The 70,664-nt window shown below is 44.0% G+C and overlaps 4 protein-coding genes across 5 annotated transcripts; 2 read left to right on the forward strand and 2 right to left on the reverse strand.

Moving 5' to 3' along the window:
* The first annotated feature begins 2,988 nt into the window (after positions 1–2,988).
* On the forward strand, positions 2,989–11,669 carry CHRNA6 (cholinergic receptor nicotinic alpha 6 subunit). Its single transcript, XM_040090141.1, has 6 exons — positions 2,989–3,106; positions 5,441–5,580; positions 6,756–6,800; positions 7,396–7,505; positions 7,646–8,630; positions 11,535–11,669. The coding sequence occupies exons 1-6, from the start codon at positions 3,028–3,030 to the stop codon at positions 11,655–11,657; spliced, it is 1,482 nt and encodes a 493-aa protein (XP_039946075.1). The 5' UTR covers positions 2,989–3,027; the 3' UTR covers positions 11,658–11,669.
* Positions 11,670–15,059: 3,390 nt separating this feature from the next.
* On the reverse strand, positions 15,060–28,194 carry CHRNB3 (cholinergic receptor nicotinic beta 3 subunit). Of its 2 annotated transcripts, none has more exons than XM_040090948.2 (6): positions 27,992–28,194; positions 24,542–24,693; positions 23,519–23,563; positions 19,011–19,120; positions 18,262–18,791; positions 15,060–16,654 (listed from the first exon to the last, which is right to left on the reverse strand). In XM_040090948.2, exons 1-6 carry the CDS (start codon positions 28,032–28,034, stop codon positions 16,407–16,409), a joined length of 1,128 nt encoding a protein of 375 aa, XP_039946882.1. In that variant the 5' UTR covers positions 28,035–28,194; the 3' UTR covers positions 15,060–16,406. The 2 variants fall into 2 exon arrangements, with proteins under 2 accessions (XP_039946882.1, XP_039946880.1); XM_040090946.1 differs by having other exon boundaries at positions 17,909–18,791.
* Positions 28,195–43,136: 14,942 nt separating this feature from the next.
* Positions 43,137–49,952, reverse strand: THAP1 (THAP domain containing 1). Its single transcript, XM_040091313.2, has 3 exons — positions 49,708–49,952; positions 49,147–49,342; positions 43,137–45,193 (listed from the first exon to the last, which is right to left on the reverse strand). The coding sequence occupies exons 1-3, from the start codon at positions 49,776–49,778 to the stop codon at positions 44,723–44,725; spliced, it is 738 nt and encodes a 245-aa protein (XP_039947247.1). The 5' UTR covers positions 49,779–49,952; the 3' UTR covers positions 43,137–44,722.
* Positions 49,953–53,178: 3,226 nt separating this feature from the next.
* Positions 53,179–56,949, forward strand: LOC120765830 (transcription factor JunD-like). The gene has a single exon (XM_040091023.2). It carries the CDS (start codon positions 53,179–53,181, stop codon positions 54,844–54,846), a length of 1,668 nt encoding a protein of 555 aa, XP_039946957.1. The 3' UTR covers positions 54,847–56,949.
* The last annotated feature ends 13,715 nt before the right edge of the window (positions 56,950–70,664 follow it).

Raw genomic sequence — 70,664 nt, forward strand, 5'->3', positions numbered from 1 at the left:
ACAAACAAAAAAAGGCTTTAATATAGGAAATCTGCCTGAAGCATGAGCATATTATTCTGCATACAGTAGCCATTGAAGTTCCATCTTCACTTATGCTTCACATCTGCTGCACACTGGAAACCATTGGTCAGTGTCTGGTGGATCAGAGAGCAAATGTTGGCATAAGAAATCCCAGAGCGTGAGGGAAGCCAAAGGCCAGGACTTACAATGGGTGAGATCCAGGCTTTGCTGCAGGGTGTGTGAATGTACTGCTCAGGGTGTGACACTTGGCAAACTGGACTGTACCAACACTGTAGCATAGGATATTGTCCTGGAAGGGCCTCTGTGACAGTTGATGACTTCCAACAAGGCAATGAAAGCTAGATTCCTAATATTCTTCTGATAAATGCTTTATTAGCCTGATTTATTGTAGTTATACCAGAAGCTGAAACAAAACAGTGGATCCCAACAGCACTCAGGCCTAACACAGATTACCAGCAATCTTTATTACCTTTATGGAACTGCAGTTGTCACATATTGGGCAGGTACAGCTACTGTCAGTATTGCTTCTATGAAGCTGTAGGAAATCCCTGGGTGATGTCAGATGGGAGAACATAGAGAGCAATGATTTTCTCTGCCTTAGTAATAGAGTACACTTGTTAGTGAAGGATAACTCTGACAACACGAAAGAATAGAATTCTGATTTTGCCTCCAGAAGCTGTAAATCTTTGTGACCTTTTTGCCCAACTACTTGTGTGAAAAATGTCTCTTGGGGAGTCCTATTTTGAGGCCAGTGCTTGCTGAGATCAAACGTTTTCCTCAGAGGGCTGTCACAGGTGGCCTCTGCCTTGCTGCGTAATGTCTGCAAAGCCCGGAATGATTGAAAAGTCTGCTTTATTTCTACAGTTTTTTATTTCTACAGTTGACTGTCTTGAAAGATCTGGAAGGTGATAGTATCCAAATGCCATGAATCAGAACAGACCATTTTAAGGTAAAAGATCAGTGTTCACATGCTGATGAATTGCCCATGCAGCACAGACATGGAAAAAGCACTAGTCCATATAAACTACATTAAGCTAAACTATTCCTTCATCACTCAGAACCTAGAGAGCTTCATGTTCCAGTCTTTAGAGAGTGTCTTTCAATTGCCTGCTTAATTTAAGTATCTCCCATTCTCAGAAATCTCTCCTCTGTGAGCTTTAGCCACTTTCCTGTTTAGCCTTATTTAGCTAATGCTCAAGATATCCAAGGCTGACTACAGAACTATCAGTCAGATGGCAGGACTTGGCTGATTGTTTCACTATTCCATTACAGTTTCCTTCGGCTGGCATCCCTTTTTACTAGCAGCAGGTGTCCCATGCCCAAGGAAGCGCTGTGTGTGAATATGCAAAGAGGACCAGCTTAGAGGCCTCATAGCCATTCTTTGTGGTCTACATTTACACTGCTGTTTTTGAGGGCAAAATTACTCCCAGACTTCCAAACACTCATGCTTTTGGTCTTTTTTCTTTCTCATCTCTCTGCAAAAGCCTTCCTCTCTCTAGTGAGCTCTGGAGTAAGGCTGGTGCCTATAATCCTTCAAGGTTTACTTTTCATCCCTCAAAACTTGTCATGGGCAACTTCGTCCACTCCAGGGATCTTCTATATGCAGACAGCTCATTCCTAAGTCTTTTTCTTCCAGACAGTCCTCTTCCTCTCTACCCATACTTTAACAATTTGTATAAACGACAAATTACTTTCTTATTCTGCACTGCAGCTTTGCTTCTGTATATTGTAGTATGAAGGGCATCCTTTTTTCATTTTCTGGCTTTTTTCTTCTTCTTCTTCTTCTTCTTCTTCTTCTTCTTCTTCTTCTTCTTCTTCTTCTTCTTCTTCTTCTTCTTCTTCTTCTTCTTCATCTCTCTACACTTACCTAATGATATAGGTGCCTGAAAATGCAGCAGCATTTCTGTTTTGATCAAATCATTCATCCAGTCACTCGGACTTGGTCATGCTGGATTGAGCACACATAAAGGAGATTCCCTATCCGAGCTGCTTTCTTGGTGGCTGGATGGCATTAAGTAACCTATGGTGCCTTCCACCCCGCTGCAGCTAAGCAGGACCCTCAGTTTCTCAGATCCTTTTCCTACAGATTTTTTTCAGGCATTCCTGTTGCAAGGCTATGTGTACCGAACACCTGAGGAGGGAACATGCATCAACCTCTAAATGATCTTGGGATCAGGTTTTTTTTAACTTGTGCAGTTAAGAGTAACACTCTGTTGCAGATAATGTAACAGCACCTGGTAGATTTTTCTTTATTCTGCTTCTACATTTCCACTCTAGCATGCTGGCACAGGAGACTGCACACACAAGGGAAAAAACAGTTAGAAGAATTGATGTTGTAAGCTGACTTGACTGTCAGGGAAGAACTCCTGTCAGATGGCAAAAATAAATCTACTTGCCTTGGATTTATTCACTGAGAATACTGTTGTGCAATTCTATCACTCGGTGTTGTGCTTATTTCAAGGTTTGTATGTCTTCTGGTAGACGCGTTAAAACCAAATAACTTCCATTCCTATCACCTGAAGAATCAGTCCTCAGCTAAGAAACTGAAGCTATTTCGCCTCTGTGTATTCTGACAGACTCACTCAGGTGGTCACCGGGCAATAGCTAAAGCTGCTGCTTTAGCACGATGAGAGTTCTTAACCCTTGGGTGAAGGGTTGAGTGAATGTTCCCCCTGCTCCACGATGGCCGTCCTGTGTCTTGCTTCCCCTTTCTCTCCTGCACTCTTACACATTCCCTGAGGCAGGGGTGCGTGTGACTGGAAATGTGAAGTCACCTGATAGGATGCTGCCTGACTCCCTTCGCTCTGCACGGCATAAGCTCTCCTCGCATAGCCGTAGTGAAAGCCGCTCTGCAAGGCTTTGCTCTGCTCAGCTGGCTGCAGATGCAAACCAGAAATCCATCCTTCTACTGCCTACTTATCATCAGGAGGGTTACATGTCTTCTTGCCTCTTGTTTCTTCCCTCAAACCTCTGTTCTCAAAAGGAAGGTCTATTCTGCTGCTAGCCATGCATCCTGAGACACGGCTATATTGGTGTTGCACTGCTTTCTGCATGTGGGCATTCGTGTTCACATCCTTGATTAAAGGTAGGCTCTCTTTGATACCAGTTTCTAGAATATTTTCTAGTTTTCTTGAATAAATTCCATGTAAAGCTTCCACCAGCTATTTCTAACCTGAAATCTGTAACATTTCAACAGCATTTGAAAAGAGCTAAAATAATACCAGTTTTCCAACATAAAATCTTCATTTTTGTTTGATAACTAATGGAAGAACTATTTCCAGAAAACAATAGAAATGGATTACGGGTCCTAGTAATTTCACTTGGTGCTTGAATTTTCAAGTGCTTAAATAATGCAGGCTGTGGATGTGCATGGTCAGTATTCACACTTTCAAAAGTGAGAACTTGATCTATTGTTGTTCACTATTGGCTTATGATCTCTGCTTTAAATATGCTGCAGTGATTTCTGTTCACAACTCTCACTGAATTTACCAGGAGTTTTTGCTTTTAGGACACATTTGTTTTGAAAGTCTTGCTTCTGCGGATGGCCAAGATGTCTATTAAATATAGTGCTTGTCTTAGCAAAGCATAAGTAACTGTCTTAAAGCAGCACCATGAGATAAAACCTAAATACTTGTCTTGTTTTGTTACTTTATTTTAAAGCATGTGTCTATTAAGAAGCCAGTGGGAAAATTTCAAATGAAACATGATTTTAGATGCATTTACTTTAGTCATGAGACTTCATGCTCCCACAGTAGTGTACATCGAATCACAGTGCTACGGGAGGTGATGATGAAATCTGAAAAGAAAATTTTTAGTTCTTTTTTGAATGGAACAATACATGATATAAAAGCATCCAAACTTTATAGACATTCATGTGTCTTCTCTGAGTGATGCTGAAAGGATGAATTAAAACATCAAGTTTTCGAATTTTGACTAGAATTTTACTTCCATTTTACTTTACATGTAAGTGACCAGTAACCAACATTTCGTCTTGCAGTTGTGATAATCCCAGGCAATTACAGGATGCTTTGTATCACCTTAGAGGTGAAATCTCTTTTTCAAGAACAGGGGAAGGACAGTCTAATCATGAGAGTGGAGCATACTGAGACCAACTGTATCCCTGTGGGACATCTGCACATCCATAGGCCCTTGTGTTTACTGAAGGATATGTAAATTGCAAATTTATGTCCTATCCTGTGCCAGAGACCATGCTGCCTGGCACAAACCCCTTCTATATTTAATATTTGCAATCATAAAGGCTTATCGTGATTGCTTGTCCAATGTGTTATAGTGTAGCCTGGGACTAATGCAAAAAAGTTATTACAATGTGTTTGAAAACAGATTTTTCCTCAGTTGTATCAGAAATATCTTTGGGATCATCATACAGTTTTGATAACATAGCTGTGCACAACATGAGAAGGAAATTCTAAACCTTGACCTCATAAAGTATTTTTATTTTAGGTGCTGATTTACAAAAATGTGTAGTAATAGCAATGTTATTCAATAAAATTGTTCTTCTGAGCTGATGTTGCCAGAACCAATAAAATTTAATATTTTCCCTTTTGAAATCAAAGTGTTTGGCCTTTAACACTATGAAAATAACTGTTTCAGGTTTGGACTGTGTAACAGGTTAGGAGCATTGTACTCTGCAGTGAGTCAGATCAGTGCCTGCCACACACCTTGCATCTTCTAAGCCATCTGGTCTGTTCTTCATTAATGAGGGTTTACAGATGTGATCTGCTTATTCCCAAAGAACAGTACTGTGTTACATAGATGCAGACTATTATATAAGAAATGTTAATATCTCCACTTTTTTCTTGTTCATATAACTTAATGAATGAACTTTCTGCAAAGAAAAATTATGCTATCTAAAGAGTGGAAATATCAGTCATGAGGATAATATGCAGTCGTAATGTTTAAGATTAGGAGGCATCATTTTAGTCACCTAATCACTTGGTAGAGATTTTGATACAGTAGTTGCAGCCTCAAGCTTTTAATTTCTAAGTAGCTATCCTTTTCATAAACACCCTGTTTTACCAGGAAGACTCACAAAGATTAAATCTGTCACATTTTGACTTCTTATATTTCACACCACCTTATTCTACTTTGGTGTGACACCAGGGAGGGCCAAATGGAGGCTAATAGGTTAAATCCTAAGTTGGATTTAACCTATTACAACCACAACCACTGAAGCCATTCCCTTCCTATTTGAGGAAACAAGGAGTAACCAACTATGCAGGAGGATGCTTGCAACTGACAGCATACTGGCACCCTCTCCTCTCTGTGCTGTGGTGGCTTTAAACATGGTCACAAGCACAAGATCCAGAAATATAGCGTAGACTAACTAGTATGTTATCCAGCACCTTCTTCCCCTTTTTCTTACCTCTGGCTTAGCTGTTCTTTATCTTTACCAATACAGATACCACAGCCTGCGAGTCAGAGGAACGGTTATTTCACAAACTCTTCTCCCAGTACAACCAGTTCATTAGGCCAGTGGAAAATGTTTCTGATCCTGTCACTGTGTATTTTGAACTGGCCATTACCCAGCTTACAAATGTGGTAAGACTCACTACAGAATACAGGCGAGCTTTGGGGTGGTTGTAAACACATGGAAATTGCTGAAGCGGGAGATGTAATTGTGATGGCTGCATGCACCCACAACTCTCCTAGCTTTCATTTCATGTATATCTAAATGCACATGCTGAGACCTTTGCTGTTCTTTTAGTTAGATGAGTTGTTCCAGTTGCTTGAACAAGTGGTTTGAATGACTCAGATTAATTTCCTTACTCTGTAGCATCAAACCCCTCTGCTTCAGGGAGCAGCCTCCAGAGCCCAGGGCAGAAGTACTGAATGTTCAAGCCCACTCTTCAGAGGTCTCTAGCCCACTCCAGAGACACCTGGTTGGTGTCTCCAGAGACACCATGTTGTGTGTAGCATGTGATCAGTTCTCCTGTGGGGCTGCTGAATTTTCCCAGTAGTCCTGAGGGGAAAAATCTTCTCCCTTTTTTGCATCCTGTTTTTTAATCTATTTTTTTCAAAATGATGTAAGGGAAAAGTGGGGCAAGTGGAAGAAAGGTATTTTAAAGCATGGAGATGGGGATGAATGTTGCATGTTTTGTAATGCAAATTGGTGTGGGGCAAACATGCTGGGCAGGACAGAGGCAATATGGAAGAACCAAAGCATCTCCTTTCTGATTCATGACTGATTGGCCATTGCAATAAGTGACTGTAGAAAGGTTTCTGTATAAGGGTTACCTAATTTAGCACTGGTAAAGTGCATCTGCTTTAGAGGTTTGCATAGAAATTCAAAACATTATGACAGAGATGCCATTTTCCTTGAACCTTGACCAGTTTTGTACTGTGTAATCAGAGCTTTTTAAACACTGAATCCAACAAAACACACAGCCACAAGAAGAATCTTATTCCTCTGGTACAGGTCAGAGCAATTCTAGGCTGTGTGCTCTCTCGATACTCAAATGCCTGGCGAAACAGTGGAGCTTTCTGTATATCTGATATATCTGTATATCTGATATTTATGAAACATGATTTTTCAGTAAAGTTTTACTAATTTTTCAGTAGGGTTGCACACAACAGTGTACAATGTGTAAACCTCTTGAAATGGACTAGAAATTATCTGCTGTCAATTAATGTGAAATACTGTTTTCCAGTTTTATGGGCTAAGTTTTTGGCCATCTCAGGTTACTATAACTGTTTATGCCTGTGTTTCTTTATAGGATGAAGTCAATCAGATTATGGAAACAAATTTGTGGCTAAGACACGTAAGTGACTGTGTTGTATTTCTCATGCATTTTGCATCGATCTGATGAAATATGTGTTACTTGTAAGTTACATCTATAGAATAAGTTTTTGTTTTGTAACAGGGGTTTTAAAAAAGAATAAGGAGAAACTCCACAATTGAAAAAGTAATTTTTTTATCCTTTTTTTCTAGAAGTTACATCTTTCTTTCCTGGGGGATATATTCTTCCCCAACTTCATTATGATTTGTTCTTCTGGAAAATCTAGCTGGATGTACTCCTTAAAGGGTGATTAAATATGCAGGTCTGCAGTCCTAGGTCATCCCCACCAAAATCTTTATTAGCAAAAGGGACATGCCTCCATTATTCTTGATAGTTTTAGTGGTTTTACATAGATAAGGAGCCTTGGAGGACCTAAACTAAAAAGAGTAGCAATCCATATCCAGTATTCACACATGTCCAGTGTTTCTCCAGATCATGGCCTCACTGTCTTTTGGACCACTGTCCCCTTCTCCACATTCTACACTTTATCATAGTCTGTCATTTTACAGGAAGATCTGAGAAACAGATATTTGTTGGTAATTTAAGGTTTTATACTCCTTGTCCATTCTTCTTCCAGATTTGGAATGACTACAAACTGCGATGGGATCCCAGACAATACGATGGCATTGAATTTGTTCGGGTACCAGCAGATAAAATTTGGAAACCAGATATTGTCTTGTATAATAAGTATGATATTCATTTTACCCAATTTATTGATTCATTTAAATCCTTCTCTCAAAAATATCCCCTTGCAGCACCCATGAAAACACCCATTACATTTTACTTTCATGATAATTTTTTTGTCTTTGCTGCATTTGTCTTTCCAGTGCTGTGGGAGATTTTCAAGTTGAAGGCAAGACCAAAGCCCTTCTTCGCTATGATGGAATGATCACCTGGACCCCACCAGCTATTTTTAAAAGCTCCTGTCCTATGGATATTACCTTCTTCCCATTTGATCATCAGAACTGTTCACTCAAATTTGGCTCATGGACCTATGACAAAGCCAAAATTGATCTTCTGATCATTGGATCGAAAGTAGATATGAATGACTTTTGGGAAAACAGTGAATGGGAAATAGTTGATGCTTCTGGGTACAAACATGATATCAAATATAACTGCTGTGAAGAGATCTACACAGACATAACATATTCTTTTTATATTCGAAGGTTGCCAATGTTCTACACCGTAAATCTGATCATTCCCTGTCTTTTCATCTCATTCCTGACTGTGTTAGTTTTTTACCTACCATCTGACTGTGGTGAGAAAGTTACTCTTTGCATCTCTGTGCTTCTTTCTTTGACTGTATTTTTACTGGTGATCACAGAAACAATCCCATCCACCTCTTTAGTAATTCCCCTAGTTGGTGAATATTTACTCTTCACAATGATATTTGTGACTCTGTCAATTGTCATCACAGTGTTTGTCCTCAATATACATTACAGGACTCCAACGACACACACAATGCCCAAATGGGTAAAAACCGTCTTTCTTGGCCTGCTCCCCAAAGTCCTGTTGATGCAGAGGCCACTAGAACAGCAGAAGAAAAACCTCTCCAGAAAAAACAAGAAAGTATCAGACAGCAAGTTGGGTAAGTCAAAGCGCAGCAAACTTAAAGACACCAAATTGCACAAGGAGCAATGGTGCAGTCACTGTGATAAGGCAGCTGAACTCTCTGCCGCCAAAAGACAGCTGAGCCATCAGTCACTGGAATGGATGGCAGAGCACATGGAGTACTCCCCAGAGGTGAAGGATGTCATTAGCAACGTCCAGTTCATCGCAGAGAACATGAGGTCTCAAAATGAAACCAAAGAGGTAAGGGAGGTAGCCATCCCATTAGGACTTGTATTGAAATTGAAATCTATGGCGGTGACAAGGTGGAATGCCTGTGTGTAAAGATCAGGGGCTACGTGTCCTGGGCACATGTCCTGGTAGGAGTCTGTTACAGACCACCTAGGCAGGATGAACAGGCAGGTGATGTATTCTACAGGAGGCTGGAAGAAGTATCATGATCACCAGCCCTTGTTTTCATGAGGGATTTCAGCTTGCCAGGAAGCTGCTAGAAGTGTAACACAGCAGAGAAGAATCAATCTAGGAAGTTCTGGAGTGTGTAAGATAATTTCCTGAAACAGGAAGCGAACCAACCAGGGGAAGTGCCCCACTGGACTCACTGTTTGTGAACAGAGAAGGACTAGTGAGAGATGTGACAATTGGAGACTGTGGGCACAGCAACCACAGAATGATAGAGTTTTCAGTTTGGGATAAAGTTATGAGAGGTGCTAGCAGAACTGTATTTCCAGCAGCTAGACTTTGGCCTGTTTAAGAAACTGATTTCCAGAGTTCCTTTGGAATGAATCCTGAAGGTCAGAGGAGTCCACAAAGGCTGGATGTGGTCTAAGAAGGAAATGCTAAAGGTACAGAAGCAGTAAAACAAGTTTCTGAGAAAGAATACCATCTAGTGGGTTTGCTTGTGTGAGGTCGTAATATTTTTCTCCTTTGGGATTACTGTAGTAGAAGATTATGGATATTGGAATTTAAAGGATTCTGGGGCCACATGCTCATGTGTAAACACAAGCAACTAAAAGAAGCTGCAAAAGGATTTTCTGACACCAAGAACTCACAAGGAGCAGAAATCCTCTGACACTTCAAGATATTTTTAGAAGGGTTTAGAACCTAATGAAACATATATCTCTGACATGACATGGAATTTTTGCTTTTGGTTTTGAAGGTTTTTAGATGCTCTATGATGGTAAAATCCATTTCAAAGTTAAATACTGCTGTATTTATATTGGAAATCACAAAATCTTTATAAGGGAAATGTTGATATGCCTATTTTCGATCAGAAGATTTTGTTGAAATTTATACAACTTCCGTGAAACCTAAAGACCACCTTTTTCCCCCCCTCTCTTTATGCCCTGCAGAAAAAGTTTCATCTGAAAGCAAAATCTATAAATTTCTGAATAAAGGAGTAGACTTAAGCTGGTGACTGAATTCATAGAGTGAGCAGGCAGTACATGCCGGTCTGGAGCAAAAGAAAGGAATCTATCGCCACAGAGGAGGATGGTGATTGAGCTCAGCCCTGCTTAGTACCTATGGCCTTAGTCCTTTGCTTAATCCAAACATTTTAATCATGCTTTCATTATCAAACCAGCTGCATAAAACATATCCATGTACTGATTCAGCTGCTTTCTCTGATGCTCTCCCAAAAAGAAGTTTTGTATGCAGTCATCCAAATAACTTGCCCTCTTGATTACACAGCTCAGAAGAAGTCCTCCTTTGACAGTTTAATTGATTTGCATTTTGCAAATCTCTTCTGCTACATGAAATTTTATTCTTAGTCCAGTGTGTTCATGAGCAGCTTTGTATCTTACCTTTCATGCTTCATGGGAAGCATGATTCTTCCTTTACAAAACCTCCCTTTTCAGGGGAAAAACAGGATTTGTTCTCAGGCAAGCACTGAGAAAAATTATTCTGGAGGCTGCTTCTGCTTCAGCCAGATATGCAAAGCAATATGGGTGGTGTTATGTACTAGTCCTATAAAAATAAAAGCTCTTTTAAAATTGTAGAAACATTTACAGCTGTTGGACTTCTTGCTGCATATTCTTTCCTGCAAAGTACAGCTTCCATTTCTGATTTTCAGAAGCCTCCAAGGTTCCTCCTTGACTACCAGCCTGTTTCTATCCATGGTCATGTCCCTATCATGGCCATCCTCTTTTTCATAACATCCCTATCACTCAACCTAACAATGATGACTATTACAGCTATCCTCTCAGTAGCCCTGGGAGGCTGGATAGGATTAAACTAAATACAAACTTGAAAAGTCTTCCCATATTTACCTGTTTTGCATCTGGGCTGAATTGCCATTATTATAGTTTACAACTTCAAACTTGCCCTACTTAAATTTTACTTACACTCCCCGATACCTGCCACTGTATTCCTCACCCTTAACACAATCAAAATCCTAAACCCAGTATTTTCTTGGAGAAAAATATAATAAAATTGGGAAAACAAGTGGAAAATCCCTCAGCAGAGAGCTCTTAACTAGTCACTAGTTTATATGCTTGAAAGTTCTACTGATGCAGTGTTTATTGTGCAGTACAAGTTTAAAGGTACAGTTTAAAGGACAACAACTTCATTGAATGTGGTTCTATGCCTCTCAGCCATACAAAATCCACTCTGTCCTGCTTAGTACGTGACACTGCAGTTTGCTCTGTTGGAATCCTTGCTTTGCCATAGCCCATGTGTCCAGTTTCTTGAAATCAGTAGGGCTTGATTGGCGAGACAGTGTTTCAGATCAGACCAGAAGAGCAAACTGTGTCTTGTGTGGGCTGTCAGCATAAATCCCTTCAACAGGGTTTAGTGATGTGCAGCTGTGGTAGCTGTGCCTGCTGTTAAACCACCCCACTCTGCACCCACTACTCGATCAGATCCTGTATCAGCATCACAGCCATGGATGGGCTTTCCTCAGACTCAAATACTGAGAACAGCTTAGCAGACTAGGACAGTGTTACATGTTCTCATACCATTAGAAAATCAGCCCCCTCTGAAGAGACTTAAAAACTGCAGCAACTATAAGCATGACAAGAAACTTTCCTGACTTGCATGTGTGTTCTTCCTCACATTCAAAAGCAAAAGGGGCATTTCTACTGCATAAGGTCAATTCACAATTGTATGTAACTTTACATGTAATTTATCCTTCTCTTTTTTATTCTTTTGCAGGTGGAAGATGATTGGAAATACGTAGCCATGGTAATAGACAGAGTATTTCTCTGGGTATTTATAATCCTTTGTGTATTTGGGACTGTAGGGCTCTTTATCCAGCCACTAATAGCAGAGACATAAGTCTATCCACTGCTGTTTATCCACTTTTACTCGTTTCATTTTTGATTCAGAAATTTACATACTATTCCTCTCCTCCAACATAACCCCTCTGCTCACCACCTCATCAGCACCGAGCCACAGAGGGTCCCAGAACACGAAAGTATGTGTTTACACTTATGTTTGAAATCAGAGAGATCTTAAGCATTTTAATCATATTTGAAGACAAATGGACTTGACACTAGAATATGGTTACCATTTGAGACATATGTTTGAAAGCCATGTGCTTCTAAAAACTTTTAAAATTAGTTTGATCTGCCACTTACCTTTCCCTGTGGCTAAAGTCCCCTTTAATTCCTGATAATGAGTTACAAGTCCCTGATGAGCTTCAGCAGGATTTCCAGGCCACATATCTCATCAGGTAAATAGTGGTCCTAGTCCACAGGTTCTTCTCTGAAAACTCTTGCTTGCTCAGGCTCAGACATAAACCCAATGGAGAAGGGTTTGTCCCTGAGTAGCTACTTGTCCTACACAGAATTGGTCTGAGGTTTTGTGTTTTTAAAACGCAAGAACAACCTAGATTATGCATATCCCAGTGGAAGAAGGCTGGATAACATGAACCCTAAGCGCAGCTGAGCACCTTGTTTCGAACAGCTGTGCAGCAGTGTTCTGTTTTCTGGCTCCTCATGGGTCTGTGCTGTGTATGCAAACCTGTGACTGTAGAGCCATGTCCTTTGGGGCTGAGGTTGCTGCTCTGTACCCAGGTCCCAACCCTAGTGTTCTTGCTCCTGAAACACTTAGCAGATACGTTCCTGATGTGGCTTCTATAAAATGTGGATGGTTTACCTTTTAAAATGTGGATGCTTTACTTTTAAGTCCCTCATTTGTTTATATTCCCGTAAGTTTTGTGCTGAAAGGTTCTTTAAAAGGTTACAATTAAACCAAATGGCTCCAAGAATACAAAGTCCTTTCCTCTTATACGAGCCTCTACATTTAACCGTACAGTGTCAATGCAGTGTTTTCAGCGTCTGCCATGCATCAGCCTCTGCTCTGAACATCACCGATCCTTGGAAAGTAAGACTCCCTGTTTCTGAAGTCACTGACTTGCCTTTTACTCCTTTTTGATGTTTCATAATAGAGAGAATAGGAATGAATTAGTGTATATGTTAGAGGTAAAGGAGGCATGACAAGACTATAACTGTCTTCATCCATCCAGTCATGACTGTAGAAGAACAAGTAGAAGAAAACTACTATTTTCTGTAATCCCCCTGAATGTTGTTCAATTATGTAGTGACTGATAGACAGATGTATGAAAAAAAACATGGTTTATTTTGTCAGCCTGTCAATTAAATGTCACTTCTGAGATACACCTTCTTGAAGAATTTGTGGTTTGGGTTTTTTTTAGATCTCCTGTTGTAAAGTGTGTTTATAGATGCTGCTAAATGACATTTACTATACTGTCTCTTTAATCAGAAGGAAGGTAAGGGAAAAGAAAGGAAATTTGAGGAACAGACCTGAATTCTGAGCCTAAAACCTTCATTTCTACAGAAAAGACACCTGACTGCCAGCATTCACTGTTACCATTCACTATGACCATCCAAACCATGAAAATATTGCGGCTGAAGTTACATTGCATTGGTGTCTTAAGCATGGCAGCTACAACCCCACAGTAAATAATCTGACTTCAGCAAAATCCCTGATTTACAAAGGCATCTTCTGTCTCTTTTTAGTGTACTATTTACCCTTCCTTTCTCCAACTCAGTAACTTTTGGAGCCATCTTTTGCGATTCTTAACTCTGTTTGGCACATTCAGTACTAGGAACCTAATGTACTGCTGCCAGCTTTGTGAAAGTGCTTGATTTATTAGAGAAAGGGAAGATGGGGGATATAGGAATCATATCAGCATGTCACCTTGAAGAAGGCTGCAGTAGGGGTTCCCCTACAAGCAGGCGTGGAACAGCCCACACAAAAATGACATTTTTCCTTGCCCCAACACTTGTTGAAGGTTAGAGGACCTTCCAAATGAAATAACAAGAAAAGTTACAACTAGAGCTGGTGCCATTCCAGATGTTGACTTGGGTCACACATCGTGCACAGCCACAGGAAAGGTCTATTCTCACCCCATCAGCTCCAAAGTCGCGGCAGCAACACTCCTTATTGATATGTCTCAGTGATGATTTTCCACTGGCAACGAGAATTCTCCTTTCCTTGGGAGTGATGGCATCTATGAATTAATTTTAAAAGCACTGAAGCAATTCAACAGCTCAACATCTCTTCACATTCTCTTCCCAAAGGAGACCATTCTTCCAGGATGCCTCCACTAAAAGGCCCGGAAGAGTTTTTCATATTTATTTTTTGGTGAGTGGGTGATATATGTGGTCTTGCCAAACAGTGCCAAAGTCTCGGCAAACCTGTGCCCAAACCAGTGCCTGAGGCAGCACAGGTTGAGATAGTATTAAGGCAGATGGTTACTGGGTTTTTTTGTTAAGATTTGTGATTTGCAATGTCATCCACAGGCAGAGGAGGTGGAACAAAGGGAAGGCCCCGCTGGAGGAGTGTTGCCCAAATGTCCTCCCTAGTTGTCTTTCTAGCAGCAGACCTTTGTGGGGAACATGTTGAATGCTTTTGTGGGCCAGCAGCAAAGAGATTTAGAGAAGCTCAGGATCAGGCAGCACAAGGGAATGAGTAGTGAGACTACAAATGTAGCTGTACCACATGCAATGCTAGGAAGGCTCGAGGCCATAAGCCATACCTGTGCAAGTTTCCTACGTCTCCAACACATGAGCACTGCTGATCTTCACCAGCATAAGCCAGAAAAAAGCAGCTTGGCATCAGACACAGAGGTGTGAGACAGAGCCATGTGTTGCCTGCGGGTGGGCAACTAAAGTGTTGCATGGTGGAGACATGACCATCTGTCAGATGGACACCTGAGGCAGTTTGCCCAGGAGAGGAGGCTGTCATCTGTCACAGTTAACAGGCAGCCGCCTGGAAGCAGTGCTCATAGGGAATACCTGTCACTACTGGAGCTCGAGAGGCTGGAAATACTGGAAAGAAGAGCTTCCTGGCTCTTTTCCTACAGACATTTCACAGTACTGTCAAGGAGAACAAAAGAACTTATGCAAGAAGAGAAGAGCAACTGATAGAATGGTCAATGTGTATGAGTTTTATGCCAGTATCTTATGCTAAGACATCTCTCTGTATATGCTAAACTAAATGGGTCTATTCCAGCAATATAATAACCACATCTGAATGCTTCTTGTTCAAACTCACATACAGAGCTAAAAAGTAAAGAGGACTTTCCAAGAACATGCCAACCCCTCTGTTCGAATAGATTTGGGACAAAAATTTAAAACAGGCTTAAAACAGTATAGCTTTGTTGACAAAAAATCAACAGCAAAGCCCAGCAAATGGACACCCCAGGAACCATTTACTGAATATATGTTTATTAATAATAATTGCACAAGTGAACAGAAGTTTCTGCCTTGATACAACATGATGGGATTACATTAACTCATGGAGGTCTGGTGTGCATGCAAATCCAAGCACAAGAACACCTCTATGTATTTTTAATACTTTCTAACCTGCATCTCTAGGGAGATGGTTCCAAGTCAAGCTAAAACCTTAATGCATATTTAGATTGTCAAAAATTGGATCTCCAAATCCATCACTAACTTTGAAAACATTTGCAAATTCTGAATGGGATTTTCTAAAGCACGCCATGTTGGAAAACACTGCCCCAGCAAAAGTGGTGAAGAGTTCAAGTGTTTCAGCTGGGTGTTTTCTGCCACATCTCACTTATATAACACTTCTAAGAGTTGTTTCTAATCATGCATAATAAATGAATCAAAGGAATTAAATTCTGAATTGCCTAGGAAACATGGACAAGCCAGCATCCAAAAATGTATCTTCCTGGTGACCAGCATACCCCATAGCTCTCAAGAGAAAACCCGCTTCTGTAACAACCACAACTTTCATCTGCCAAAAGAGATTTCTACAGTTTCCCTCCAACTGAACACTTCAGGAATATCACTGTTGCCTTATGGAGTAGCATAGCCACCTTCACTTGGGTGATCTTCCACTTGTGAACAAGCAGGTGAAGGAATGATAGTTTCTAAATGTGAAGCATGGGAAAAATCCTCACTTTGTCAGCCTTCTGGTACGTTACAGAGCAGCAAGCAAAACTGCAAATAATACTAAAAAGTGGGCAATACCTTGTAGCTTCCTGATGGCTGAGGTGAGAGACGAAGTGTCCATGCCATAAAGGCTGGTAGCAGGTGGGCAGTGGTAGGTTCTGCCCTTGTCAAGCTGATCCTGCAGCAGGGTGAAGCTAGAGAGTCAAGGTTTTGAGCATCACATCTAAGAAGAATTTATACTTCTTCTGACACACATGCTATGCAATTGCCACCTCTGACACATGCATAAAGCAACCTGTAGACACTTAATGGTTTTTACTTGGAAACACAGATAAACTGAGTAGAGATTTGTGTTCCTACTGTAACTTCTTTTATAATGTAGCCTTTTAACTGGTAGCTGTGCCTTTTAAGTATAATGACTGTGCAAGACCTTCTATTTCCAATTTTAACTAATAATCTTAGCTTTTATAGTAATACAACCAAGCTAACAATAAAGTAATTATAACCCAGTTGTGCAACCCCAGTTCACTTTAGGCTTTGGCCTAAAGTACACCAAGCTCTTCTCTGATTTCAGCAAAATCTGTAACTGGTAGAGTTATTATGAAGATTGAAAGCACTAATAAATGCCCACTGTTAACCATCAACTTCCCCCATTCTTGCTGCTGTTTTCCCTCTTGTACAGCAGAGACCAAGCTCCAAGGCACCACCGTCCCTTGGCACTGTGCTTGTTGTATGTTACTGCAGGAGTGTTTTCTACAAAGCGTTGTTCAACCACATCCGTAATGCAGGGGTAAAGATGAGAACTGAACCCGTCACTGACACCACCAGAAATAACCACAGGAAGATCCGGTCCAGGACTTGAGCTACAAATTTCCAGTCTTGTACAACCTGGGAAGGACAGAGGGAGGATAAACATAAATATAACAAGTCTGGTAGTGTGTTGATACTGCTACGTATATTTCAGCTCCCCAAATCTGGTTTTAAAATTAGATGTTTGTAGTGTGTGGTAACCTAAAACTAATAGAGATCACCTTTTCAGCACTCATAGCTGCAAATTGCTCAAACACCCAAAATAATTCCGCAGTTCTGTGCACATAGTGATGAGACTTCTTCAGCCTGTGCAAAAGCTTTTAGTTAAGTGCATATATGAAAATTTACAGACTTAGCCTTGAAGATGGCTTTACAGTGAACCGGACTTATTTTTACAGACCTGCATTTCCCTCTAAATGCCAGGATGAGGCTCCTGGATACAGCCATTGATTCCAGTACAAGTATTTTGATTTATTCGTGTTTGCTTAAGTGATTTGTTAACTCATATTGGGTACACTCAGGAGGAGAATTTTAAATTGTGAGTGCTGGCACAACTATGCGCACACAATTGTGCTATTCATCAAGGTCATTCAAGGGACCTTTTTATTAAAATTATTCCAGCTTCAAATAGGTTTCAGTCATGGACAGTATGATACGTGTTTGATTTACTGTTCTTCTTTCTGCAGTAATTCTCTAAGCACAGCTCTTGCTAGGAGGGTGCTAACAGAAGCTTTTCCAAATGCTGCCAGCTGCATTGCTCTGCTGTCCTACCCTTGCATGACATGCATTGTTTGCAAACATAGTAATTTGCCATTTTAAAAGCCACGGAGCTCATTGAGAGGTGAAGGATATTAGTTGTGAGCTAATCTAAACAGGTGTTAGTCAAAATTTTAGAAGTCCTTCACTCAAAACAGAGCAGCTATGTGCTGGGAGGCCAGGACTAGCACCTAGCAAATGCCACAGAGCTTGCCTGTAAGTGTAAAAGTTGTATTTTTTGAGCATATGACAATTTAGAGGCTTCCAGATTCATGTGTATCCCAAACTTACACAGGACAAGGTTATTCAAATAATCCCAAACAGTTAATTCCTCCAGGAGAGGCTTCTGAAGTCCTGCATCTGTGAAGAGCAGGGATTCTTACAAAAGAATACACTTCTCCTTGAAGCTATGTGTTGTCTCAAAAAACATAATATTTATCAAGCTGTGAGGAAGAGTATGTCTCAGAGGAGAGCAGGAAGAAGAGACAAAGTGAAAAACATGCAGAAAAGGAAAGAGCTTGGAAGCCATTTCTGTCAAGGAAAATGTGATTCCCTCCCTGCCCTCCCTCAACCTACCTGTCTGATGAAATGTTCCTTTTTAACATGCCTGGAAATGTACCGAATGGAGTCAGCTGCCTTTTCCAGAAAGGCAATAACCATTTTTTCTCCATCTTTTGCTTGCTTGTATTTCTGCTTCCCCAGAAACTTTGATTTTGAGGTGGCTCCCTTTTCTTCAGTCTCTGAGAACGAGTAGCGACCTACATGGCCCTTCATGCAGAGCAGACGAGGCAACTTCTGGAGAAAGAGCCTTTTAACCCAGGGAGCCATGGGATGGTAAGTTGCTGAGGATCGGTGGTGGACATTGATAACAAACACCGTCACGATGATAGAGAGGGTCACAAAAATCATGATGAAGAGCAGATACTCACCGATCAGAGGGATGACTTTGGAAGAAGAAGGGATTATTTCCTCAATCACTAAAAGAAAAACAGTGAGGGAGACTAGAACTGATGTCGACAATGAAAGCTTTTCTCCTTCATCTGAAGGTAGGTAAAACACCAGGACTGTTAGAAAAGACAATCCCAGGCAAGGGATTATTAAGAAAAGAGTGTAAAACAACGGAAGGCGCCTCAGCACAAAGGAGTAAGTGACAAATGGGTAAGAGTACAGCCCATCCTTCCTGTTGCCCTTCATACCTTTGGCATTTAAGATCTCCCATTCCCCATTATCAAAGAAGTCTTTCCTGTCTACATTTTCATCCACTAAAATCAAGTCCACCATATTGCCATCGTATGTCCACGACCCAAACTTCATGGAGCAGTTCTGCCTGTCGAAGGGGAAGAAGGTCACATCCATTGTGCAGGAGCTCTTATAACTGGCCGGTGGTGTCCAGGTCACCACTCCATTGTACTTCACTATGGCTTTGGTCATCAGGGATCCCTCAAAACGTCCGTCAGCACTGGGAGTTGGACAGGAAGAAACAGTATCAAGTTCAGGACTATGTTTGACCCAGTCCTACCCAAAGCTCTGCTTTCTATCCCTCACCCGGAGCACAGGGTGCACAACATACACACTGCCTAAAGAAGCTGCCTTCTGACAGCACACACAAGCCCCCAGCAGCTGACGTGCCTTGCCTAAGCTCTGGCCTAAGCCCAAAGTGAGGAGGCACACTACTCACTTTTCAAACAAAACAATGTCAGGAAGCCACAGAGACTCAGAGGGGACTCGGATAGCAGTGATCCCACCATATTCATCTGGATTCCAGGAGAGCTTGTGGTCAATCCATTCCTATAAGGAAACAGCAGAGTGCTCTGTCCACTCATATGCAGGAGCCTCCTTCCTCACCCCGGCATGTGCCTCAACGACTGCATGCACAGCAGAGCAGGCAGAGCCTGGCATGAAGCTGCTCAGCTGCAGAGAGGATGCTGGACGGGCATGGCTGGGAGGTGTTAATCCCCACAAGCACTGTCCCTCCAGACACAGGTGACACCCAAAAACCCATCCCTAGTCTGGCAACCTCAAGGCCAGCACTCCTGGAGAGCACTTGACTCTCACTTCACTCACCACCCTGCCCAGCCCACCTGAGTGTAGTCTAGAAGGAGTCACTTCCCTTTAGTGCAGCAGCTCTCCTTCCCTCTGAGAACCAGCCCAAGCTGGTTTTGACTGGCATGGATCCCATGGAAGACCCCATGGACCCTTGGTGGTGTGGTATTAGCACTCAAATGAACAGAGGTGGCCTTAATTCACTTTTCAGTGGAGACCTGGCTTTTTGCAGTGACTGGAATACCACACCTAATATCTGTACACCATCCTTGGGGCAGGGGGAGGGGTGTTGGGTGTGGAATCTTTAGTCAGAAAGACCTGCAGACTATTGCAGGAAAATAATATGCTATTGTAAAATATTTGGTGATGAAAGCAGGATGAGTACTCTCCATTTTCATGATGTTGAACTCTAGAATAATTTTTCTCTCCTTTTCTGGATTTACAGATAGGGAGATCATAACAAAGTGGCCCTAACAAAACGGAGATTTCCATAGAAAAGCAATGGAAATTCAGCTCTCTGATCCTTGTTCATTATTGATGAGGATATTCATTGTCCACAGAAATAGCAGCAACGTGATGCAAGAGCTGTAGACTGTAGTCAGTACCAAGAAGTGGAAGATGAACCAGTTTCCATTAAGCTGCAGCACTAAGAGATCTCTGGGGATGTGGAGGTCTCAGCCTTCACTGGGCAATTTCCTCCATGACTTAAGGATGAACCAAAAAAGCAATACTGTCTATTAATTCTCCATAGTGTTCCCTTGTTATTTCTTCAATTACACATGATTTTCACAGCTATACCTAGAGACATTTGTTGTTGTTCAGGTGTGGAAAGAGAACAGGGGCCATTGCTGCTCATAGCCTCAGCATCAGGGACAGAGAACACCACTTTTATCATTAACTTTTCTCTGAGGATGGGTATCTAACAGACGTCTCCAGCAGCCTAGGCTGTTGTGGTCACAGTCTCACCTATGTCCTGGACACTTCCTGTAACAGCTACAACAGGGCTTAGGCCGGAAACATACATCATGCAAAGGGACAGACAGGGCTGAGCAGCAACCAAAAGAGTCATCTTGTGGCCTACACTAACACAAGACATCAAGTACACCGTGAGCCACCGGGAGATAGAATCACCCCTCTGGAGTTGAACTGGAGCAGCGTTATTTGCTCCATCTGCAGTACTCCTTACTTTACCCCCATCCTGCATTGATTTCTCTCCCAGATATAGTGCTCTTTCGTGTCTGCAAGGCAAATGGTTTTGTCTTCTTACTAGAGCAGAAAATAGGTTGTGTGCAGATTTCAAAGATGAGCACTCTAAAATGGGAGTCTCCCCGTGGGCTATGCTGACACAAACTGTAGCCACAGATGCGTAAGGCTCTTTCCTCTCTTCTCCCTTTCTTCCAAGCTGCTTCAGACATTGTAATCTCTCTCCCCTTCCTGCAGTTCTGCCAGATTCTCATTTCTGTGCTGCCATTGAAGAGTTCAACCCACTGCTAGTGGAAGAAAAAACACTGGACCCAGATTCTTGACCCTTGCTAGCAGACCCCATAGCTTGCCTGGATCCAGACACTTTCTCAGCACAACTAAAGACTCCTCAGAACCTTGTGTATCAGCCTAAAAAAAAAAAAAAAAGTAAATGCTCATGTTTAAGCTTTTCTTATCCAAGAACAGTTAGACTCTTGCTGAGAAATTATGAAGATGATCAGGATAAATCAGCACAGATTCACTAAAAGTAAATCATGCTTGAAAAACCTGATTGCCTTCTACAATGAAACGATTCCCTGGATGGACAAGGGGAGAGCACTGGATACTGCCTACCTTGACTGCAGCAAGGCTTTCAACACTGTCTCTCTCACAAAAACCTCGTAGGCAAACTTGGGACATTTGGACTGGATGAGTGGACAGTGAGGTGGATTGAGACCTGGCAGAATGGTAGATCCCAAAGAGTTTGTAATCAGTGCTACACGTCTGGTTGGAAGCCTGTCACTGGTGGTGTCCCCCAAGGTTCAACACCAGGACCACTATTGTTTAACTTATGCAACTTCTTCAACTCATTGAGTGACTTGGATGAACGGCAAGTTCTCTGATGACACAAAGTTCAGAGTGGCCAATATTTCAGAGGGAATTGCAGCCCTTCAGAAGGACCTTGACAGACTGGAGGGATGGGAAAAGAAGAAACGTCTGAAATTCAACAAAGGCAGGTGCATGATCCTGCACCTGTGGAGGAACAACCCCAGGCACCAGCACAGGCTGGGGGTGACCTGCTGGAAAGCAGCTCTGTGGAGCAGGACCTGGGGGTCCTGGTGGACAACAAGCTGTCCATGAGCCAGCAGTGTCTCCTGGGGGCCAAGAAGGCCAATGGGATCCTGGGGTGCATTACGAAGAGCATTGCCTGCAGGTCGAGGGAGGTGATCCTGGCCCTCTACTCAGCCCTGGTGAGGCACACCTGGAGTGCTGTGTCCAGTTCTGGGCTGCTCAGGACAGACAAGAGAGATACTGAGATCCTGAAGTGGGTCCAGCAGAGGGTAACAAACATGATGAGGAGACCGAAGCATCACTCTTACAAGCAAAAGCTGAGGGAGCTGGGTCTACATGGACACACAACTTCCACAGCAGGACACCTGGGTCAGGCACAGGTATTTAGTGCTCAGCCTGAGCTCCTGAGGGCACTTATATGTGTGAAAATCACAGCCTGTGCCTCATTTTCCACTCCCTTTGCATTACCTTTGGCCTTGATGTTCTCAACCTATTATTGGAGCAGTATTAGGAATGGTAACAACTCCAGAGAGCTGAGCTCTGGGAAACCAGAGTCCTGAGTTTCCCTGAGGAGCTGCCCTGGCTAAAATCTGAGGATTCCAAAGGCTTCCAGAGAAATCAGTGTGTCTACAGTGCACAGGGATTGGACCTGCAGGTGAAGGTGTGTGCTACAGCCTGCAAGGAGAGTGGGTTGGAATGGGGAGAGGACAGATGAGGGCAGATGAGGGCCTTTTACAGATGGGCTCTGCTGTCTGCCCAAGTGGATACTCAAAGTAAGGGAGCCAAGATATAGCCTTGTGCACAAAAGGGGCTCGACAATTCCAGCTAAAGGTGGAGAAATTCTAATACTGCAGGTAATTTAAGGCAGGCTCCTAGCAGCTGTATTTGGATCAGAGAGAAATTTCTCCAGAAAATGAGGAAAATCCTGTCTTCCCCACAGTGCAGAGAAGACTGAGCTTTTCCCTCTTCAAGGGAGAGATCATCTTTACATATAATATCCATATTTGTTTTAGGGGTCTTGCTCCAGCCAGAATCTTACACTCACTGCAGCACTACAGGACACAGACTGAGACAAAAAATGAGTCACAATTCTCATCCAACAGCCCGGTGGCACCCAAGAACCTTTCCCCATGGCCTGATTTCAAGTACGGTTTGTTTTTTATGTCCTTTGCCTGGGATCAGCTGACATCTTTACAGATTCTAACAAGGCTGAGAGACTCAAAATAATTGTCACAAGGTCAATAAACTGGTGCAATGTAACCTAAACCAAAAACAGTGTTCTTCAAGAGTGAAGAAGAAGAAAGAAGAAAGGAGACCTAACAGTTCAACTTGCATTTGTATAAATCACTGTCAGATCCAGAAGCAATTATGATAGAGAGATCTGATTCATTTACTACAGCTTTTAATGGGAAAAGGTCTGTGGTGTGTGTGTGTAACATAATGATCTCTTCTTTCTCTTTACATATGCTGAGGAATGAAGAAATCTATCCGAGGCACCACTCTTGGATCAGGTAAGGGAAACAGTACTTGTGTGACCTCTAAGTCTGAGACAGGATAGTCCCTCAGGACACATACAACATCCCAGGCATAGCCACGGCAGTACCAGCTGTGTCACTTCCCTGAAATACAGCTGGCTTGAGCATACAGCTGGGGTGCAGGTCAGGAGTAGAGGGTACCCTACATCCTAAAGGCCTACCTGCCTGCCTTTCTACCTCTATACATTTGCTGAAGTGAGAAGAGTGAAGAAAAAACCTCAGGTTAGGTATCTGGGTGCTGGCCAACCAGCTTCATAAAATGGGATGGACGGCATGGTGGGTGACAGACTGAGATGGCTACTCAGCTCAGCAGTTCCACGTGGAGGAAAGGGAGGCCGGATGTGGTCTAATTTACCTGTTTCAGCCACACGTTGGTTGTCATCAGCTGATTCTTCTCATCCTAGAGTAATAACACAAGGGAGAGAGGATTGCAATACCAAAGCCAAGATGAGGAGCTCCCTGTGGTTCTGTTTCCCCATGGGCTTGGGCTCTTCAGTCACCACTGAGGGAAACTGACTGACTTTCTAGGTGCTGACCCTGCTATTAGTGGGAGCCCCTGAGGTTGGAAAATTGAGGTCTGGCCTTTCACAGGAGTTCAAAGGAATCATATGCCAAAGACCCAGAATGCAGCAGAGCTCAGCCAGCAAGTGGTATCAGGTCACATGTGGTTATGGGCTCACAGGACGGCTCATCTCCCCACGCTGCTCAGTCTGGAGTGAGTTTGGGAAGATACACACTGAAACATTGTCCTAAATACGTAAATAAAGCACAAAATTAGAGTGTGCCTTCCACAGCACAAGGGGACATTACCAGGGGCTGTGGGATGTAAGGAGTGCACTGTTGTGTGGGTACCTCTGGGCATTGTGCAAATTCCACTGTGCATTGCAGTGGAAAGAAAAGGGAAAATTTCCACATGGGCAGAAATACAGGATTATCTATTTTGCCTCCAGAGCGTTATCTTAGTGACCATCTGGGCTAAGACTTCAACTACCTTTGGCCTCAGTACAAGTTTCCTTGGAGTGAATAATGTCTCTTGATCCTTCCTCAGTCCTCTCGTATAGCTGTCTTGTCACTAAATTGCAACATAGATGTCCAGGACTGTCTGGCATGGGTTGTTTGATTAAAACCTTATGGAAATTAGACCTTATTCCCTGAGAACAGCAGGGGAAAAAAGACCTTCAGGTTTCCTGAAGTCCTACAGTCCATGCTGGGGACGGGGGAAGGTCTTTTCACCAGCACTATTTCATGCTGTGTTTTGCTACCCAACCATCACTGTGCATTTCTTGTGTCAGGGGGCAAATGCTAATTATACTACCAGTCCTCCTAGGTGGAGGCACAACTATCCATAAATGTGGTGTTTTACTAACACAACACTTACCACATCCACAAGTTGTGATATCTTCAACCCAAAGTGGACTTTGATGGTGTCGTTGGAGTTTTCCACAGGGCGGACCCATTTCTGATAGCCTTCAAATAAGTGCTTGAAGAGTGCATCCTCATTTTCAGCAACTGAACTGAAGGCATTCACATCTGGAAGAGAGCAACACAGAGTGGAGGCACTGCCAGAAATCAGACATCGAGAATGCCGTGACCTGAAGAAGTGAAGCAGAGCAATGATGTGAGGAAAATTCACCTCTGGGCAGGTCTTGTCTTGTACAGTAAATTCTGCGGGAATTGAGATGCACAGACTCTCAGCAGAACCAGGCAAGTGAATGGAAAGGCAAGATAGCCCAAGCACAACTCACATTAAAAAAATAAAATAAAATAAATAAATAAAATCAGACCAGAGCAGTAATGACTTGTACTAGGTTGATGTTTTCTATGGACTTTTGCCAAAGCAAAAAGAGCCTATCTGGCAACAGTAGGAGCTGGATGATGCAATCAGGGCTAGATCTGCCAGGCAAGCTGTCATGGTCTGTACCCGCACTTGTGACTCCCACAGTCACTGACACCATGCGCCTCCTTCCCCTTGCTGCCATGAAGGGGTAAGGGCAGTTCAGACCCTCCATCCTTTCCCAAACTTCAGCCCCACTCCCTGTGATGAGGTTCTGACACGGCCTCCATCTCTTCCCTTATGCACATACACAGCAACCAAGGTTGAGAAAGATTTTACCTCTCTTCAAAGCCACCATGGAGGAAAAAAGATTGGCCCCACACAGCAGGGATCACAGCCAATATTGCTGTGTCAGCAGTCAAAAGGGACATGACAGGATACTGTCCAGGGCCCAGCTTGTGCCCTGCCAGCCCCAGGGTGAGCAGAACACCTGTGCCAGGATTGCCAAGCATTAGGTGTGGGAGGAGTCTGCAGGCAGAGGGTCATAGCCCATGGATGGTGCCAGGACCTGACAGTGGGAGAGCCCCGGAGGGCACAGTCAATATGCTCACACACTGTGTGCACCAGTGATCAGAGCAAAGGCAGCCCCCAGCAGGGTCCCTGTGCCACATGGAGAGAAAAGAGAAACCCAGCAGTTCCTCCAGAGAGAAAACTGGAGGCAGATGGTCATGCTTTGCCTCTACATGGAGGAAGGGATGTGGCCACGGATCACTATCTCTGCCCATGTCCTCTCTCCTAGCAGCTGCTGCCCATCTGCTGAGCACAACAGGCTGTGCAGCCTCCTCCACCTCAGTCAGGGTCTGTCTGAGGCTGCAGACAGGACTAGACCTGGTAGCAAGCAACACAGCCGAAGAACTGCCCAAAGCAAAAACCTGCCCTCATAACAGAGCTTTCCATGGGACAAAATCATTCTTTAATGCTGTCTGGATCCTCTCTGGATAGCACAAGGTCCAAGCAACAGTGTCATTCCCTACTTCCAGCCACAGCAAGATACTGTTCCTCTTTCACACAGAATCACAGAATAATGAGGTTGGAAGAGACCTCTAAGATCATCAAGTCCAACCTATGCCTTAACACCTCAACTAGACTATAGCACTAAGTGCCATGTCCAGTCTTTTTTTAAACACATCCAGAGATGGTGACTCCACCACCTCCCTGGGAAGACAATTCCAGTGCTTTATTATTCTTTCAGTGAAAAATTTTTTCCTAATATTATAAATTATAAATATATAAAATTTTTTCCTTTGAGGAGCTATAAATTCTGAAACCTAGTGTTTGCACTCACAGGATAACAACTTTACTGTCAGATGTTCTAGAACAAGTTCTGTTTGTCCTCTGTAGCTGGAATACAGGTGTGGTGGGGTTACCAAGCCCCGGGCAGGTAGAGGCCGGCTGGTCAGAGGGAGCTTTCGCACTCATTTCCACGTGCTCCATCCCACAGCCAGGCATGGCTCATGAAGCTGTCAGCACAGTTTATAGCAGTCCAGCGGCCACACTGTCTTGTCGCTTTGTCAAAAGCCCTTGAGGTTTGCTATTGCCACAAATGCCCCTTCTGCTTGTTCCAGGATTTATTCTCATGCCAGAGCTGACCCTAGCTCCATCACAGCAAATGAAGGAGTCTGTGGTCCGTCCTGGGAAACTAGATTGGCTGCCCAAACTTGGCAGATGGGTATTGCCTCTGCAACCAAAGGAAGAGAAAGAACACATTTCTCCCCCTCACTACCCGCAACCTCAGAGTCTCTGCAGAGACTCCATTTCCTAGGTGCTTCTCTTTCCGTTTAGGAGATTCATAGGGGTGTATGGTTGTTAAAAACAGGAAAATTAACAGAAAAGCCACTGAATAGAAAAATCCGTAACCCCAACATAAGCAGGATCAAAACCAACTCTGTCTAAATGCCAGAATACATTGCCCTGTTTTCATTTGAGTATGACATCCTGCACACATATATGCAGCCACACACCCTCTGTGTCCGTGGGTGTGTAAGACCTCCCTCAAAAGAAAATGGTGCCATTTCACAGCCCACATCTCACATAAAGTTCAGGTACTTAATGCTCCAAGTGGGTATAGAAGGCGGGCAGTAAAGCTAGATTTGGGGCTGGGTATGTTGAAGCTCATCTGCTGAGGAAACCACAAAACAGTGAAAAATACTTGAGGAGTCTCACAAGGAAAAAAATCAGAAGGAAGGATTGCTGCCTCTACAAGACAGCCTCCGTACTTGTACAAAGACAGCTTAAAAGCAGAAGTTGTTAATGAGAAATGAGAAATAAGAAATATCATGTGCAGAAATAGCCTAACAGTTTCTTTGACTGAGCTCCACTTTAGGATTAAGCTACATAAAGCCATGAAGAAAACACTGAACAAAGTAGCACTGCCTTTGAAAAAAACAGAGAAGCAGCCATAGGACAGATACATCCCTGAATCTACCATATGATGCACTGACAGGCAAAAACTGGGGAGCTCCCTGGCAGGTTAACATGCATTCAAGTATTCAAGCACTGTCTGCCATCTCACCCCTTCCCCAGGTTCCTGTCTCTCTCTATGATCTGTCCAAGTTCCCCACAGGGGCAGAACAGGAGTTCTGGGGCAGAAAGTCTGCTAAACAAACATGCAAAACACCCCAATTAGTACAGACAAGACACTTAGCCTTTTATCAGTTCACCTGAAGTATTTCAGTTTTTCTCTTGGTGATAGAAATTCTCCCTTAATTCCCTTTAGCAGCCAAAAGTCAAGCTTAGGATTTTTTATTAATTACTAGCCAGCAATTTCTCCACCACGAGTTATTAAAACCTAGTTGTCAAACTGACCATGGTTACAATACAAAGGCAGCAACTGATATAACCCTCTTCTGATACTCACACAGTGTTTAAAGGACGACCAAGGGAAGCCAGCATTCACTGTATCCCAGAAAGCAGCAGCTAACCAGCCAGCAGAAAAAATAAACTTGAACACCTGCAGCGCAGCTTGGAAGAAGAAGATGAAGAAATCACACGTACCTGAGCGGCTCAGACACAGCACAAAGAGCACTAGGCAAAGCATGGGCACCACCGTGGCTTTTCCTTTAAATCTGATCTTCTATTTGCATAAGCAAATTCCTCTCATCTTTGTAGGGGACAAAAACAATCTAGTTAAAAATCAAAGCAGACAGTTGAGTCTGCAAGGCAAGGCAGCACCTTTCTAGCTTTATCTTGCCCTCATTACGATGCTTGGTAAATCACACTTCATTTATTCAGTCAGCTGTCACATCCCGTAAGCCTTTAACAGGGCTCTGGGTCCTAAACTCTGACTGATCTCCCTGTGGCAATATTTAGGTGGCTATAAGCACTGCAGTGTAGGAGTATGAGAGAGGAAAGCCTTTTAAGGAGGAAAAATATCTTTTATGATACTGCTAATTACAGCTAGGGAAAAAAAACAAACAGGCTGCAGTTCAGAGTCAAAGATAAATCAGACGCCATAAAGATTATCTGTTTGCTCCGACTATATTGGTTAGTCCAATAATAGAGGCAGGCTCCCTATAGACCTAACTTAGCTTATTCACTGTTCATGCTACACTTGCTGTTCTGGAGCTATAAAATGGATTTGGGGGCAAAAAAAACCTCCAGCAAGATCTAAGGGGGGAAACTATGCTGATTTCTAATTTTATCTCTTACACAAAACATCACAGACAGCAGCACAGAAGTGCTTGTATAGTCCTATCCACTGGCACAGCTTAACAGAGAATGTTGCCCTGAGGTCTTGTGTTTAGCAATGGGAGTGAGGATTATTTAGCCAGTTCCTCTGTAGTCAGACCTCTGTCAGTCCTCCCTAGTGACACCTCACACAAGGCTCCATTCAGAAACCACCAGAAATTGCTGATAATCAAAAGGGATGCAGGTTCCTCTTTTCCCATCCCCCAACACTCCTCTGCGGAAGGATATCAGGATCTTCTCTGTTTTCTTCTCAAATGAGAGTTATTTTGGTGTATCTCTCCAAAGAGAAGGTTTTCTTTTGAACTTCTCAAGTTCAAGGAAGAGGCATGCAAAATTCTTTTAGCTTGTCCCCAGACCCCAAACTCTTCCTGCTTTGATTATTTCTTGCTGGCTATTCAACTGCTTGCTGACTTTTATGTGGGAAGCCTGGTTTTTTTCAACACCACTGGGTACACTTCTTGCAGTGGCCCAGATTTTGGTACAGTCACAAGTTTTGTGATTCCAATTTGCCTTATCTACGGTCCTCACAGAGAATTGATAACTGGCAGCTGTAACATTACCAGATTATCAAGCTTCCTGTAATGAAAAAGTTGCCATTTAAGTGTGGTCCAAAGTCACATTGCTGCTGCAAGTAACCTTCTTGTGGTGTCCTATCAACTTTTTCATGCCTCTGTGGCCCTGCAGCCTACCTCATCCCTAGCTCTCAGGCAGCCCGCCAGCAGCAACTCAGTGAGTTTTTCTTTTTCCACTACTGTACCACAACTAAGAAATCTGCAAGGGCCCTTCCTAACTCCTCAGTTCTGCCCCTGATCACCCTGAAGCACTAGAGGAGCAGCTGCCTTCTTCTGCACCTTTCCTCATCTAAGATGCAGAAAGCCATGCAAAACCAAGAGTGCTACCACAATACCATCTTCAATGAAGTGTACTTTCAACACCCACTGCTGTAAATTCTCAGTTTCCCTATTAGATTAACACCAGGCACAAGCACACAACTTCTTGAGGTATACAGGAAAGCTCATTTTTTTATGCCGTCTTCAAGAGAACAGTGGTCATTTGGCTAGAGTGGCGGGGACAGACAGCACCACAGCCTGCCACAAAGTTGAGGGGGGATTAATACAATCATCCTGCCTGATAAACATTTTTCTGCGACAAGGTTACCCCTTTAAAATGCTCTCTGCAGATTACCACGTATTTTCCACCATGTTTTGGTCCTGTACAGGACTCAGCACCCTCAGACATCATCCATCATTTTGCTTCATGACTGCAAGCCCCGGCCTTTGCCCATTGACACCTCTGATTGTAGTTACTGCCTGAGATTGCATCCAGGCATTGCTCTGACAGTATGAGAGACACTTGTTTTTCACAGGGCTTTAACATGCTGCCTTGTGGCAATGGAGTTGATTTATTATCTGCCTATAGGAGTAGCTTTTGCTACTATATTATGGCTGCTCGGAGGGAAATATGAAGTATGGTTGCGTTACCATTGTCCCCACCCACTGCCTAGACTGCGACAAGAGATAAGGACCAGTTTGCCTGGTCATTGGCTTCCAGAGTTACCAGATAGCCAGAGGAGAGTATTGGAGAAAGAAATTCTGTTTGCCTGTTGTTTTCGGTTCACAAGTCTTTATGCAGCCCTGCACTCCAACATTTTGGAAAGAAAGGTATGCATGGATACTCCATTTTGCCAGATGGGCCATGAAGCATGAGGTGCATCCACCCTGAGATAGCAAATTAATTACTGGGCAGAACTCTGATTGTGGCAGCACTTGAGTGACTATTCTCTGTTGAGAAAATGTCTTTGCTTTTCCATGAGGCTGCAGTTCTAGGCTGCAAAGAGCCTGGGCACAAGCAACGCTGGAGCAGGGCCTCACCCTCTAGCCAGTAAAATCTCAAAAAAAAAGAAAAAATCTACCTAGAGACACAAATCCACCAGTTTGAGCCCACATACTTAATACTGGCAGCAGCTGAAAACTCAAGCTTAAGATGGACAGTCCTAAGCCATATTACCTGAAGGCATCATGCAGTCAAGCATGGAAAACACAGATTCTAGGGGAAGGTGACAGCCCTGGCTGGCAATCAGAGGGTGGGAAACCTGGGCTTAAGTGAGAAGGATGGTGAAGAGGAAGGACACAGATGGGAGAAGCTCTGAACCAGAATTGTGAGGCTTTGTTTCTAAAACCCAGAGTCGAAGCAGAGTTTGCTGCACCCCCAGGTTTGTCAGCTCCAGGAAGGAGAAAAGAGGCAAAACAGCACTATGGACCAAGAGAAACTTTTCAGGTAGACCTGTCTTTTCCCTCCCAAACCCATCTCAGGGTCCCTGTAGCTGATATGCCAGAAGCCTGGAGTGCCAGGACTTGTGATGGAGCCAGGCTCCCTGGAACTCCCAAGAGTGGATTGACTCTATTTTGTACCATTTGGCATGACACAGGAAGCCAGCAGATGACCACCTGCTCTTAAGAGGCGAGGAACAGCTTCTGGAACAAAAACGGGGTGGGAAAGGGCAACACTCCTGGAATCTCATCTTTGCCCTGACACTTCTCAGGTCCTTTCTGGTCTCAGTTCTGGCCAGCAGCACACACCTCTCCTCATTATCAACTTTACAAAACATGCATCTTCACTGGGCAAGAACAGAGCTGGTTTTAGCCAGCTCACCAGCAATTTTTGCAGCACCAGACATTTCCATGTGCCAAATGGAACAGTTTGGAGCCAACCGTCCACCTATCCATACATCTGTCCGCTCTCCTCCAGCTTCCTGTCCCACAGCCACCCTCCTTGGCTTGCTTACCGGCCCCACCAACCAAACCCCGTTCAGTCTCTCCCTGACTGCCCTTTTCCAGCCTAATCCATCCCTCCTTCTCCACACACCCTTTTCCGACAGGAGCTGCGCCACATCCCAGCACAGTGGCGGCTCTCCTGCTCTCCCCGCCGCGCCCCGCTCCGGGCCGCTCGGCAGGGCCGTGGCCGCTGTCCCAGCTCCCCGCCGTGGCAGGAGGCGGGCAGCGCAGGCCCTGCTGCCTCCAGGACTCCAGCGCTTCCGCGGGCCTGGATTCGGCTGCTGCGGCCGGCTCCTCCGGCCTATGATGCGTATTACACGCTGCGTGAGCGCTGTTTGGGACACCAGCCTGACGTGAAGCACTAGGAGCTCGCGGATGAAAATTCATGCCTTTGTCTTTGTGTCAGCCAAGGAACACGCAGCCACTCGGGACAGCGGGTTCAAAAAGGGCTGACGGGAGCCCTTGAGGAGGCTGCCTGAACTGAACTCCTTCGAGTTGCACTCACGTAGTAGTTTTCAGCAGTGATCAGGCTCTCCAAGTACAGGGACGATGTTTTGCAGAACAAGAGTCGTTTCAATCCTTGGTTTCCTTGGCAGTTTCCTACCATGCGGAAGCCCTCCCTGCCCTCCGTCTCATTTCTACCACATCCGCGGGAATGCCGACTTGGGACGGAGCTGAGTCCCTGTGCCTTCTGACAGAGCAGAGTCCACGCAACTGCCTGATGCACAATGCTCTGTTAAAACCTCCCGGTGCTTCACCGGGAGTGGGACACGGGTCTTTTGGAGGTGCAGAGCCTCTTCATCACTGCATGCGCATTAATATTTCTAATAGGTGGTGCATCGCCTTCTGCATTAGAATCATCGTTTTCCTTTTTTTCAGTTCTAACTTTACAATGAGGTCTCGTTTAGGAGTGTCTTGCAGCACTGTGATCACTTCCTGCATTTTGGTGACACTGCCTAGCTTTGAATGTGATAATTTTCAAATCCATTTGTTCTGAGTTAATAATTGTAAACAAAGGTCTGGCTCAGCTCTGCCACTTTCTCAGATTTTCTTTCCATTTCATCAAGCTCATTTCTGCTTTTATAAATGTCCCTTGCAGCTTGATTTTGTCTGCAGCATCATGGACTCACTGTTCAAATGTCAAGGCTTGGAAGATTTCGGGGGTAAGCAAACAACTAGCAAGAATCAAGACTTTGCAAGATGTGAGAGAAAAATTTGTTTTAAGGACAACTGCTTCAGGAATGACAGAGGAACCTGGTTCATGCCTAACTGCATCAGCCTCTCAGCCTCTGATTTTCAATGGTTACATCTGCTGCCTAAAAGCCTTTATCCCAAAACCTGCAGTGCTCTACAAGAAGTCTGCTTTCGCATTCCTATCTAATAAAGGCTTTTTTTATCCCCAAGGCAATCAGAAAATATAAAGGGCAATTCCTGCCATGTCCTGTGGCCTTGATAAACTGCATGACTCCTTGTGCAGTTTTGTTCATTTAATCCACTTCTCTTTGGATGTGACAGCTCCAGCATACAGCCAGAATGGTGGTAGCTGACAAACTTTCCTTTTGGAGCTGCACTATCTGGCATGGGAGGATGGGGGGGGGGGGGGAGGGGGGGGGGGGGCGCGCCCTCAAAGATTTGAGTGAAATCAAATGCTTTGTCAGAAATTGGATGAGATCTACAAGCCATGTTCCTGCCTGCATTTGAGGGCATTTCCTCTTTATGATTTTTCCTGAGTCAACAGAGGTACTTGTCCTTTGGGTCCATGCAATCCAAATAAGGGGGGTTTTTTAGCTTTAGAAATGTATCTTGACAGACATAATAACTCTGGTCTGTCTAAAAGAGGAAAACAATTATTATGTTAGAAATTAAGCCAATACGTCATGTCTTTCTTCATTATATTACTATATGCCTGTGGCCTGTCTCCCTCACGGAGCCCCGGCTCTGTTTTTGCTCCAGCTAGCTCAAGAGACAAACCACAGTTGGGAGGATTTTTCCTCAGGGTCCCAAAACCCAGGAGCATCTGAGAACCTTTCCCTTAGCAGAGAGAGAGCGAGTTCCCGTTGATGAAAAGGAAGGTCTGCACTTGATCCAAGGGTGAAACCAGGCCTTTATTCAGTCTTTCTTCTATGGTCCTGTCCCAGCCTGCGTCAGGAGCCCTGTCCCACTGCCCAAACCAAAAAGCCTGACAAGCTCTGGCTTCGGCTTATATCCAGGGAAGGGGCTAAGGGCAGGGACAAATCACTACCCAATCAGGGATAAGGTGAGAGTGGAACAGAGTTGGATTACATTCCAGTGTGGGAGAATGGGCGGGGTAACAGGGCAGGAACAAACTTCGGGATAGCACATTTTCCAGTGGAACAGGGGGGTACAGAAGAAACCATTACAAAACCCAATATAAAAATGAAATGCAATGTGAAACCAAATGATACACAGCAACACATGTTGTGGTGGTGGTGCTGTTGGAAGCTACTATTTTTACAGAAAATGCAGCAGCACTAATTGTCTCAGCCATATTAGCCTCACAAAACTCAGGGTCCTATGATCTGCATGTGTTTTACTTCAGATCATCCCTGGCTAAAAAGCAGAAACTGTTCTGGCAGCAGACCAGTCAACACACCAGACCTCACCTCTGTCAAAGTATCATAAAACCACCTTCTCCATGTGAAAACGGTGGTGAAAGATTTTGCAAGGGGTTATTCATGTAATACCACCAGCCAATTCCTACCTGCCTTTCTCTAGGGTGTCACAGCAGGGCTCAAGTCAGCCCTCTGCTGCTCTGATGACTCTTGCTTGAGGGTTTGAACTGAGATGCAAGCCTTCTATCCAGGGATGCCTGCTTGCCCTGCTAACTTACATTGTTGGGGTTATTGCCAAATAAGTCATAAAGAAAAATAGTTATTTCTTCTATAGGTTTCTAAAGATTAGATAGAAATGTTTACAGGTAGGATAGGAACCAAAGACAGTATATGCAGGACCATCATTTTGAACATCAATGACATTTTGGGCTTATATTTTCACTGATTCATAAACAAAGATAGTACACTTAAATGTAGACCTAGAAATCAACTTCCACATAACTTCCATAATTTTCTATCCAGAATGTCTTATTATATGAAGCATTATAGTCCTCTTGAATGCCTACCTATGTGCTTAAAATTCCATGTTGTATACTTCCAGGTATTTGCTTGTTATGTTAGAGTTTACAAAGCTGTGCTCATGAATATGTACAAACAAAACACTGTCAGACTTCATGCCTGAGAAGAAGAAATAGAGGCATTTGACATGCATGCATAGTAGCCTATATCCTCAAAAGAACAGTTCTGAATAATATCAACTAGCCTGGAACTATGAAAGCAATTGATGTTAAACATGACTGTAAACATAGCATAGCATATCAGATGCTTTCACATTTTCTGAATGAAGTCCGAGTATGCTTTTCATATAATTTGCAAAAATTAACCTTTGGGCAATATATAATCATAACAAAAGTTACGTGAACATAATATTAGGTGGTAGAATGTCCTGTAATTATTTGTTAATAATGGACTTGTAATTATTTGATATAATTTTGTAATTATTTGGTATAATCCATGGATATGTCTTAAAACTATGTAAGTTCATCAAACAGTTTAAAGTTATGAAACAGCAAACTGGAAGGTTTTGAGACCTAAACAGCTGTCTCTTCTGGATGAAATCTTTGATATCTGTCATTTGTCTTGCTTCTTACAAGCCAGAGAAGCTGAATACAGAACCAAATGTTTCCATCTTCACCTCACTAGAGAGCATGCTGCCTCCGCTGAGGTGTAGCGACCTGGTTCGGGAACGACACGGCAGCCACAGCCAGGCTGCTCGGACCCCCAGCTCACAGACACCAGTGTGGTGGACGGCAAATGGCGTTTATTAACTGATTACATGGAGTTATAAAACCTCTGTTTGCTACATCACATCCATCTGCTTACGTTACAAACTACGTGTTGCTTAGCTTATCAAGGACACTAAAACAACTAAGTGTTGAGGGAGGGGTTCTGTCTACCCCTACAGCACGATATCTTCCGATTGCCTGTCCCTAATCTCCCACAAGAGCATAATCGATATTACCTCTAAAACATGCAAAAACTAGTTTTACCTTTTCTACCATGTCAGAATATCCTATTTCCTCTAACTTTTAATGGCCTGTGTGTGCCTAGTCAGAAGAATTAACTTAAAGGTATCTAGGTAACTTCACCTATTAGTACACTAATGCTGGGTTAGAATAATTTCCTGAACTGGAAAGAGAGTCTGACAATTTGTACATATTAGGAGGAGGAGGAACATACAGGATAAAAGCCAAAACACTCTGCAGACTACTCCCATGGTGCAGGAAAACGGGCTGGGAAGATGTCTAGTTCTCCAACAGAGGGCTGGTTGGTAAGTGTAGGGCCAGTCCTCGGCAAGCCAAGGGATGAGGGGGCAGAGTGCCAGGACACAACTTGGCACAGCCCTGATAGAGCTTACAGAACAAATGCCACCTCCACTAAACTTCACAAAGGCCCAAAACCGCCTTTTAACTGCCTCAGGCCAAACTGGGCTGCTGTCATCCTTCTCCATATTATCATCTTTGTATCTCTGCACTGGGGCAACTCCTCACATTCATTTTCAATGCAAGGCAGCCAACAGATCTGATTTCATATGGTTTGTAATGTTCTGAGCTTCCCAGTAAGCCCAGAGAGCTTGATGCATTAGCACCGGGTGCAAACATGATAATCAGTGAAATCAAAAGGAGCAATAAAAAGACTGAAGAGTTTAATTCAGAGTTTAATTCCTCTATGAGGATTGGGGCAACTGTTTGCATAGGAATGCTATCAGGCACCTTACTCAGTCAGGTAAATAATAATTTTATCATTGCAGGGTGATTTTACCTTACCATGATATCACAGCAGCACAGCAGACTGCCACACTGCTGTGAGCTAATCTCCTGTTGTGACATCATGAGCAAGCACTTGGCAGCTGAAGCTATACACGACATCGTGACTTTGTTCCAAAAGAAAGATGCTGCTTCATCTTGTCTGAGACAAAGAGGCTGCCACAGAAACTCTCTTCTGAACAAAGCTGAGAAAAGACCATGGTGGGCTTCCTAATGATACAGTACCATTTTCAGAATATCAAAGAATAAATTATGGTTCTACGGGATTCAGCAAAGCCTTGCACAAAGTGTTCCGTTAGGCTTTTAACATTTCAGCACTAGCAGGTCTTTTACAGTTGATTTTTTTTTGGGGGGGGAGGGCAGGGAGAGCTACATGAGTGTTGCAGACATTGCTCAGAAAACTCTCCCATGCCCTGGGAATTGCTAAACTCCCTTTTATATCTCTCATGTGTAGGAATCAAGAGGCAAGCAGCATAAAAGCAAAACTCAGCTTGAAAGCACAGAGAAGTATTAAGCAAGCTACTCTTTCCTCAGGCCAAACTCATCCATTAATCTGAAGCAGTCTTCAGAGATAGGCTTTTCATTCCAATGCTGTTTCCAACAGCATTTTCCATTTTCATCTCTGTGGCACATTTTATAGTATGAAACAGCAAAAATTATCAGTCCATAATAAAAGGTTACTGCCTCACCTTCTGAATTCAATTGCCTCTTCAATTGCTGACAAGCTCTGTAACTGAGTAGGTCAGCATCTCATTACCATGTACAAAAGATCAGAAAATGTGTTTGAAAATACAGATGTTTAAATTCTGATAGTATTAGAAGAAAAAAAAAAACAGATGAATCTTTGTTAAGAGAGGAGTAATGCTGTAGAGGAGCAAGACAAGGCAGACAAGGGACACTCAGAGAAAATTATGTACTGTTCAGTATTATAGAAGATTTCTAGCAGGAGAAAATTCTTAGTTCTATACTCATATCTCATCACAGAGATGATGGATTTACTAGGCAGCAAGATTATGTGGCAATCCTCCTGTGAAAAACAAGCAAGGACAATGCCATCTGCTATATGTGTAAACTTCTGATTGCTTCTGTGACTGAAGGAGTAAAAGGTGTTGAAGGAGGCTGAGATTTTTTGGTATAGGAATCCAGGCAGCGCTGTGAACAACAGAAGAAAGCACCATTTTTAGATATTTATTTAATTTAATTACATCTTATCACTGAAGTCATATACATGTCAATTAACTGGTGGCTGTTATATGAATCAAAAAGTCCAAGTTCTAGCAACCTTAGTAGATGGACCAAGAGGTAATTAACAATATTGATGGGAAGATGGTGATACTACGAGGTTAATTATGTTATGATAAGCTTGCTTGAACATTTGAGTGCAAAATTTATTACATATGTATTTAAATTTTTTTTCAGTTATGTGAAGATTTACCATGAGAAAATCTTCAGCTTATCAGTTGATGACGGTATCAAAGAAGGTAACTCCACTGATCCTAAAACAGTGGTTTGTGGGGGCCTATATTTTAAATAGTTAATTTCCAAACAAGCTAAATTCTTTAGGCTGAAACAGCTACATGAACATCCACTTGGGGGAATAGATTATTATACACTATTAGATAATTATTTATATAATATATAGATTATTATTATACTATTATACACAACCAAGAGATTTCCATGCTGTAATATCTGTACTGTAATATCCATTCCTCACCATGCTGAACACCTAAATAAACTCTAAGCAATTTCAGTCCCTTGTTATGCAAAACCCCCCCCAAAAAACGAAAAACACACACACACACAAAAAACAAACAAACAAACAACCTAGTAAAAATATTTTCCTGTCTGAACTTAGAAAGAAGAAAATTAAGACAAGAATTGAAAGTATATACATACATAACCAGGATTTGATGTTATTGTTAAATAAATTCTTTTTCAGTCCCTGGATATAATACCACAAATATTTTTCTGACAGCAGCTCCTAGAATTCTTCAGATTAAAACCATCACCACAAAATCATTTGATATAACACTACATCAGCTCAGGATACCTATGAGATAAGCCTGCCTGATCAAGCTTAAAATAATCAGAAATTGAAATATTTATCAGTAAGGCCTACTTCTGTGGCCTGAATTCACATGACCTCCTGTGAGAGATGTAAGACTCTAGCTTGATGGTTTACAACCAGCTTGGGAATAACTCTCCTTAGATTTTCTTTACATGCAGGCAGTATTCTTGTGGACCTGACAGCATCAGCATCACTGAAGTGATGAATGAAGACTCTGATCCTATCAATACAAAATAAAGAAGAAGAAGAAAAAAAAAAACACACCAAAAAAGGGCAAGAAATTTGGATGGAGCTGTAAAAGTAGACATCCAAAGCTTCCTTCTCTCAGAGTGAGCAGCTGTGGTTATTATCACAACCCTCGTAAGTACAGGTGGAAGTCTTGGGATTTCTTAAGTGAAGAACAAGATCTCTTCCTCTTAATATAGAAAAAGTATCACACCTAAAAATCTCTTCCTTTCTGAAGACAAAAAAAATTAACTTTTTCTGCAAAATACAAGTGTGAGATTCCCAAAAAGTATAAGAATGGGTGACTGACCCCTGCAAGGGAGGAATGCCCAGAGGAGATGGGCAAGAATGATGTGCTGAAGGAAGAATGTATAGAAAAACCATAGATTTTCATAAAGAAAAATCTCAGCACAAGAGGGACTGGATAGAAAACTTTGCTTCAGGAATATAGCTGCATCATTCAGTCCTCGATCGAATAAACAGTCTTCTGTGAAACAATTAGTCAAGAGTAATGTTTTTCTAAGCTAGCCAGGCCAGCGTGGGAGGGTAGTGTGTATGTGACTCAGCCCAATATAAAGTGTAGAAAATAGTCAACTCAAAAAATCAGCTTGGAAGACAATAACTGGCTTGAGCTGGGTGCAACCTGTGCATTTCTTCCCATTAACTGTGAGGACACAGTGTCATGACAGCAAGCATATAGAGACCAGTAATGAAAATTTGAACAGTATTGTCGTAGTTTAGGGCAGATTTGGGAGGAAACTTCCAAAGGAGTCCTTCCCCTAAACCCGGACAACAGTATATTTGAATTGTGATTCCATTGATATTGCAGCTGCTGTATCATGACTGTGCTGCAATTCCAGTATATTACTGTGACATTCTGCTAAATCAAAGTCCTGGATACATCCATGAGAACTTGGTTAGAGAGTATTGGACTATGGCTGCAGTCTACTAAATAAACCCAACACAAAAGAAGGCATCATTAATGGAGGCAAGACCTCTTCCTTTTTCTGGATTACCTATCCCAGATCATTTAATTGAAGAGCTCCCAGTAGAAAGTCACACAACTTTCATAACCTCAAATACTGGAGCATCGGTTCTTTTAGAGATGACTAGCATAGCCTCAGACTCTGCATCTTTAATGGTCATATTCAATGAAACCTGAAAGGAAATGAGAAGCCTGCCTGATTTGGTCAAGTTTTCCACAAATCAAATAAAAACCAAAAACAAACAAAAAACCCCCACTAAACCAAATCTAACCAACCAACAAAACAAACAACAAAGAAAAAATCACCACTACCACCTCAACAACAAACAAAACAAATCCAAACAAACACTCTAATGACTGGTCTGATAGTATTCTTCATACTCATCCCGGGAACCAGTGGATGACCACTGGAACCAGTTAAGAGGCAGAGGACCATCACCTTTCACAAGTTCTCGAAGATGTGAGCCCAGGCTCTACAGTCTACGTGACCTTTACAATAGGAGGTGGCAGCTACAGGATTATCAATGGCTCATTTTGCACAACAAAAAGCCTGATACTCAATGCTAAATCAACTAATGGTGGTAAGACTGTAGACAGACTTGATTAATCATTTAACTATGACAATGTAACTATTCTCAAGAGAGGTACTTGTACCTTTCCTTCTCAGTAACTGATTTTAATTCTTCCTTCAATTTAGGAATTTTTAAAATTACTTGCTTTGGCAACTGTTTCAAGTGAGCCACAGTGGATTAAACAGCAACTTTGCAAGACTTTTTTTGCCCATTTTAAAATTCTTTCAGCCTATATAACAATGTAAAGACTTCTGCCAATTTTGTGCAACAAAATTCTGCAGTTCTATCAAAGACAGAAGATAAAACTTCCATTGAAAGCATTGAACAAATGCAGAGGGAAATATCTAAGAGCAGTTGCTGTGATATTTTTGAGTCATGTATCCTATTTTTCTCTGTCTCATTTATAAACAAATCATTGTGGCACAGTATGGTAAATAAACTGCTGTGCTTAAAACAGCAGGAGTTACATACCTGAACTTGCAGTCATCAGCATGCTTCAGCAGATTGTGTTTTGGTGGTTAAAATTAGACTATAGCTCACCACTTTCCACTCTGCCAAAGCCACCTGATGAAGGTGTAAGCTGTCAGGAAACAGATTAAGTCTACAGATTAAAACCTAAAACAGATCTCATGAAAGAAAGCAAGCAAAAGGGCAACTAGGAATAACTGTCTGGGTCCAGAAAAGCAAGTAACAGGAGGAGTCCTTTGGAACATATTCAGAAACTGCTGAGGTTTTAGTTTTACCCAAACAAATATTTTCCTTTCCTTCTTCCTACATTCAGAGTGGAATTTGCTTTGCATTTTCTTCAGCTGCACGAGAACTCCTTCACAATTCACACAGGACATCATGGCCTTAAATCCTAACAGAGCTGAAGGAAAATGAAATGTCAGCAAACAGAAGATTTCTTGGACATTTTGATTTCCTTAATTTGCTGCCACAGTTTTTAAGACCACACCAGAAACAACATAAACAAGATAGACGCTGAAAATACAGGAGTAAACATAGCAGTGACAAAGAACTCCCTCAGCATGACAAGAAGTAATTCTAATATTTAGCTATTATTTTTTTCCCCATAAAACATACATCTAAGTTTAAAAAGTCACAGTTAGACAGGGAAATCTAATACTTTGCAGAGATGTAAGAAGGAAAAAAGCAAACACTACACGTAAATCAGATACCCTGTCGCAACAAAAGGGGAATTGGGAGCAACAGGGAGAAGTAAGCCAAAACTTCTGTTTAGAAGTGGCTCCAACTGCTACCTGTTGAAGCATCTCCCCATTTCAAAATAAATCTTTCTATAATTTAATGATGCAACATTTTTTGCCAATTTTGCTATTTTCTAACTTGCTTGAATTACTCAGTTTATAGAACAGGCTTCAGCGAAGTGCATTTAAACAAATGTCAGCTACTTCATGTATACTTGAACAACCACATGCCATCCCACAGTTATAACTTCTGCTTTTTAACCTCCAACCACACCTTTTCAGAGATATTTATGAAATTGGTGCTTATGCAGGTACCAGTTGTGGCCAATGCAAACAGTAACTGTTGCAGACCTCTTTAACAGATGATCGCGTGGATGTAACAGATCCCAAAATGAGAGGAAATTTTAAGATATGCTAGTGAAACATATTGTGCATATTAGCTAAAATTCTTTTCCTAGCCTAGCCAGTAGCGGAGAATCTTCATCTTCTCTTTCTATGCTGCTACCAAACAAGATTGTGAAAGAGTAGTAGTGTGCAGTGCATAAAAAAAATCAATTGCTAAAAGGCAATCAGTTGTTTCTATATCAGTCTTTTCTCCCCACTTCAGAGCTCTGGAGTACTAAGAGTCCTCAAAGGTCTACTGAAGTCCACACTTAGCCCAGACATGACTACATCAGGAGTTAAAAAGACTTCTTTTGAAAGGGAAAACAAAAATAGCCAATGCAGGAGAAATTCAAGCCTGTTACCACAATAGGCTGCATCTCTTCGAAAAATACTCTCTTAAGAGGAAAGGAAGACAACTGGACAGCACTACCCTCTTCAGCATACTACTTCTGAAACTGTCCAGACAAGGAATAATCAATCCTCTCAATAGAAGAAACCTTTATTTGATTCAGCTGTTAAATCAACTTCACCAATGCAAATAGCTTAAAGACACAAGGACTCCACACACCAACCATCTATCAGCCATCTACCAGCATACCTTAAATTTAACTTGCAGACTTAGTTTTGTTTGGCTGCTTCCCTGAAAGGTTTTGAAGCTAAAGCTAAAAGGGCCCAACAAGCACAGCAGCAAGAGCACGAGATAGGGAGAAACAGAGAAGCTTGGCCCAGTTGGAAGGAAATGGTGATGAACATTCAGATTAGGAGACTACCCATGTATTTTCAGAAGAAGCTGACATAATGCTCACTGCATCTAGAGGAGAGGATTGACTTCCCCTCATGCCCCACTTTTGGCCCTGTCTTTAATTTGTATCAGGTGTGGTACTGTTTGCCCTCTGCTGCCTCTCCACTACAATCCAAAACTGCTGCTTTGGCCAGCTGAAGTGGCCCACAGAAGGGGCAACCAGCACCAGAACTGGAGGACATAAGAAGGGTGGTAATGGGAGGACACAACCAAGCGTCGGGGTGCAGAAGCGGGTGGCAGGAGGTGCAGTATTGCAGCAATCCACTGTGCCTCAGGAAGTCACACCTGAAATTCCTGCAGAGTAAGGAGAGGGTATTCTGCAGAGAAAACAGACACAATCTGCTATCTGGCACACATGCCAACAGCATAGCAACAGTTTTTTTAAATGTCTTTTCCTTGTCACTTCTGAATTTTACCAATTTTAAACACAAAGTGTAACAGCAACAAGGCTGGGGAAATCAACACCTAAACAAGTAAACTAGTAGAAAATGAAAATGCAAAATGTCAAGACAATTTTGGCAAAATCCTGGGGAAAGAGAAGAGAGAGTAATTAAAAATCTAACACATCATTTGCTTTTCAAAATTTTAATTAGGTGTAATAAATGTACACAAAAGGAAGCACTGGCATTTTTGTTCATTTTAAGTGTATGAAATGGCAGGGAAAATAGACACATGGCATGAGTGAGGTCAGAAGTATCAAGACTGGTTTGAAATATTTCAAAATGTCATGTTAACAGGATATTAAGGGAAGCTTTTAAAGCCTTCATGAACAAGGCTTTTTTAACATCAGAGCTTGAACCCACATTGCATACAAGTTCGACATCAACTGAGAAAATCAATTCTCCTCATGTCTCATATAACCAGGAATTTCAGCTGTGAAGCCTGATAGGGTTAGCCATTAGGATTAGCCATTTTCTCTCATTTTGAAAGAGTTCATTGACTAAATTAGAAAGTAAGAGCAAACTGCTGCACTACTTTCTCATGTTAAATCTTTTATTAGAAAGAGTCTTAATAAGGCTGAAGAAGAGGCAGCAGCAGCTGAGATATTATGAACCAGTCTAGCACCAAGCTACTCCAAAGTCTAGTTCCCTGTTTGCCCTTTGGTGGATGCCCCTTGGGGAGTGAAAAAATGAAAGAAATAAAACCACTGTTTACTGCAAAGCCATAAATGTCCAACTCCCTGGAAAAAGAATAAACTTACTTTATTTCCTGAAGCTACGCATGGTTGACATGCGAGTTAATTTCAAAACCAATAACACCAGTTACAGTGTTTATGGGAAGATGACCCTACAATATACTGGGACTGTATGCTACTAGTGTCCTTTTGCAAGCAGTCACTGTAAACTTGTCTTATTGACCCTGCCAACAGTGCAGTAATGTTTATGTTCAGTCCAGCTCTGCACTTAAGGACTATTCTTAAGTGCCCTCAAACCAAAAGCTGCTTCTACAGCTCTCCTTAGCTATGCTAATGAATTCTCCTCATCGCCCTCAAAACACACATGTGGTGAACAGTTTCTCCAAAAGAAGAGGTTAATTTACATACCTCACCCAAAGGGATCCAGGAATTAGACTTTTTGCAGTGTTTCAAATGCATAGCAAACTGAAGTTGGAAGTTTTCCCAGACTGAAATGTGCATCTTATCTATCTTTCTGCAGCACTTGCAGATGTTAGCTGACCTAATTCTGTTCTTTCTAAAATCAATGAAAACTACTTAGTGGGGATTACCAAAGCCAACATTAAAAGTCTTGACAAAGCACTAGGTGTACAACCACCTAAACTTCACTCTCAGCCAGATTCAGTTCCCAGCCCCTGTAAGCATAAGACTGACATTGTAAAAAAAAGTAAATTTCTATGTGTCTTCAATCTTGCATCCTTTCCTTCTGGAAGCAATTAATATTTTGTAAATTAATTGCATATTCTAATTCTGAGATGCTTGCATCTTCGATATGTTAAAAGTGTATCAAACTGAAATGACAATAAAGAAAAAATATGATCTTATTTGTATGACTGCTTAATTACTGTTTTAGAATTCTGGAAAGTCTTACATACAGAATTAAAAGAACTTAGTTTTCAAACTAAATTTCTTGGCCTACCAAAGTGAAAACTGATGTTCATGACTGCTAGGCAGGTACTTCTACCACTTCAAAATAGTCATTAGGCAGAATCACATAGCCTTTTCCTGCCAATATGTCTTTTTCTTTCTGAAACTGAACAATTTCTCTCAGTTTCTCAATCTGTCTTTCCTGACGCCGGCACCGCTGTTGTGCTGTCTTGAGCTTCTTCCGCAGTTTTTCAACCTGTTCCTCGAGCTGTTGAATTCTTTTTCGCTGATGGACTGTATCCTCTACAGTGTAGTTATGATCACAAAAAACAGCAAGATTGCTGGGGGTCTGGAGAGGAGGCATCAATAATCCAATACTTGGATCTACAAATCTGGCATCTATTTGAGACAAAGGAAGAGAAGGAGTTGATGGAGGCTGCGGTAGTACTGGAGCTGCTGCTGCTGCTGGTGGTGGTGGTGGAGGTGGTGGCGGTGGTGGCAGTGGAGGAGGTGGCAGTGGATCTTCTGGCTGCTCTGCAAATTCTTCAGACTAGAAAGAAAAAGAAAAAAGTGTACATTTTCATGCTTAACATTGTTTACAACACAACTCCCTTATTACAGCCCAGAATAACCTAAACATCCAGGATTCAAATTAATAAGATAAATTTCAAAGACATGATTTTCAAAACTGACAAGCATTTCTGAGTGTACTTTGTCTGGCTTCTCAACAGGACATATTTTTAAGCAGCTTCATTTTTAGAGCTCTTTGAAACTCAAGGCCTTGATGTCTAAATAGGCTTCTTGAAGATTAGATTGTTGAAATCTATATAATTACCTAAGAAGCAAGAACACAGACTGCAGTTCCATACAACAGAGTTCAGATTACCAAGTAACTCATTGCTGCCATCCCATTCCCCTTTGTCCCTCCTCCTTTCTGCTGCATCATACCACTACGTAGTTGAACTTACCAGCAAACTTAATCAAAAACACATCAGAAGTGGTCAATCTTCTGCTGAGTCAGAGTAAGAGTGAACTACTGAATGGGCTGAAAGGCTGGCAGAGCAGAGAGATAGACATGGTAAGGCCAGTCTTCTCAATAATTGTTACTGGTTTGCAGCTGCAGCATAACTGGTTTGGTTAAAAGAGACATCATGAACCAAAATAAACAACTCTTCAACAGCAAAGCAGCCTTCTCATCCTTGGTATTTACTCTTTGCTCAGACATAATTGCCAAAATGACAGAAAGTTACTTGATCTCCCACTACTACTCCATAAATTTTCTGTCCATTATTAAATGTCAAAGCAATGCAACAAAAGCTATGACATACACCTGCCCTGATACATGGAAAAAGTGAGAATCACAGATTTATAGAATGGTTTAGGTTTGGAGGGACCCTAAAGATCATCCAGTGTCAACACCCCTCCACCATAGGCAGGGACACCTTTCACTACACCAGGTTGCTCAGAGGCTCATCCAGCCCTGAAACACTTGTGGGGATGGAGCATTCACAGCTTCTCTGGGCAACCTGTTCCAGTACCTCACCACCCTCACAGTGGAGAATTTTTACCTAATATCTAACCTAAACCTGCCCTCCTTCAGTTAAAGGCCATACCCCCTTGGCCTGTCACTACCTGCCCTGATTAAAAAGGTCCCTTTCTAGCCTTATTGTAGACCCCCTTTAGATACTGGAAAGTTGCTCTGAGGTCTCCACACCACCTTCTCTTCTCCAGGCTGAACATCCCCCACTTTTTCAGCCTGTGTCTCTAAGAGGGGTGCTCCAGCCCTCTGGTCATCTTCCTGGCCTTCTCAGGATTCATCTAACAGGTCCATGTCCTTCTCCATGCTGGGACCCCAGAGCTGGATGCCGGGTTCCAGGTGGGATGTCACCAGAGCAGAGCAGAGGGGCAGAATCGTCTTCCTCCCCTGCTGCCCATGCTGCTTTGAATGCAGCCCAGGACATGTTTGGATTTCTGGGCTGTGAGCTCACACTGCCAGGCTGTGTTAAGAAACAGGACGGCATAGCTGGCAGAGGAATGGACAGGGGAGAAGTACAGTTCTCTATTTTGGCAGCAGCAAAATATCAGTTGGCTCAACTCCACTGCAGGGTTTTATCACATTGCTCTTGATAGGTCCCACTTGTACAGGTCAAGACAACACAGATCCCAAGACATTTGAGTATAGACTGGAGCAGAAAATCAGATTCTTTCCTCCCCAAAGGAATTCAGTATAATTCAGAAATCTTTCTGTGCACATGTTGATTGAAAAAGCATTGTTGAAACCAAAGACCTTGCACATTGACTATTAAAAAGAAAGCTTAAAACATTCTCAGTAGAAGAGGCACTGAAAAACTTTTCAGCTGCTCACCTGTTGCCAATACCCTTAGTACACAGAAAAGTGTAAGGACCAGGAAAATGTTGATTTTAAGAACAGCCAACAGTCCTCACCATCAAAATATCAAGCTCATCAGATGTGAAGGCCATATCAATAATTTCTGTGACTTAACATCCAAGCAAGATAGAAGCATGTGTGCCTACCTGTCCCTCATACAAACTGCAACACTTGGCAGATAGTAATTGAAAAGGCAGTTTGGTGATTGGTATTGAAGGAAAGTGGTGATTAAAGAGAAGTTTAATATGCAGTCAAATACAACTGATCACATGAAAGTACAAAATCAGCCAACTACCAGTCTTATTTCTCAGTTATAAAAAACTGCTGCTGTTGGCCTACCTAATTTACATATGAATATTCTAAAGAGCTTGACCCTATCAGCTGTCACTATCAAATTTTTCTACCAAAAAAAACCACCAACCCTACAAAGTGAAGGTAGAGACTGCAAAAAGAAAATCATTCTTGCTAGAAACAAAAGCAAAAGTCAGATCACTGCTGGACTGCTGAATTCAGAGACGTCTCTTCAAAGCTCTAGAACATATGCTACCTCTATATACAAATTATTGTCACAACATATTACAGAGAACAGATCTTTGGTATCTCTGTGACATCCTCAGTGACTTCTAATTACTTCTTCCAGGCAATAAATACTTCTCCTAAGACATAAGTAAAGAAAAAGAAAGTATACCAAATTACATAGTGAGAGAGATAAAAACCTGTACTTCAAAATCAGTGTGGATTCAACTCCAAAACAACCAGTGTTATTCTTTGTTATTACATTTTACTTGAAGATATGTGGCGGTTTATTCAAAAGTGCCGTGAGACGAGTTAGAAGTAAATCCTTCAGAATTAAAAGGCACTCACTCTTCTGTGTTTTTGTAGATTCAGGTATGACAGCAATATTGACAACGTGGCTCACTACTAATCCTGCTGCATCAACAGTACTTTTGAAGACTACCCTATACACCCATTCAGCTTTCAGACTGTAAAAAAATCTGCAAGTATTTTACATACAATGTAAAAAATGTGTATTGTAGAGATAAGCAAGGAAGTGTAATCAAACACAAAACACAGCCACATTTCCCTGTAAATTGTCAGCCTCCTTGCTTACATTGTTTATTTTCTCTTATCTGTTATTAGCCACTTTTCATTTTTCAACTGTGTTGCCTTTTTATTTCTGCAGCACTCCAATATTGTATAAAAAGAGAAAAATTGAACAAGAAAAATCCAAGTTTTCTTCAGTGCACTTCATCCCATTTAAGTCTTTTGCTCCCCAGACCTATTCTACCTACCACTGTCTCCTCTGCCACTTTATGGCAGAGCGATAAGAGATCAAATATTTTATATCCTTTAAAGGAGTTAAAAATCAATCTTTTCCATTCTTGTCTTAAGTAAGAAGTCAAAAGTGGCTACTATGTCATAGTAAATTGCTCCAATGGCACAGAGAAGGGAAGAATACCTCACACAGAAGACTCTACCATCAGAAGTCAGGGACCACTCTGGCTTTTGAACACAAGGTTAAGGCAAGACAGAGGTGCCCTCAGCACAGACAGATAGCAGGTGCAGGTAAGGTTCTGCCGTTCACTTTAACTTTGCAAAGCTAGAGGGCAGCACTCTCTTAAAGAGGCCAGATTAGCTTCACAGTTAACCTCCATTATGTCTTCAATGCTAGAAGTAGCCATCAGCCATGGGAAGAGAGTAATTGCAACCATTAATGAAGGCTCTCTCAGATTTCAAATGTGCAGGAAATGCTGCAGAACAGTTTAACTACAGGGCAATACCTTCTTACTTTGCTTCCATTCCATTTAATCCAGCACATGGTTGCTGAATTAAATGGACACATGAGCAGGTCTGAGAAGGTCTGAGCAGGTCAGAGCCGGCGTCTGCCTGTAAAATGCTCTGTGCCCCAAAGCCTCAGAGAGCCTCACAGAATACACGGAGGTGCTTCAGTCACCCCAGCCCTCCTGGTGACCCCAGGTACACACGCTGAGCATCCTGCCAGCCTTCATCCTTCCCAGCATGCATCCTCTCCCTGCTTGCTGCCCTGCCACGCTGCAACCAGCGGCATGCACGACACGTTCTGGCACCTGCCGCCATGGGTGCTTTGGGTTTACCTTTTCACCGGGCTCAGTGTAACAAAATATTGTGGGCACAGCATTCTCTTTTAGAAGCTTGTTATTGCATTCCCTCTTAAAGCAATCGGGGGTAAAGTGTTCTGAGCAAATGCTGCTGTACTTGGTCGGCTTGAAGTTCTTCCTCTTAACAGCAGCTTCCCACTTCTTGCAAAGATCGGGTCTTGTAAGGGGAAACCTGCAAGCAAGAGGCACTTTCAGCTTTTCTGGAAAGCTTTATAAGGCACGGGTTGACCGGAGCCAAAACCTCCCGCCCTCCAGCGAGGGTGGGTCTCAGACCGCTCTCGCTCTGGAACAGGCGGCTCAGAGAGCCCCGTCCCTCAGCCTCCCCAGGGATGCCCCAGGAAGGGCGGGCGGGGCTCCCCGCCCTCCGCGGCCGCCGACAAACACATCTGTCCGTCTGTCCGTCTGTCCATCCGCCCTCCCGCCCGTCGCTGCCCGCCCGCGCGCGCTCCCTCGCGGCTCCTCGCGGACCTCGCGCACGCGGCCCCGCGCTGGCCCCGCCCCCGGCGCGACCCCGCCCCGGCGCCCGCGCGCGCTCACTTGTGGAAGGAGATGGGCTTCTCTTTGTCGTATCGGTTCCGGCAGCGGTAGGCGGAACAGGACTGCACCATCCCGCCCAACCCCGCGCCCGCCGCGGCGCGGACTCCGTGGGGAGGGACAAGCTGGGCGCCTCAAACTCACCGCCGAGCTCCCATGCTTCCCCCGCCTCCGGCGGACCCCCCCCGCGCCCGTGGCCCTCCGGAGAGGGACGGGAATGGGACGCGCGGCCTCTCCCAACTCCAAGATGGCGGCGCCAGCTTCAACGGAACCTCTCGCGGTAGCGGCGCGCACCGCGCTCCGCCCATTGGGCGCGTCGGCGCGCAGCGTGGGGGCGGGGCCTTATTCGGCGGGCCCGCCAATCCGGCCTCCTCCTTTCCTCGCTCCGCTCCATTTTCACGGCCGTGCTCCGCCCACAGCTGCGCAGGACCGCCCGCACCCCCGCACCCTCAGCTGCGCAGGACCGCCCGCACCCCCCGCACCCACAGCTGGGCAGGACCGCCCGCACCCCCCGCACCCTCAGCTGGGCAGCGCCGCCCGCACCCCCCGCACCCTCAGCTGGGCAGGACCGCCCGCACCCCCCGCACCCTCAGCTGGGCAGCGCCGCCCGCACCTTCCGCACCCACAGCTGCGCAGGACCGCCCGCACCCTCCGCACCCACAGCTGCGCAGGACCGCCCGCGCCCCCGCACCCACAGCTGGGCAGCGCCGCCCGCGCCCCCCGCACCCTCAGCTGCGCAGGACCGTCCGCACCCCCCGCACCCTCAGCTGCGCAGGACCGCCCGCACCCCCCGCACCCTCAGCTGGGCAGCGCCGCCCGCGCCCCCCGCACCCACAGCTGGGCAGGACCGCCCGCACCCCCCGCACCCTCAGCTGGGCAGGACCGCCCGCACCCCCCGCACCCACAGCTGGGCAGCGCCGCCCGCACCTCCCGCACCCACAGCTGGGCAGCGCCGCCCGCGCCCCCCGCACCCTCAGCTGGGCAGCGCCGCCCGCACCTCCCGCACCCACAGCTGGGCAGCGCCGCCCGCGCCCCCCGCACCCACAGCTGGGCAGGGCCGCCCGCCCCCGCCGGGCACAACCCCGGGAGCGAGGGCTGCGCTGCGGCCATTCCTGCACCGAGAGGAGCCCGTCAGGGACTACTCGGATCGCGCCATGCCTGAAGTCCTGGCCGGGGATGACCACCCCAGGCAGCAGGCAGGGCTGCGGTCGGGCGCACGGGTGTGCACATCGTGGCTGTCACAGGGACAGGAAGAAGCTGCCGCTGTGAGCCCCGCGGGAGGTTCTGGCTCTCTTCGGGGGACCAAAAAAAAAAAAAGGGGGGGAGCGGGGGAAAGGCAGAAGAAAACAGCTCAAAGACCATATTGCCGTAACATACAGTTGCATTAGGGACGTGTAAAACAACTCCCGTCTCACTCGCCTAAACGTAATTTGCAGGTGCATCAGCAAACAGCAGATAGATCTCTCAATAAATCGATCTGTTGTTACAGATAAGTTTATTTTGAGCAGTTTCGACATGTTCCCATTCTGTTGGCTCACATTCAAGCTCTGTGTTTGATCAGCAAGTAAAACCATCCTATGCAAGTGACAGTTTTTGTATAGGAATGACGAAGGAACCTACCTTTAGGGTCACCCCAGTCAAGTGCAACATTAGATCTAGAAATTCACTGACAATGACCTCAGACTCAAGTGAACCTCCATGGCTTTTTCTCTGACTGCATACAGATCATAATTTTCTCCTCAGCCTACTTTCCCCCTCTACACTTGCTTTGTGAGGGAAAGAAAAGAAGGTTTATTTGGCCTTAGCTTGGAGGCTGTGGCTTCTTTCCCTATGCAGCTCTTTGCCCAGCTGATGGAAGGTACCAGTTACTGCCATTTGCTTGCCCAGGAATATGACAGAACAGCCTGTATAGCAGCTTCAGCAATACTTCCACAAAGCCACTTGCATGAGCTGTTTTCAGTACTCAGTGTTGGCTGAGGACTGCTAGCTCTGCTCCTTTTACTAGGTCAGCCAAGAGACAAGGAAACCAAAATAAGCTCTTTCTAGCACTACCTTCCTCACCAAGAAAAACATGGCTATTCCCTCCTCCCCTATCCATGTGAATGCCTCTGTCCTTGGCCTTTGCCTGATGGCTTTCTTCTCCCTCGAGTCCTTCTGCCCAGTTTTCTGGGCAGCAATTCTGCCACAGCCTCAGGGACCAGAATACCTGGGCTGTCCCGTGGCAAGTGGAGCTAGGGGTAACCAGAGCCAAAGCCCAGGCTCACCAGCCTGGACAAAGTCCTGCAGCACAAGACAGGGCAGACACTAATGGACACACCCACACAAGGTGAGGTGATGAACCAGGTACAAGGTCCACCCAGGTAATTCAGGAAGGAGCAGCAGGACATGGTGTCAGGAACAGAACTGGAAACACAGGTCCAAGGTTCACCCAGGAGATAGACCTGAAGAGAGCAACAGCTGTGATACAACCAGGCAGCTTGTATTGAAGGTGCTGTGTTGAAAAGGGGCTCTTTCCCCATAAGCAAGAGTTGGGGGCCCCAAAGTACTGGAGTCAAGGTCACCAAGGCCTTAGTCAGTGTACCTAGACTCCAGTTCTCTTATGGACCTGAAGAGGGATTCTGAGTCAAAGTCCTGGACTTGACACCACTGTCCATCTCCTCCTCCACTGCTGGTTTTTGAATGAAACTAGGCACAGAGAAGGCACAGCATACAGATCATGGGGCTAAGAGCAGAGCTCAGCAGCTTCACTAGACACTGTGACAAGAGGCACATGGTTTTGATATGCAGGAAGGAAGTGCTTCGTGAGAAAGCATGAAAGCATGAATGGGTTGCAGAAGGTGGTACCTAATGGAGGGGGTCCACTACAGATGAGAAGATCTGGTGAATGTGTAGATAAGCCACTGAGACCATAAGTCAGCAAGCTGATTTTAAAGACTTAAATGAGATATTTCAGCAGCTCTGTCAGGATCACATTGGTATCCTGAAGCAAAAGAGATTTATAAAAGACTGGGTGGAAAGAAATTTCCTCATCCCATAAGAATTTCAGAAACTCGGAGAAGGGCAGAGGCAATTTTCTTGAGTAAAGAAAACAAATAAAAGCCCCAAACTGCAAATTGTTATTCACGTTTCAGTAATTTTGAAAATGCTGGAAATGTGTCTAAGATGGGGTTTTTTTTCTGGTTGTTTGTTTGTTTGTTTTTTCCCCTCCCCCCCCCCCCCAGGAAAGAAAGGCCACATCAAATTCATGTCCATCTTCTGAGTGACTTAGTTTCACTAGTTGGCATGTTTCCTGATGGCCAAGCACTTCCCCATCAGACTCCCCAGCACTGTGTTTTCGGGAATCATTAGTCCTCGACACCTGCACAATCTTGTGCCCATCCAGCACAGACCGAACGCACCAGCACCTGCCCCAACAGCCGCCACGGTGCCCCTTGCTCGCTTTCCTCCTGCAGGACTCGTCCCCCGGCCGGAGTGATGGCCGCGAGAAACCTTCCCGTTCTCGGACGAAGGACCCGGCACTACCTTCTTTCCCACACCACAGTCGCGGAGCGAGTTTCGGAGGGGGAAGGGCAGCGCGGGCTCCCCACGGACACCCCACCGGGAAGCCGTTCCGCGCAAGCCCGGCGGGCGGGGGAAGGAGCGGGGCGGGGAGGGGGGAACCGGCGGCAGCAGCCGGGAGGAGGCGACGGTGGGGCGGGCAGCGGTCCCGGGGCGTGGCGCAGGTCCGGCGGCGCCGGGAGGCGGCTCAGTCCCCGCTGCCAGCCGAGGGCGGCCGGCCCAGCGGAGAAGCCGCCCAGCCCGGCCCGCCCCGCGCCGGAGCCGCCGCCGGCCGGCGAGGGCGGCAGCATGAGCGGCGGGCGTAGCGGGCGATCTGCCGTGAAGATGGAGGCGCCGTTTTACCCCGAGGAAGGACTGGAGCTGCTGCCCGACTTCGTGCCGTTGCCGGGTTTCGGTACCGCCGGCGGACCTGGAGCCGATGCAGCGGCGGGGCAGAAGCTGCTGCTGGGCGCCGGGAAGAAGAGGGACCTGCCGGCTGCCGCCCCCGCGCCGCTCCCCGGGCCCTTCGCCCTTCGCCCGCCTGCCGGCGCCCGCGGCAGCGCGGCGGCTCTGCGCTTGCTGCCGCCGCCGCCCGCCGCCGCCGCCGCCCCGCCGCCCACCGCGGGCTCCGCGGAGACGGGGAGCGGCGGCGGGGCGGCGGCGGCCCGCGGCGGCCCGGAGGCCGCGCTGGGATCGGCTGCGGAGCTGCCGCTGCTGAAGCTGCCGCCGGCCGCCGACCTGGAGCAGCTGCTGATCCAGGGGGGCGCGGGGCTGGGCGCAGGCAGCCCGGGGCCGGCGGCGCCCGGGGCGGGGAGCGGCGGGGCGGCGGCGGCGGCGGGGCCGTTCCTCTACCGGCAGCCGGTGACGCAGGAACAGGAGGGTTTCGCCGACGGCTTCGTCAAGGCCCTGGCCGACCTGCACAAGCAGAACCAGCTCCTGGCGGCGCCGCCGCCGCCGCTGTCCGCGCCGGGACCCTGCTGCACCGCCCGCCCGGGGCCACCGGGAGCCCCCGCCGCTGCCGCCACCGACCCTCCGGCCGTCTACACCAACTTGAGCGGCTTCAACCCCGCGGGGCCGCTGAGCCCCTCGGGCAGCGCCTACCCTTCCGCCTCCGCCCCGCCGCCGCCGGGCCTGGCCTTCGGGGCGGCGGGTCTGGGGAGCGGCCGGCTGCCGGCGGCGCGGTCCCTGGAAGAGCCGCAGACGGTGCCCGAAGTACCGCCGTCGGCGGGCGGGGAGGGCGGCAGCAGCGCGCCGACGCCGCCGTCGCTGTCGCCGCTAGACGCGGAGAGCCAGGAGCGGCTGAAGGCAGAGCGCAAGCGGCTGCGAAACCGCATCGCTGCCTCTAAGTGCCGTCGGCGGAAGCTGGAGCGCATCGCCCGGCTGGAGGAGAAGGTGAAGGCGCTCAAGGGGCAGAACGCCGAGCTGGCCGCCACCGCCAACCTCCTGCGCGCCCAGGTCACCCAGCTGCAGGGTCGCGTCCGCAGCCACCTCTCCTCTGGCTGCCACATCAGTGCCGCCGGGCATCCTCCTCCTCACGCCGCCGCCCAGCCGCGGGAGACTCCCCCCGAGGCGGCCGCCGCCGCGCCGGAGACCAGCGCCTGCTGAGGAGGGACACCCCGCCGGCCCCAGCACGCCCGGGGGCACCGCGGGGCCAAGGTGCGCGCCTGTTGCCGCCCTTCTGCTATTATTATTTTTTATTATTATTAATTATTATTAATATTATTTATTTGCGCCCGGAGAAGGTGTTTTTTTGCGGAAGCCGGGTGTTGCTAAGCGTTTCCCGAGTTCTGTCGATGTCGCATTCAGCACTGAGGGTCTCCGTGGGTGGTTCTGGGGCAGGTGGTTGTTAATTTTTCAGTGAAGTATTTGAGGTCTGTAGAGATTTCTGAAACTAAGAAAATTACTGTTTACAGAAAGATTCAACTTTATTTTCATGGGGGATATAAAACGTGTGTTTCCTAATACACCTTACTGAACTGTATAGCAATGGATAAGCTTTTCAAACTTAAAAAAAAAAAATAGCCAGAATCGTACCTTTTGAAAAGATGTGCGTGTGTATATATATATATATATATTTAAGACATAATATGGCTATGTATATTTTCTTGGTATTGATAAAGAACCTTTTTTAAAATACTGTCTTTCTCTAGAGCTTTAATTTGCCATTGAGAGTTAAGACAGCTGTGTGGGTGCTCTTGCACTTGCATGGCTTTGATTTTCAAATCGAACCCTGGAGGGAAATGATTTTTGTTGTAAATCTTAAGCAGATTGAAATGCATTGCTGACTCAGTCATAGGAAAATAGTTTTCTAAACCTGTATGCTCCATATTTCTTGTGCCAGTGCAAACTTGGGGCATTGATAGTTATTTATTGAAACTTGAACACTTTGGACATTGCCTAGACCTTATTTTTCTAGATAACACGTTACTAGAGAAAATGGTTACTTTGGCAAAAAGAGCTTTACCTTTTCTTTTTTTTTTTTTTTTTTTTTTCCCTTCACTGTGTACATTCCAATAGTGTGTGCTCTTTCCATAGTATAGTAACAATTCAGTGCTATACAGAAAAGGGCTCAGATTTGGGGTGGGTTAGCTGTAAAGGTTATGATTCCATTGTATTCTGTTTGAATAAATCACAGAAATATTATGGAGAAGTAGATTTATTTTTCAGTAGAAATCTGTATATCTTGCTTCTTGGTCTACTTTGTTCTGAAGAAACTTTCTGCAATACTCTAGAGACAGAGTCAATGCTAGAATGTGAAGTGTTTTTCTGGTTGGGAATAATTGGTGTGATTTATTTCTTTGTCGAGAATTCACTAGTAGAAGAGTATAGCAAAGGAACTATTTCTTCTGATTAGACATAATCCTCAATAAGTTTTTGAAAGCTTTAGGTCCCTTGCTCGATAGCACTGCCTTCCATGCTTCTGCTGCACCCGTGTGTTTTGAGCGTAGCCACCGCTAGCGCAGCACTGCCGAGCCCTGTGGCAATGGTGCGGTGGGAAGGGTCTGGAGAGTGACAGTCATCTCCACCAGAAAGCCCCTCCGTGCGGAGGCCGCGGGCCGGCCCTGCCGCTGGGTGAAGGCAGAGCTTCTCCTGAGCAGATCCAGCTGCAGTGTGGGGCCCTCTTCCCTCGCTGAAACTGTGCTGAAAACTCTGCTTGAACTCAGAGGCAAATCTTTCATGGGGATATGTGTCTGTGCCAGCTGGTGAAAAGGGGTAATCGTATGAGGAGCCAAGAGGGCATAGACATCTCTGTACAGCAAGTTGCTCAGATCTGTTAAAGCCACTCAGGAGCTGGTAAATGTCTCTTACCTCTTCTGAAGGCTACAGCCGATGATTTGAAATCCAGTAAGAACGGGATAGACTCACGGTTTTTCATGCTTTTACTGGGGATATGTGAGTGCTATCTGTTCAGACAGTTGAGCTGCAGCAATCAAGTGTATGAGCTTTTTCTTTTAACGTGTAGTCGTTCCTGGCACATGTATGGAGTTTTATGAGAATGTGTAGTTACACTGTTACTGTAGCTGAGACGGCTCTGAGGATATTTCTTTTCTTAATGCATATGCAAATTAGGTAGAAGCCATATTAATCATTGCATAACTGTTTGATCATGTCACCAGAGCCTTTTTTGGTGGTTGAAATGCTTGCCTGTAACAGTACATTCTACTGCTGGAAATACTAACAAGCGGATTAAAAATATTTTGATCTTAACACAGGAGATTTCTTAGGGGCATTCTGAACCATACTGCATACAATCTGTAGCACTGCCTGTTATGTAATACCTGGGTGAAAAATATGGTTTTTACTTTGGTCGTCATCACCCATCCTCAAAGATGCCTCAAGTCTGGAGAAACTGATAAAAAACTTCTTTCCCCCCCCCCACTTAACACTTTTCCCTAGTGAGAGAAGTAATGCTGCCTGGTGGATGTGAGATACTTTACTGCATGTGTAATGAGGTGGGGTTTTTTTAAGGAATCCTGGAAAAAATTGTAAGAAATTATGTGGGTGAACACCTCTACTTTGGTCCTTGTCTTTGTAAATGAGCATAGGGCTAAAAGATCTTGTGGTAGAACACAGGGCAATGATAAATGCAGCTGCGCAATACTTCTTCTTCACTTACTTTATAATTTCTGGTCATAATAATTTAGCAATATCCAGGCAACATGGGGGATCCATAAGGCACCGGAAATCACTACAGTTCCCCTTCCCAGACACAGACAAGGCTCTAGTGGGCTATAGTCTAGCAGGGTTATAATGAGCATGGTAATACATTTTTAGCACGGTAATGTTAAAGCTGAAAAACACCCCACTATTACCTCACTTGAGTTTGAACTTTCTGCAAGAGCACTCTCACACCCAGCATCTCAAAGGCCTTATGTGGTAACTTCTTTGATAGCCTGCTTTCTGTTCTAGCTGACATCTGTTCAGTGACAGAAGTGGTGACAGGCCAGCTCTCATACCCTGGTGACTGATGAGAAATTACTAGTGAGGCTGGTAGCTCTAGCTCTCTGCCAGAGGCTGCTGTTCTAGTAGTGAAGTTGTCCAAAAGAAATGTGTTTTTTGTAGAGTGATCAGTTACCTTCATAAATGCCTTTTTTAATCTGGCATTTAGGCTAAGAAACAGGATCTAACACTGACATGACCAAAGTTTGAGAATGGCGTTGGGGTGGTTGGAATTTTTTTCCCTGCTTGGACTGGTTCTGCTAGAGATTGCTGCATTTTTTGCAAATATTTGAGTGGAAGGCTTAAGAACCTAACACTTTAAACCAATATAAAAAGACTCAGGAGTACTTACCTGCTGCAGCTGTCAGGCTTATTGTTCCTGTCTTCTAAACTGTATCAATACTCTGGCTTTTAGCCCTGCAGTGTTCCAAAACCTTTAAGTACGGCTTCTCTATTTTGTCTGCTATTTTTCTTCAGTTTGCTGTTAAACGTCTGTGTTGTTTAGGCTCTGGTTTTCTGCCAAAAACTTTGGTCACTGTGAGTTGTTAAAAGATAGACACTGGGTAAAATTTTTTCAGACTGTTTATGTGATTTCCATCCATGTAGCTCCTTTTCAGTAATTCCAAGCAAGTTGGCTGTGAGTTACTGTAAGAAAAACAAAAACAACAACAACAAACAAACAACACCTCAGAAACAAAACCCCCAAAAAGCAAATGAAAATCTTAAAACCCCAAAATAAAACAGTTATATTCACTGTTAGCTCAGTGCTTTTTAGCATTTTTTTCTTCATCCTTCAAAACTACCATGCTTTCTTATACTTGTGCGCACTATTTGCTAGTCCTTGCAAAGACTCAAGGCTGCGTGACTTGATTTGCAGGCTTACACTCGTGTCCTTCCAATCTGGTTTTCATTCCAGATGCGAACCCTTGACAAATAAACATCCCTCTGTGTTTCTTTGCTCCAGGTGTAATCTGCTCTGCAGACTAAGTAGTCTTTATTGTCTGTTTTGGTTACTGAATGCTTGCTTCTGTGCACATCTTCTTTTGTGCCCAGCAATTTTTGAATGTGCTTGAACTGATATCTTGGTTTAGATGTGAAGTGCCTTCTTATTTAGGTGCTACAGCAAAAGAGTTTGATTCGTATATGGTTTTAATTTATTTGAATTGTTAACAGACCTTTTCTGTCTTGGGAAATAGGAGGGGGAAAGTTTCAGTAAGGGAAGACTTGTTCACTCCTTCCCTGGGCAGAGGGTGGAACCTCCATCAGATCTGCCCCTGCTTGATGTGAGTGCAAGGAAGCCACTCTGAAAACACTGACTGCAGTGACACCATTGCTAGGAAACTCGATTGGTTTGGTCTCCTGTGTAGTGAAGTCTGTTGAAATCACAAGGTCTCCAGACAGGTCCAGGTAGCTGGTGAGTTGTTTTTAAAACTTTGACTGTGATTCCAGGTCGAGCCCATTTGGTATGCTTAAAGAGCCTTTCCAAAAGCAAATACTTTGCATACTTTGAGAAGCATAGACATTTGGACATGATAAGTCCTGATCCTGGTAGGGAGTGATGATGGTCATGTTTTCTGTTATAAGGCTTTGATGGTCTTCCAAAAAGGTAAATAACACGTTTGGACTCTTCACTGCATGTCGGTAGTCACTGCTGAATATCATGTATTGTTTGAGATCAAGGGTTGCTCTACAACAGTTCTCTGTTATCTTGGTTTGTATTTACGTCTTTACAGAAGAAAGAGGCATGAGACATCCTTCATTCCTTTAAATATCTGATTGACTCTCTCTCACCTTCGACAAAGGAGTGACCTCCCCAGGTTAAGCCCTGAGACATTCTGCAGTTTGTGGCTGTTACAGTGGAAATTTATTTGGCAACTAATTTTTAATCATTTATATAAGGCATTGATGCTTCCCAAAAAATTGTTTGATAGTGTCTGAAGTACAGGTGCATGCCAGATCTGAATAAACTAATTGTGCCAAAAAATAGCATTTTGGCTGCCATAACTTGAGTATTAACTATTTGAATCCAGCAGCTTCTTAGAGAAAATTTTTCTATATATGAGATTCATGTACAAAGAAGAAAACCCATCTACTTGTAACATAAGTAATTCTTTGATGCATTTTATGTGTTCTGCTTCTGGAGTGCAAGTTAAAAAAGGAAAAGCGATGAGTTACATTTTCGTTTATTCATATGTGCAGCTGTAACTGCTGCTGGATAATTTTGCTCTTTCCTTATTTGAGTCTCCAAGTTTCTATGTTTAACAAGTAGACAGATTGGAGTATGACATATCTGTGTACATATTTGATTTGTAGAAAATCACTTCCATTTTTCCGGTCTTTTGTTTGAAGTTTTACTGCGAGAATGAGTGTTGAAGAGTTCTTAGCCTATTTTGACGCCTGTTGGGCACTACTTTTGATCAGTACTCTCTGTAGTGACTGCTCATCTTCCAGCAGAAGTGGACAGTAAAGTCTGTCAGGGATTCGCCTCTTTCAGTATTTGGCAAGATCTGTATCAGCAGGAAAAAATCTTGGACAGAAATCTTTCACAGTGCTTAATAATCCTGCACATGTTAACTCATCCTTCTCACACCACATCACTTGTTGTGTAGTTGCATCAGGATTTAGTGTATCGGATGAAGAATGGTAAGTGTTCCTGTTACAAAGTGCAGAATCTAAAGTCTGTAAGAAACTTGTTAATCTTGCCACACATGGTGCAATTTTACTATGAAGGTGTTGAATTAAATCTGAATATATGGTGACTTTGGCCTTTATGGTACATTATGGGAGACAAGAGGTTTTAGTAATTCATAACTATTCTTCTCCAGTGTTTCAGGGATCTGTCTCTTTTTATCCTATTTCAGAGCTGTCTCTTTTTATCCTGTGAAGCGTCTTGCAGCTGTTTGTGATGTGAAACTTCTCTCTTCAAAACGACTCAGTAGCTTGGAGGCGGGACAGACGCAATTTCTCCATGAAGTGGTCATGTGTGACAAGCTAAATGTAGGTTTCTGAGAAACGCTGCAACAGTGGGTGCACAGTAGAGAACCTGCTGGTTTTTGTGTGTTGCTAAAAGAGTCTAGAAATGTATACACATAAATCGTAACAAGAGCAGCTTTCCAAGGCACCATCCTGTTGCCTTGCAATGGGCATTGATCCTTGCTATTTGCTTTTGTCTGGGAGCACTTATTCATAGGATATTACATACCTGAAGGCTTACTTTCTGCATCAGGTTAGTCACAAACTAAACCAGATCTCTGCTTGGATCTTGAAACAGTTGGCTTAATGCGGGTCAATCAGAATGCCTTGCTGTAGTTGTCTCTGAAGGGTCCCACTGGGGTTACAGTGGTGAGGAGGAAGGAAACCGGTCTAGGATCTGTATCTTCACACCACTGCTGTGTATTGAAATGCAACTTTCGGTTGAGTAGTCTTGACAGAAATGTGTTGCTGATGTAAAAACTCCTCATCTTGATGCTGTGTCTGCAGGGGACATGGGTTCTTGTGCTGGAGTCCTGCTTGGGGGGGTATCCTCTCAAGTCAATGAGGACTAACTGTAGAAACAGCAAATCCTGCCTTTATGAACTAATTCTTCTGAAGCACAGATACCTGCAAATATGTGTTGAGGTGTTGTGCACAGAAGCCAGCATGCATAGAGAAGGGGATAGCCGAAGGAAGGAACTGTGATTTTCTTAGCGACAACAGTACAAAACAGGGTTTTTCATATGCTTTCGTTGTGGTCAAGACTAAGCTGCATTTCTGTCTGTGATCAGAAGGTGATTTTTTAGATTTACAGTCAAATTGGAGGACTGTCAAGCCTTGCAAGGCTAAATTACCACAAAAAGAGAACTTATTTTGAAGTTACATTTAGCCTTAATGTTATCTGGAGTGCTGCAGTTCACGTGTAGTAGTTTGCCATAAGATGAAATTATGACTTATCATAAATAATGTTTTAAAGGAGTCACCCTAAATAATTACCTATGTGATGTTTGCTTTTTTGTCTGCTGTCAAAAAGTCCCTATCCATAGCATAGCTAGCTGTAAATTGAGCTTTGCTCTCAATTTCTAGTACAAGTAACAAACAGGGTCTGCAATGGTTGAAGGAGTAAATATTGTGGCTAAAGAATGACCATTTCTGCAGGAATGCTTTGAAGTGATGATTGGGTTTGAAGCCTTGCTGACATGGAGATAATAGGTATGACCAGTTCACTGTGCACTAATATGCTGCTAGATTCTGGTATTTAGCACACTGCTGATAAGATTTACTACTACTGTTACTTATTGGTTAAGAACCAAGTTTGGGTGGAACTGTAAGTCACCTAAATAGGGTCCATGCAGTCTGGAGAGCTGTCTTGCTGGAGATCAGTAAGAGACTCCCATCCCATACAAGGGAGAAGAAAAAAATCTTGGGTTGTAGTCTCACTTTTGGTTTTGCAATTCCAATTACTTTTTTAGGTTGAAGTTTTACCTCAGATTTGAAAACCTTTCTAATAAGTACCTTGAAACTTGTCTTGCAGCTGTTCAATTACAATCAGTGGTTGTACAACTTCTTGTTGTATTACTTCTGTCATAGATGAAAAAAGCTCAAGCTGTTAAGAACCAGGCTTTTCACTGCATCCCTGTTCTTAAACGGTGGACTGAATAGGTGAAAAATCATGACCAGTAGCTTGAACTCTGAGGATGTGTTTGATTCCATTTTCTTGTCCTTTTCAGAGAGCTTCTCACTGCCCCAAGCGATGTGTCCCTCCTGCCTCATACGGAAAATTGACCTTTAAGAACTAACAGTTTTAAAATAACTAACTAACCAATTAACTGACTAATTAAAGATAGTCTTCTAGTACATGATGTGTAATTTTGAAAGATAACATACCAAACTTGACAATCTTTCCCATACCTCTGTTTCATGAATCTTCAGATTTTCTTGTAATGCAAGACACAAGCAATGGAGTAGTGTCAAATAAAGTTAGTGCGCTGTTTCAGAGAGTGTATTTTGGATAGGCTCCTTCTTTTTCCCTAGAGACAGCTATGGAAAGTAGAAGGTACTGATATATAACTTGCTGTTCTTCACAATTAGAGCCAGAGTTTGAGTTCTTGGATTTTTCTGACTTTTACCATTCTGTCTTTTAACATCTTTCATGAGAGGGTGACAGAAATAGTGAGGAAATATTATTAGGGAGTTAATGTTCTTGTTATCTCTAATGTCATGTAAGTTATGACTGTAAGTAGCTAGGACGCCTATTTATGGTCTGCAAGATGACATCTTCAGAATAGGGATTCCTAAAATGCTGCCAAAGTGTTTTTATCAATCCAAACAATTTTGTGCTAGTTTCTAAAATGGTATTGTAAATCCCTGTGTTTTTTGACAGTCTTTCTGTGCAGTCTATAAGTGAAATCACCGTGCAGGCTGGTATGTCCACGTGCTATGATGCCACTTTCCCAGCAGGCAAATAATGTCTAATAAAGTTTACATCTATATTCCTTTCCCCACTGGTGATAGTTAAGAGATGATAGACAAAGTTATCAGCACCAGGAAAGGGGGGGGGGGGGGGGGGGGGTGTGTGGGGAAATGGAATCCAAGGAAAAATAATATTTATCTCTGAAACAGTACTTATTGGTAATATTTGTTGTATGTTTAAGTGGCAGATATTAACACTGCTCTTCAAAATGCTTTTTAACTTACTTAGTTTTATTATTACTGCTCAAGTGTCTTATAAATGTATCTTCTTTAGAAACTGTGCCCCTCCCTGTTTGGCCTGATGACTAGTGATTTCTGATTTACCCATGTTTATTGAAAGTCATGGCAACGACCATACTGAAATGTCATCAACCAAAGCCCAGGTTTGCATGCTGACTGGTGATGCAAAGGTCTGCTCTCTAATAAAATGCAGCCCATGAAGGGTGAGTTCCAAAACGCAGCTACACCCTGCATAGCTTCAAGCATTCACTCTAATTTCAAGGCTTTGCCGTGTGGTGTTGCTCAACCTGCAGCGAAACAAGTTCTTGCGAACCCCTTGAGCATTCCTCCTCCCATAACAGATTAAAAGTTCAGGCTTCATTAACGCTCCCCCCCCCCCCGCCCCCCAAGAAAAGAAAAACAAAACCAAACTGAACCAAAATCCACAGAATCAAACCCAAACCTGAAACAAAAGGCCCAACACAAGTATATATTGGAGAATTGTTTTACTTAGTTACAAAGTGCTAGTAATTACAGAGACGCTTAGTGCAGTTCTGGCATGTGAACCGTCAATCTAAACACTCCCAGCAGTGGTTTTGCTTTGGTTGGGCTTTGCTACTTTGTACAGAACAAAGGGCAGGGAGTAAGTGTTGCAATATAGTATTGTGCAATTCCTGACTTTCAAGTAGCAAATGATAGACAAGTCTGCATAGGCCTCTTGCGCACCAAAATTTAGCCACTGATTTTTGCCACTCCCACCCTTCCTAATCAGGAATGGGTATATTGGCTTCTTAAGGTCAAAAGGAGAGAAAGGGAAGAAGGGTAGGGAGATTAAGAGATGGCAGTGCCAGGGATATTCTGCTGTGAAGGGCCCTGAGCCTCCTTGGCCTTAAAACTCAGTGTTAGATTACCTCTAGTTTATGGTATCTGAAGGTAGTTCTTAGACTCCCTATTCAGCATCTTACCAGGGAAGGCGGCTGGGTCTGTATTGCTGAATAAGTCTTTTGGTGAAGTAGCACTTCAGCTTTCTGTGTTTTTCCATCTGTGGAGTTGTAGCACATTCTCCCAGGCCAGTTTCTCTTTCCTGTAGTGGCTCGTCTAAAGTTGTTCCTGCAGTTTCTACCTACACTGAAAAATCTTTCTGGAGTTTGGGGGATCACAACTGTGCCCTTACCATGTGGGGTTTGTGATGGCTAATCTTGTATGACCCAAAGAGATCCCCTTAGAAAGGAGCAGCTCCAGTTAAGTGCAGACTGGAAGAGATTAAATTTATCATTCTTTGTGCATTATGTCTTTCTAGCAGTTTAACAGAGGAACTCCCATCAGATAAAGGAGAGCTTTTGGGCAGTAGGACCCAGCTTTGAAAACCCTTGTTGGTTTCTGGTTCTTGCTGCATTTCTGTGATGTAGAAAATACTTAATGATCTGCATTACTATAATCACAATACCTTGCAATGTCATGGGCTGGGGCTGCTGGTAGTATCACACAAGTTTTGTGGTCCTTACTGGGATTCATGCTGCATTGGTGATTAACAGAATAAGGGATTTCCTGTAAAGGGCAAGAATCCCCTCCTTGCTGTGTCACCACCAGCATCTCCAAACTCTCTTTTTGTCCAAAAGAAGTGTGAGCAAACTGCAGCTTCCTACAGTTTTTCAATCCAAACTGATTCTTCATAGGTCTTCAGGTGTGGCACTGAAACTTCCTCCTTCAGGGTAGCTTTCCAAAACGAAAGGTGGAAGCAGAGCAGTTCAAAATGGGCTTTGCTCTTCTGGCAGCTTACATGCAACTGGTTGGTGGGTGAGTGTCTGCCTACATTCTTTCTTGGGTCTTTTTTAAACCAAGACCAAACTTTGGGTTTATGTGTACCCTCCTAATCTGCCTCACTAAATTAGCTGGCACAGAGGAAACCTCTGAGAAACCTTTAAAAATCTCTGCTTCTGGTAGAATTTTATAAAATTGCAGTATGTGAATAGATTAAAAAAACCCAACAAAACAAACAAAAACAAAAACAAAGACAAACAAAAAAAAAAAAAAACCAAACCAAACAAACAAAAACACAAAAACACAAAAAACCCCAAAACAAAACAAAAAAACATGCAAAAGCAACCCAAACCAGACAACAAAACAAGTAACTCTGTATGGATATCATGGACCTTTCTAAACCTGAATAATTTTAGGAAGTCTTCAAACAGGTATGCTGGCAAGGGCATTGCACACAGATGGACATAGTAGTGAAACAAAATTTGGTAGCTACTAATTTGCTGGATTTGGTCAGGAGAGATTTTAAAGGACACTTCTGAGACCTTTTTTCTGATGTGGTGATTTTTTTTAAATGTAAACAAGCTACAGGGCTTAATAATATACAACTGAGGATTATGTCCATTGTAATTTTTTTACATTACTTTTACTAACTGTATTATATTCAAAATACTTATTTCTGAGACAAAGTGGATGATACTAGTGGGCATCTTGCACTTGATTAAATGTAAAACATTTTCTTAATTTAGTGATGTGTTTAGGAAAATACTGTAACTTACTGAATATACAACAGTGATAACTGTGTTTACAATAATTTAAAAATTCCTACTGTTCAGTGGTAGCCAACTTGTTTGAGAACTGAAAGTAAGGCATACTGCAATTGGCAATCTTGGAAAAATTAACTCAATGCTGCTACCACTAAATACTGTGGGATGGATACCATGGGTTAAATGGCAGCAGGATTGTATTCCAAGCCTCTGTTTTAAGTACTTATGACTAAAAGGCGTCTTGCCTTGTGCTCATTTATGTATCCCTGTGAGTAGTACATCAGTTAGAAATTTGTTAATGATTGATTTGTAACATTAGGACCTTTATGGAGATCACAGTGGGGTTTTTGTTTGTTTTTGTTTGTGAGCAGACACTTAGACATTTTGGAATGTATAACATTGATCCTTGTGCTGGAATTGTTTACATGCAAAAATGTATTTATGATTTTTTGCAAACTGCAATGTGCAATTTTGTACATGTGTTTTAAACTACAGAGTTTATAAGGAAGATATTGTATGTACAGTACTTGGACATGAGTATTATTTCTTTGATATAAATATCTAGAGGAAAATTAAAATTGCTTTATATTCATATTTTTGGCTGTGTTTTTTATTATTTCCACAAGAAACTTAAAAGTCAGCTTAAGGTATAGTGAATTGGGCTTTTTAAAAAGTACTTTTTAAATCATGCTTGATACAATGCTTCCTTTGATTATGTCAACATACTAAAGTGCAAGGAGGGATGAATTTCTTCTTGTAAAAATGTTGGTCTTTGAGATAACTTCCCTATATATATATATGAGTGCAGTTGCAACTCAGAAATTAGACTTCTGTAAAGAGCAAAAGAGGAGAAGAGAGAGTCCAGCTCTGATGATATCAGATTTCAGGCCCTTGCTAAGAAAAGCTGACTGGAGTCATCAGTGCTGTGGGATGGGTCTCCAGCTACCCGTGTCTTGACTTCTATGGTTCAACAGAACGAGTGACAGTAAAACCTTTTTGCAAATGGAACTGTTCTGAACCACATCTGGAGTAAGTCTATTGAAATAAGGCATATCTTTTTCTTTCCTATGATCAGTGTTCTTATGCACATGGATACATCTTGGCGTGTTCCCGAAGGAGAGCTACTCGGTAGACATCCGCACGTGCTGAAAACACTTCTGAAGTCCCAGCTGAAAGCTCCCGTCTCTGGGAAGGCAGCCCTGCCTTCCGGGTACATCCTTTCAAACCGGTGGCGCTGGGCGGAGCGAGTGCCCAGCCCCACCGAGGATGCTCGAGGATGCCGAGTTGAAGGGAGACCTGAGAAGCGCGGCAGTGCCGGTGGCGCTGGCTGTGCCAGCTCACACGCCGGCACACAGCTGCACCCTCTCTTTTCTCTGGAGTGCGTGGGTTCCAGATCTGGCTCTGAAGAAACAGTAATGGGAGTTGTTTTTTTTTTTTTTCTGGTTTAAGATAACGGATGCTAGGATTTCAGACATAACAAAGCTGGGGGAGGGGAGGGGAAGGAAGCTGTAAGCACACTGTTGTTGGAGCTATTGTATATTGGCACTTAGGTTTATGACCACATAATCAGTTTGGAGTAGGATTACTATGACTTCTAAACACGAACCGTGCCTCCTTCAGTGCTCTGGGAGCTCTTTAATGCTTTTTAATCTCCATGTTGTGCATGGCTTCAGGCTGTGTTTCATGCATAGCTAGTCAGACCGTTCCTTGAAGATTTCCACTAAAGACAGATTTCTTCATGGGAGCGTCTGTAGCACTGTTGCAGTAATCTTGATGCTTTCCAAATTAGTTGCAGTGGGGAAGTAGAACAACAAAATGGTGTGTGCCTTTAATGATTTGATAGATGTTTGAGGGTACTGTTAATTTTCTATGTCACTTTGAATTTAAGAGCATGGGTAAAACGTGTTGAATATGTGGTGTAGGAACCAGTCTACTTGGTCCCTTTAAGATTTGAGTTCCTCTAGCTCTGAGTGCCTCAGAATGTTGCCTTGAGAAGTGCTTTGGAAGGAGACAGTTGAGACTGATTGTGCTTTATTGTCCAGAAGGTGTGGAATAAAAGTGTGTGCTTTGCGCTGGTTGAATAACCTGCAGGATTGTGTTCAGGTTTTCTTTTTTCTTCTGACAATGTCCCGTTATTCTTCCTCTCTTCTTCCTCTCTTCTTCCCAATGTTTGGGGGTTTCTTGCAAGAGTGAAACAGACATGGCCCTTGTGCAAAACCACAGTTCTAACATAGAACAGCAACTCAAAATTTATTCCTGGGCCCTGCACCTCTTCCAGGCTAAGGGAGGCAAAGGCCCATTGGTGCTCTTGCTGCCTATTATTTCTTTTCCTTTAGCCAGAGTGACTGAGGTTTTGGCATAGGCCATTCAGATCGATCTGGCAGCTGCATCAGTTGCCAGAAGTCAAATACCAGGTGACACACAAAAACTATGAACTTCTCTCACTTGTCCTGATGTGAGCTGGTTACTTTCTATTTCATCTATAGCTGGCTCCATTAAAGTAATTTCTCAGTTTTCCCTTTCTCTGGTGTGATGTAGCAAAGTGGAAGATATGACATGCAAGTTGCATTGGGTTTCCCCTCACCAACTCTAAATTAGGTCAGGAAGTGTAAATCACAAGATTTGGGCAGATGTTTTGTCATCCAAGCCATTCTGCCAAATCTGAAATTCGTGCCCATTGTCATTCTTGCTACAACTCTCAAATGTCAGCCCCAGAAAGACCCAGCTGCAGGGCAGGTGGAGAGTTAATGACTGGCGTAATGCATCATAGTGGTTGAATTCTGCAGGGTGTCTCAAAGCTCGTTACTCAGGTATCCAGTTACCCAGACCAAGAGATGCAGGAGAAGGCAGATAGGGCAGCCAGAACACATAATTTCTGACCATCCCCTTGTAGCTTTCAGTAATCTCTGGAGGCACCTGGAATTGGCCATTCTCTGAGTCATGCTTTTGAGTTCAAAGGGCTCCTACTCTTCTCTGACCTGGCAGCACCTCTGTGCCTGTAGCCATAACATCATGTAACCTCCAGCCCAACAGCAACTTTGAACACCACACTACCTGAGGCAGATATGTCTGGGATTGAATGTTCATCCTTGGCTTATTTTCTTGGTCATTTTTTGTGTGTTTATTTCCTTTAATCAGAATTTTTTTCCCCATTTTTTACCATTTCCTGGTAGAACAGGTCCAGTTTCCATAGGGAGCATGATATCAAACAGCTCAGTCATCCTTGGCCCTGAGCTATGGGGAATGTAAGGAGTATGAAATGGGTTTTTGGCTGCAACTATTACCTCTGCTTGAGAGGCCTTAAGCAGATCTTGCCCCTGAAAGAGGTTTCCAGCTATGCATGGCCTGTGCTCTACAGTGGAATAACCATGTCCTTATCTTACTCTATTCCTCATCAAAGAGCTGGACCTCGGTGGTGAGTTGGCCCTGGTTGGATGCCAGGTGCCCACCAAAGCTACTCTATCACTTCCCCCTGCAAATGGGCAGGGGAGAGAAAACATAAGGAAAGGCCCAGGAGCTGAGATAACAACAGAGAGAGATCACTCACTGCTTGCCATCACGGGCAAAACAGACTTCACTTGGGTTAAATTTACTACCAGTCAAAATCAGAGCAAGAGAATATGCAAAACAAATCTTAAAAACACCTTCTCTCTACCCCTTCTACCTTCCCAGGCTAAACCCTATTCCCAATTCTCTACCTCCTCCCACAAGTGGTGCAGGGAGATGGGGAGCGAGGGTTATGGGGAGTTCATCACATGTTATTTCTGCTGCTGCTTTCTCCTCAGGGAGAGGAGTCTTTCCCCTGCTCTACTGTGGGTCCCCAACAGGGTCTCAAATTCTACTAGAAACCTGCTCCAGCATGGGCTCTTCTCTCCATGGGTCTGCAGGTCCCTGCCAGAACCTTGCTCCAGCAGGGGCCTCCCATGGGGTCACAGCCTCCTCTCGGTCACCCACTTGTTCCAGCATGGGGAATCTCAGTCCTGACACCTGGAGCGTCTCCTCCCTCACCTTCTCCTGGTGAGGGAGAGGAACCCAATTGTTCGTCTCAAATATTCTCACTCCTCTCTTCTCTGGCCACAGTTAATTCTTTGCAATAACTTCTCTTCCTGTTTCAAGATATTATCAGAGTCCTTACTACCATCTCTGAGCGGCTTGCCTTGGCCAGTGGTGGGTCTGCCCTGGAACTATCTGGCATTGGCTCTGTCAGACATGGGAGAGGTTTCTGGTAGCTCCTCACAGAAACCATCTCTCTAGTGCCCCCATTACCAGAAGCTTGCCATGTAAACCAAATACAATTTCCCAATGCTCTGGAAGTCCTGATGCTTATAGACAGTTGCAAAGAGAACTTTTTCTTCCTTTCCACCCTGTTGCCATCCTTTCTCTATGTCTGAGCTCTCCTTTGGTGCCTCCCACTCACTGCATTTCTCTAACCCTAACACTGCATCTCCATCTGCTCCCTCAGGCTGCAGCTGGCAGCCTTCCCAGCTCCCCTCCCTCTCTCTTTGCCTTTCCTGCCCAGGTGTGTGTAGGCACTTTGCTGTGCAGCAAACTGAATCCAGCCTCCTGAAGATACGACTGAGAGAGTGCATACTGTGTTATCCTCCACAGTTTCACCTGTCAATGTACAAAAGCAGAAGATCTCAGTTCAGGGGACTAATAAACTGACCAACGGCCACAGCTGTAGAAGGGAGGGAGCCTTTGCCCAAGGTGAGCGTCGTGAGCCTGCAGGTTCAGCACAGCCTTGTTTCCCTGGGCCAGGCAGGGCTAGGGTAAAGCCACAGCAAGAATGTGGCC

This window comes from Hirundo rustica, chromosome Z, assembly GCF_015227805.2.
Source record: "Hirundo rustica isolate bHirRus1 chromosome Z, bHirRus1.pri.v3, whole genome shotgun sequence".
Classification (NCBI taxonomy): domain Eukaryota; kingdom Metazoa; phylum Chordata; class Aves; order Passeriformes; family Hirundinidae; genus Hirundo; species Hirundo rustica.

Bases quoted from the DNA above. Each gene is read 5' to 3' on its own strand.
- CHRNA6 (XM_040090141.1), top strand. From the start codon at position 3,028: ATGCATCCTGAGACACGGCTATATTGGTGTTGCACTGCTTTCTGCATG. The intron at 6,801-7,395 runs GTAAGTGACTGT...TTCTTCTTCCAG, and splicing joins CAAATTTGTGGCTAAGACAC to ATTTGGAATGACTACAAACT. The intron at 8,631-11,534 runs GTAAGGGAGGTA...ATTCTTTTGCAG, and splicing joins CTCAAAATGAAACCAAAGAG to GTGGAAGATGATTGGAAATA.
- CHRNB3 (XM_040090946.1), bottom strand. From the start codon at position 28,034: ATGCTTTGCCTAGTGCTCTTTGTGCTGTGTCTGAGCCGCTCAG. The intron at 23,564-24,541 runs GTAAGTGTTGTG...TTATTACTCTAG, and splicing joins TATCACAACTTGTGGATGTG to GATGAGAAGAATCAGCTGAT. The intron at 18,792-19,010 runs GTGAGTAGTGTG...TCCAACTCCCAG, and splicing joins GACATTGTTTTGTTTGAAAA to TGCTGACGGACGTTTTGAGG.
- LOC120765830 (XM_040091023.2), top strand. From the start codon at position 53,179: ATGGCCGCGAGAAACCTTCCCGTTCTCGGACGAAGGACCCGGCACTAC.
- THAP1 (XM_040091313.2), bottom strand. From the start codon at position 49,778: ATGGTGCAGTCCTGTTCCGCCTACCGCTGCCGGAACCGATACGACAAA. The intron at 49,343-49,707 runs GTGAGCGCGCGC...TCTTGCTTGCAG, and splicing joins AAGCCCATCTCCTTCCACAA to GTTTCCCCTTACAAGACCCG. The intron at 45,194-49,146 runs GTAAACCCAAAG...TTTTCTTTCTAG, and splicing joins ACACTGAGCCCGGTGAAAAG to TCTGAAGAATTTGCAGAGCA.